This window comes from Nelumbo lutea, chromosome 1, assembly GCF_056320005.1.
Source record: "Nelumbo lutea isolate HS-2025 chromosome 1, American lotus-T2T, whole genome shotgun sequence".
In the NCBI taxonomy this organism is placed as follows: domain Eukaryota; kingdom Viridiplantae; phylum Streptophyta; class Magnoliopsida; order Proteales; family Nelumbonaceae; genus Nelumbo; species Nelumbo lutea.
Window position 1 is genome coordinate 42181807 of NC_142684.1, and position 72089 is coordinate 42253895.

The window sequence follows — 72089 nt, forward strand, 5'->3', positions numbered from 1 at the left end:
ATGTACCTTGATGAGTGTTTTCCAGCACATAAAAGGACTTCAAATGAAACTTGAGCAAGGCAGGAGTTGGGTTGAGCAGTTTTGGTATTAAGTTTAAAAGACAGGGGATGAGGCTTAAGCTTGGTTTTAGGGATTTCGGGGTTTCAAGTAGAATGAGTGTGTTACAAAAGTTGGAAACCTGTTCCCTTCCTCCCCTCAAGCTTAATCTAGGCCTCTATTTATAGAGAAAATGGAGAGAGATGGTTCTAAAACTCATCTAACTACAGTGTCGGTGATTTAGTAGAGCTTTTTTCACTAAAATAAGCAAGGATTTTGAGAAAGAGGGGCCTGCAATTGACCCTTCTTTCTTTGTGCAACAAATTTTCTCAATTTTCGGTAGCTTTTTATGGATTTCATGCATTCAATGAAATATTGGAGCATGCCAGATGTTGCAGCCTTGTATTTGGGGCTGATAGTGGCAAAAAAACGTAAATGTGAAGAACTTTTAAATTGTGTTTTGCCCTTTCTTAGTTTTAAATTGGGGTTTGTTTGGCATTTTAAGCTTTTTAAGCCTATTAGGCTCAAATTCATTGGTCTATGTGTTTTAATGTGGTCAAGTAAGGAGCTGATGTCAGTCCCTATCCTCTTAAGATTCTAGGTTGGACAGCTGATGTGGCAATTCAATCTAGTGCATTAGAATAGTATCTCTCTAGTTTAATAGTCAAATGGATGAATTTGGTCATGAAATTTGGTGTGCTGGGGTCTTTTGGGTCTCTGAACACAGTGGTGAGGTCTGATCAGACAAACAGAGTCAGGATGATTGAGATATATGGCTGACAAGTTTGGATTAATAAGATATGCTAAAATAGAATCTTTATTCGATGAGGAGTCAAATAGGGGAATTTTGTGATGAAATTTGGTAGGTTGGCACTTTTGAACGTCCTGAATCTAATGGAAGTGATGGATCTTTGATCAGAGGTGTAGGTTGATTGTTTTAGTTTAGATCATGGTCTTAGCTTATGGTTTTCCAATCAACGAGATGGCCTAAAATGGAATCTTTCTTTTCCAACTTATCAAATGGAGGTGTTTGGTCATGAAATTTAACATGCTAGGGTTTTTTGGGTCTCCAAATACAATGGTAAGGTCTGATTTATCATTTGAAGTTGTGATAACAGATGGTAAGCTTTAATTAATGAGATTTGTTGAAATAAGATTTAAGCTTGATGGGGGGTTAAATGGGGGAATTTTGATCTACAATTTGTAGGTAGACATGGATTAGGGTGAGGAGTCAAGTGGACGGTTCTGATTTGAGAAAAATATTATCGATCTTGGAAATCATTCGGGGCCATAAGAATGAGATCTATATGTTTTTGTTGTTGGTTGTCATAAATTTTTTTGTGGGATTCGCTAGTTGATTATTTTCTAGTGATCTTGGGGTGATGGATATGTTAGATTTGATTTTTGAGGAGTTGGGATTTGAATATTGCATAGATGGGGCTGTTTGAAAGGAAGTTGGCATGATTAATAATGAGTCTTTGCAGTTTAGTCATGGAAATTGATGTGTAACTATGTTGTAGTTTTCCAAGTCTTGGGATGTCTGATCAAGGTTCTTGTTTGCCCTGTGGATAGTCTCAAGTTGATCTGGTTGGGTCTATAAATTTTTTGAGTCTAAGAGGGGGTACAAAGAGGTAGGGTGAAGGAACCGAGCAAAAATTGGTTGCTAACAACTATGTTCGTGCCGAGGCCACACTCCCAAGAGGCGGGCATATATTACTTCCAAACCCGCCGAGGTCGAGCTGTCGATAACCCCACGTCTGTCCACCATTGGAAGAGCAAGTTTTTCTTTGTCTCTTGTCCCAGGGGTTGGTTGTTCAGGTCGAGCTGGGGGGAACTGAACCTTACTATTGAGAAGCCCACTCCTTATCTCTAGGACGATGAAGCTAAGGTGATCACCCGTATCCGTGTGTTGAGGACTATCCGGGCCAAGCCCCTAGTGGATGAAGAACTTCCGTTGGTGTTTGTTGGTCTTAATCCTGCCTGCCTCGGTAGGAGAATTCATGTTGTCGGCTTTTCTTTATTGGAGGTTGTAATGTCCACTTTGTTTTCTTGCAGAGATGTCGATCGACACGATGGCCTGTCGCAGAGGCAGATGCCATGAGAGGTGGCACTAGCTAAGAGAATGCTTGGCCCCCGGTACCTGCAGTTAGAACTGGCTGAGGGAAGAGGCCAGCCGAGGGGGACCGACAGTGAGAGTGCGGCTAGAAGAGGCTAGCCGATCCACCTCAACCCCACGCGTGGAAGAGGTTAGCCTACAAGGACCACCTAGCCGAGGGCGGTAGCTGAGGTGGGGACATTGACAGCACGCCGAGGATGCCTCCAACCAAGGGGGTTGCTAGAAGGCCTCGTCCTTCAGGCCCTCACCCTTCATTCGAGCCATAGGGCGAAGGGCTGTAAGTAGTGTAGCGGACATAGAGAGGGAGACTCCCTCGACACCCGGGGTGTCGGGAGGGAACTAGTCAAAGGAATGCTCCCTCAAGGGGATCATCTGGCAATGATGAACCTGAGCCCACTAGACCTTCAGGACAATGCTTTGGATCACCTGGTCGAGGTACGGTTCTTCTCATCTTACTTCTTTAGCTGAAATTATATTTTTGGCTCTAAATTACTAACAGAGGTGTTCTTGCTGTAGGCGTGTCGATTCTTCATCGGCCTTAGTGACAGGGTTAGGGTTCTTCATCAACACTCGAAGAACTCTGAGGAAAGGAGAGAGCGACTCGAGGTGTGGGTCACCGAGGCCAAGATTCAGCTGTCTCGACTGTGAACAATGAGAAGGAGCCATGGAAAACTTTGGAGGAGGACCTCAAGGTAGAGAAGGCCCTCATAACCGAAATGAAGGAGGCCTTGAAGAAGGCCAATGAGATATTGTAGAGTTCGAGCTTTAGCGGGTTCAGCCGTGACAGATGAGGGACTCAATCACGTTCTTCAGTTCATAGTAGTCTTTGGTGTCATGGTCAGTAACGCAGTGGTATTTGTAGTACTTCTTTGGGTTACCCCTCTGTTGGTACCTCTTCATTTTCTTAGGCCACTTTACATACTCCTCCTTCTCTACTTGCATTAGAATTTGTGTTCTGGTGGAGTTGAGTAGTGTATAGTTGCTATAAGCTAGGGCCGAGGTCGGTGACTTCTTGTTGTCTTTGCTATTGTTGTTGTTGTTGCCATTGCAGCTATCTCCATTTCTTCTCTTCTTCTCTAGGCCTCCGTGGTGGTGGTCGGCCTCTCCATCCTGATGATTTCCAACCGAGGACTCCTCGACAGAAATGTACTTCGGAGCTTTCTTAAAAAATTCTGCCTTGGACTTCGGCAATGTCTTGGAAACTAAGCACTTGAGAGTTGAGCCCAGTAGGAGGCCATTAATGGCTGCATGCATGGAGACCATGGGGTCGAGCTCCCAGACCTCGGGCTCCTCCTTCTTGAAGCGGTCAACGTATGCAATGCCTGTTCGAGCAGTTTTTACGGTCTTGTATTGGGAATATCTCCATACTTGTGTGTTTTATTTTATAAGAAAATATTCTCTATGTAAGGTTATAAGAGGCTATTTGAACGGATCGTATAAATACATACTTGCACTGACTAAAGCTGAACTTGCCTCACACCAACCTCACACCATGTTGTAGCGGTGCATTGGAAACATCTCCACATGAATGAACTTACAAGGATGGAGATATTCCCGATGTGTGGCTCCGCTCTATGATGAGCAAATCTGGATTTGCCTTTTTGAGGAAGCCCAATTAATTTGTAGATTCGTTAATTGGGCATGTACTTGAGAATGATCATGGCAGTGAGGTGTACCTAACCAATCTATACTCATGAAACAATGAAGAAACTGCCTAATTAGCTATTTTTTTTACAACCAAACAGATTTATGGGTGCAACAGAAATGGTGGGGTGCTGGTTGTTTAACAAATTTAGCCACACCAAACATCCACCTAATGGGTCCCTTGTTTGCAGTGAAAAAGAATGGGTCTTACGTTTGGTTTGATAGAAATTAAGTGAAATAAAAAAGATTAAGAGAAAGTTCCTAATAAGTTTCACAAAATTCAGGCGCAACATTGGCCCTCAGCCCTTGAAAGGTGTTGTGGAGGCCTGATCGTCTGCCTTCATCCCGGGTGCTTTTTCATCGGCGACAATGTCCTTGGTCTCGGCGATGGTCACAAGATTGAGCTGATTCATCCCCCCGTCGACTAGGGGTTGGGAGGTCCTCGGCAGCTGGTTTCCATATCAGTTGTTGTTGGACTTTGAGGGGTTGGCCCTGTTGGATCCAACTATGCCGATGCCTAGCGGGTTTGGAGACACTTGACCGCCATGGTGCCACTTTGAGGGCGGCCTCTTGTCGAGTGCCCCACCTCGTCCAGCCTCTGTACGAGGTTATCAAGCTGATTGAGGACCGCCTGAAATTGGTCCATTGTAACTAGGTTCTAAGCATTCCTAGTGTTTCTTGCCATCTCGGATGAATCTTAGGAGTTGATTTTAAAGCAAGTTTTTTAGAGTGCAAGTTTATTTGAGGGAAGAGAGAATGTTAGAGGCACGGGGTGCTAACCCGAGGCAGAGACTCTGACAATCAAGTTAGTATGGATGAGATTAAAAGTGGACAAGGTCTAAGGTTGGTAGATTCAGACGAGGCCATAAAGGAAGCAAGGTAGTTCTCAACTGTGAAGAGTCTAGATGCTCACCTTGGGGGTCACCCCCTATTTATACTCGGGACCGCCTGGAGGTAGGTGAACGCGGACGGAAAGGATGTGATCCAATTTGGAGGGCGCGGCCGTCGCGAGGCCACTGCGTGCGGCTATGCTATTGACCCGTGTCATGCGCCAGCCTGTGCTCTGCACGCGCCCCCCCATTGGGTCTGCTTTGTGCGCCGTGCTCCGCCACGTTGCCTGCGTCGCTGGCCCGAGCTGTAAGTGCCTACATCATCTATATACGGTATGGATTACTGTAGCTATATACATTTATTATTCAAAAAATGCCCCTATAAATACAACCAATATTTCTAACTTTCTAATGCTTTTCTCTCACTTTACTCTTTTGAACTTGAACTTCGAAGTTTGCAGTAGTTTTCATGGAACCGAACCTGGAGAACAAAGTTTTCTCTTCCACTCACATCTCTGTAAGAATCATTCTATTTCTCCTCTTTTTAGCTGGTTTTATATGTTTTTGTAAACTTATTTTCTCTTTCATAGGTTTTTATCTCCCTTCTCCTTAACCTTCATGTTAGTGCATCCATTTAAACCTCTTTATCTCTTTTGTGTTGGACAAAGGGATCGAGTGCTAACTTCTGCCACCAATAACAAGGAGTTAATAAGAAAACATAGAGAAGATAGGGAGGAGATTTCAAAAGAAGGAGGTCATCATCATTGCTTCCATACGTAATCAGTTTCAATATTGCTGAGAGACTTGACTTGGAAGACGCCTTCATGTTATTTCTTCCAGCACATATGTTCATGGATTTTTAATTTTGATTGTTTTTTTTTTCAAATAAATTTTTTAGTTTAATTACATATATGAAAGAAGTAGAAATTCTCCCTTTTTCCTTCTATCTGGATAAATCAAGGGTGAATTCTTCGAAACTTCATTTGGTTTGTGTAGAAGAATATATGTGTTAGGAGTTGCTTGCTATGTACCAAATGCCCAACGTCATAGAAGATTGTTCAAGTAAGAGAAGTTATTAATGAATTTCTTTTCAAATTTTCTTTTCCTTTTTTCTCTTTTCTAGTACTAAATTATTCATGATTTAATCTTGGTGATAACACATATATGTAGGAGGTTGTTTTTCATCTTTCATTTCAAGCTGGAGTAAAGGTTTCATTTTACTTTATTTATTTATTTATTTTAATTTGACTCTTATTTGGTAAGAGCACATGATTAGAATTATAGCAGCCACCTAATCCTAATAAGTAAATTTTTTATTTTATCTTTATCTATTGATCTATATAAGAAGACTCCAGATTCTGGTTATTATAGTGGAAATTTTGAATCTATTTGGTCATAAGTTGGTTTGATGGTTTCTTGAATAAATATGATCATGGATTTAATAACAATCTCAATAAAGGAAAAAGAGATTTCCTAGTATTTCACTTAGGAAATGAACTTGAATAATTGAGAAATGTATGAGTGCTACAAGATATGAACAAAGATGACCAACCTTTTTCCTAAGAATTAGGGATGGACCATGCTTTTTCTGTGTGTGTGTTTTGATTCCACGCTTGTTACGTTGATTGGTATTGCTGTTATTTTGCATGAAAAACTATAAAATTATGATTTCTTAGAAATAGTTCATTTTCCTTCGTTTTAACTGAAACCAAATAAAGGCTCAATTTCATTGCCTCTTCAAGGAAAGACATTGCTTGGGTTACTAATCTAGGCTTTATTAAAGCCCATGCAAAGCATGAATCTCATGTCAATTCTCATCTACCCCAACAACATGGGATTAGAAGTTCATAAAGCTATCATTGTCTTGTTGTAAACTTTTGTTTTGACTTTGTCTTGTGATTCATCTTCATTCTTGGAATGAAGCCCATGTCAAGCTACCTCTCTTTGCACTACTTACCTTCTACTATTTCAAAATAAAAAATAGCTACCATTTCCTTCCTTCACTTAACAATTTTTTTTGTCCCAGTTGATGTTTTTTCCCCTTTCCCCTTTTAACTTTTGGGAAAAAATATAAAACCTTCCTATAGGTCTCCACTAACAATCTAAAAATTAGTTCTCTACTAGAAGACACAAAGTTGTGAATTTGAGCATGTGATTTAATGATAGAAGAATTTGACCATTAGTGTAAAAATATACATCAATAAGGATTAGTAACCCAAATACAAAGAGTGGAATGGTCACTTCACCCCTATATCTTGTAATCTAGGGTTGACAAATTTTCTCAATTTTTGAAAAACAAGAAAATTTATTGAACCCATAGGTGTCCAAATATACATTATAATGGTTAGTAACCCAAGAACAAAGTCAGAAATGGTCACTAGACCCCTACATCCTATGATTTAGGTTTGACAACTTTTCTCAGTTTTTGATAACCAAGAAAAGTTACTAAGCTCATGGCCAAATTATTCTCAAATTTAATCAATTTGGCCATTAGTGACAAAATATACACAATTTGGGATAGTAACTCAAGTGAAAAGAGAGAAATGATCACTTGACTCCTACATTTTGTGATTTAGGGTTGGCAACATTTCTCAGTTTTTGAAAACCAAGAAAAGTTACTAAAGACATAGGTGGATAACATTAAACTAAACTTTAATCAACTTGGCCAACAGTGTCCAAATATGCATCATTTAAGTTAGTAACCCAAGTTGAAAGAAAAGAAAAAAGATCACTTGACCCTTACATCTTGTGATTTAGGGTTGAAAACTTTTCTCAATTTTTGAAAATCAAGACAAATTACTGAACCCATATGTCACCATATTAGTTTAAAATTTAGTCCATATTTGGCCATAAGCTGCCAAATATATACCATTTGGGTAAGTAACTCAAGTACAAAAAGAGAAATAGTTACTTGGCCCATACATCTTGTAATTTAATGCTGACAACTTTTCTCAGTTTTGAAAACCAAAAAAACTTACTCACCCATAGGTGAATAAATTAAACTAAATTTTAATCAATTTGGCCATCAATGTCTAAATATACATTATAATGGTTATTAACCAAAGTATGAAGTGTGAAATGGTCAGTTGATCCCTACATCTTGTGATTTTAGAGTTAGAGAACTTTTCTTGGTTATCGAAAACCAATAAATGTACTAAACCCATATGTGAACAAATTTGTATAAAATTTAATTACTTTGGCCATTAGAGTCCAAATATACATCATTTGGGTTAGCAATCCAAGTACAAATAGGCAAATGGTCACTTGACCCCTACATCTTGTGATTTAGGGTTGCTAATTTTTCTCAATTTTTGAAAACCAAGAAAAAAATGAATGGATTGTAAACCAAAAATATTTCAGCTCTATTTTTGTGACATTTCACAAATGTGCACAAAATATGGATTAAAATAAAGAAAGATAATGAACAATTTTCTTGAAAAACAACATTTGACAGGAAAAAAAATATGTTTCTAATTCTCACTTATTTTATTTTTCTCCTCTTTACCCCATATTAACGATTGCCCTAGCTAAATTTCATTTTCTGTAATATATAGATAGATGCTCAATTTACATTCTACCATCTTGTCTAATTGTTTTTCTTTGACTTTTTATAGGTATGAGTACGAAAATATTTACATTTATTGTAAATTCTGGGAACAGTTTGAATTGTCATGATATCAAGATAGGATGTGTTGTGTGGTTTTGTTCAGCACGTGTGCAAAGTAAATAGAATATTAGTAGACTATGTAAACATCATTGAAACATTTGGAAAGTTATGTGATGTACTATATGGTGATATAATGACTATAAATTATAAGATACCTAGATGGGAATATGCAACCATGTCATGACGATAGTGGACTATCTCTACTATCTAATTATGAACCAACAAGCGATTATGAAAACCCATAGAAGATGACAATTTATCTAAAAGAATATTTATAAACTCCAATGTGAAGATTAAATTTGCAAACCTCTCATTTGAAATTAGCATGAACTTTACAGATCACAAGGAGTTCAAGAAGGCCATTAGTCAATATTGTGTAGTGGAGGAGCATAATTTGGCCACTACCAAATAAAGTATTTTATTCAATTCTTGGGATGTTCACAATTTGGACACAATGGGTTTAGTAACCGTTCTTAGTTTTCCAAAATTGAGAAAAGTTTTTAACTTTAGATCTCTAGAACTAATAGTTTAGTGGACTCGATTGTTTTCATTTTTGGGATAATGGCCAAATTCATTGAGGATGAATTTAATTTGGCCACATATGAGTTCAGTACGCTTTCTTGGTTTCAAAAAATCAAGAAAAGTTTTACTCTATAATTCAAAAGATGCAGAGGTCAAGTGATCATTTCTCTCCTCGTACTTGGGTTACTAACCCTTATGATGTATATTTAGACATTGATGGTCAAATTGACTAAATTTTGTTCTAATTTGGCCACATATAGGTCCAGTAACTTTTCATGGTTTTTCAAAAGAAAAAAAGTTTTTACCCCTAAATCACAAGATGTAGGGGTCAAGTGACCACTTCACTCTTCGTACTAGGGTTACTAACCATAATAATATGCATTTGGAGACTGATGGTCAAATTGATTAAAGTTTAGTTTAATTTATTCACCTATGCGTTATGTAGCTTTTCTTGGTCTTCAAAAACCAAGAAAAATGGCAATCCTAAATCACAAGATATAGGGGTCAAATGACTGGTTTAGTCTTTGTATTTTGGTTACTAATCCTTATGGTGTATAGTTAGACACCAAAGGCCAAATTGATTAAATTTTAATTTAATTTGACCACATATTAGTTCTGCAAGTTTTCTTGGTTTTTAGAAATCGAGAAAAATTCTTAACCATAAATAGCAAGATGTGGGGGTACCATTTCATTCTTTGTATTCAGTTTACTAATCCTCATGATGTGTATCTAAACACTGATGACCAAATTGATTAAATTTTAGACTAATTTGGCCACATACGTGTTTTGTAATTTACTTGATTTTTAAAATTTGAAAATTGTTCTCAACTCTAAATCACAAGATGTAGGGGCCAAGTGAACATTTCACTCTTTGTATTTGGGTTATTAATCATTAAGATGTATATTTACACACCAATGGCCAAATTGATTAAATTTTGGTCTAACTTGACCATATGGTTCAGTAACATTTCTTGGTTTCAAAAACTATGAAAAGTTGTCAACCTTAGATCTAAGAAAAGTAATTGAACGATTATAAGGATCCCAATATCTATGATAACGGTTAGTAGTCCAAGTACAAAGAGAGACATGTCCAATCAACCCTAAGTTTTGTGATTTAGAGTTGAGAACATTTCTCAGTTTTTTAAAACGAAGAAAAATTATCAAATTCATATGTGGTCAAGATACGCCCATGGATGACTGATTCAACTATAAGTGTCACAAAATACATTATATAAAGGTTTGTATCCCAAGTACAAAGAAAAACATGTTCACTTGACCCTTGTCTTGTGATTTAAAGTTGAGAACTTTTCTAGGTTTTTAAGAGCCAAAAGTCCTAGCCCATATGTGCCCAAATAAGACCTAACTTTTATCAATTTGACCATCAATGTTTATAAGTAATAGTAGTCCAAGCACACAGATAAGTTTTCATTTGACCATGTGTAAAATTAACATCCATTTTTATACGAAACATCCATATGACCCATCTAGGATTGGCAATTAAATCCATTTAGCCCAACATGAAAAACCAAGAAAAATTTTCGACCACATGCATTCCCCAATTAGGCATATCCTTGGCATATCTAACCACAAGTGTTCATGTATATATGTATTAAAGAGTCAATGAGCCAATTATGAAGAGAGGCATGTTGACTTGAGATATATGACCATTGCTTTAGGGTTATAAATTTCTTGTTTCTTGTAAAGCAAGAAAGTTTATTGGGTGCATACATAACCAAATTAAACCTATCTTTGGTCCATGAGTGTACCAATATACATTATACAAGTTAAAATTTCACGTATGAAAGTAGACATGTCCAAATAACCTATATGACCATTACTTTAGAATTGATAACTTTTTTTGGTTTTTACAAACTGAAGAAATTTTTGAGTACATACCCCAATTAGGCATATGCCCAACATATCTGACCTTGAGTGTCCTAATATGCATTATAAGAGTTATCGGGCTAAGTACGAAAAAAAGGATGATTACTTTCCCCTATGCAAATTGTTCTATGGTAAAAAAAAATTGACCATGGATTTGACAACTTTCCTTTGTTTTAGAAATCCAAGAAAAACTCTCAACCTTAAACCAATAGTCATAGGGTATGTTACCATGTATTTCTTGTTCCTTGTATTAAAAGCTTCTCTAATGCATATAATGACCCTTGTTGGTTCCTTGTCCCCGTATAAGTGATGGTTTCCCATGTATTAAGCCAATAACTATCCTTAATATTTGAAAATGAAGAAAAGTTTTCCTCTTCAAAATTGATAGATCTACCATCAAGTACCCATTTTGTTTTAAAATTAGGTATGGAAGGTTGTGATTTCATGGACACTTTGGCCCAAAATGAATTATCATTAAGTATTTATTTAGATACAAAAAAGATTACTTTAACATCATGACAAAAGGTACAAACTAATTTCACATTTAACTCATTTATAAGATGTACTACTATGAGCCAAAGCAAATAACAGAAGTTGATATGCAACTTGTTCAATGTTGATCATGAAAGGAAGTGGTTAATCTTGTTTTGGTGTTGCTATCTTATTCTTCCAATTGGATCTGACGTCTCCTGCAGGAAGTACACCAAAATTTGAATAAGACACCAAAGCTTTCATTAGACTTTCCTTAAAATGCATCTCATACATCGGTGCTATAAAGGAGAAAACAACCCACAAGAGTTATAATAATAGAACAAATTAATTTAATATAAAAAAGATTCTTAACTTGTTTGAGAATGATACCCATTGCCATTTTGGGATGGAACACTATTGCATACTTCCATTTTCCATTTATTTTTCATTTTGCATTAAAAAGATGTTGTTCATAAAATTTTTCCTACAAAAAGAGAGTAAATTAGATCAATAAATACTTATAATTTCAGCATGGAAAAAAGCAACAAATTTCTCCTTTAGTACATACATCATAAGTATTAGTAACCCAAAAATGAAGAGTGAAAAACCTACAACTTGTGATCTAGGGCTGACAACCTTTATCAATTTTTGAAAACCAAGAAAAATTATTGAACTCATTGGTGGATAATTTAGATTAAACTTTAATCAATTTGGTCATTAGTGTCAATATTATAATGGTTAGTAACCTCAGTACGAATAATGAACGGTGACTTGACCCATACACCTTGTATTTTAGGGCTAGAGACTTTTCTCAGTTTTTAAAAACCCAAAAAGTTACCGAACCCATATGTGGATAAATTAAACTAAAATTTCATCATTTTTTCCATCAATGCCCAAATATACATCATAATGGTTAGTAACCCAAGTATAACCAAAGAATGATCACTTGACCCCTACATCTTGTGATTGAGGGTTGAGAATTCCTAATTTTTATAAAACCAAGAAAAGTTATTGAAATCATATTTGTCCAAATTATAACAAAATTTAACCACTTTGGCCATCAGTGTCAAAATTTATATCATAAGGATTAGTAACCCAAAAACCAAGTGAAATGGTCACTACACCTCTGTAACTTATAATATATGCAATTTAATGGTTAGTAACTCGAGTACAAATAGCAAAATGGTGACTTGACCCATGCATCTTGTGTTTTAGGGCAGACAATGTTTTTCAATTTTAGAAAACCAAGAAAATTTGCCAACCCATAGGTGGGTAAATTAAACTAAAATTTCCTCCATTTTGTCATGAATGCCCAAATATACATCGTAAAGGGGTTGTATCCCATGTATAACCAAAGAATGGTCACTTGACTTGTACATCTTGTGATAGAGGGTTGAAAACTTTTCTTAGTTTTTAAAAAACATGAAAAGTTTGCCACTGGACTAATATGTAGCCAAATTAGTCTAAAATGTAATTAGTTTGACTATTAGTGTCCTAATATACATCATAATGGTTATTTATCCAAGTATAGACAGAGAATGGTCACTTGACCCCTACATATTGTGATTTAGGGCTGAGAATTTTTCTAGGTTTCTAAAAACAAGAACAGTTACCAAACCCATATGTGGTCAAATTAGAAATAAACATTAATCACTTTGGCCACTAGTATCAAATTATGCATCATAAAGATTATTAACCTAAATTCTAAGAGTTTACTAGTGTCACTTGATGCCTACATCTTGTGATTGACGGTTGAGAACTTTTCTCAGTTTTCAAAAACCAAGAAAACTTATTGAACTCATATGTTGCTGAATTAGTTTAAAATTTAATAAACCTAGCCATTGGTGTTTAAATATTCATCATTTGGGTTAGTAACCCAAGTAAAAAGAGAGAAATTATCACTTGGCCCCTACATTTTTTGATTTAGGATTAGGAACTTTTATCAATTTCTGAAAACCAAGAAAAGCTACTAAACCCATATGTGGCCAAGTTAGAATAAAATTTAATCAATTTGGCTATCAATGCCAAATTATGCATCATAAGGATTATTGACCCAAACACAAAAAGTTTAATGGTGTCACTTGACATCTACATCTTGTGAATTATGGAGGAAACTTTTCACAGTTTTAGAAAACCAGGAAAAGTTATCAAAGCCATAGGTGGATAAATTAAACTAAAATTTCACTAATTTTTCCATCAATGCCCAAATAAACACCATAAAGGGTTAGTGTTCCTAGTATAACCAGAGAATGGTCACTTGACCCACATCTTGTGATTGAGGGTTGAAAATTTTTCTCAGTTTTTAAAATCCAAGAAAAGTTATTGAACTCATATGTGGCCAAATTAATCTAAAATTTAATTAGTCTGACAATCAATGTCTAAATATACATCATAATGGTTAATTACCTAAGTATAAACAAAGAATGGTCAATTGACCCCTTCATCTTGTGATTTAAGGTTGAGAAGTGACAACTTTTCCCAATTTTAGGACTGATAAATTTTAGTAACCCATAGGTGTCATCATAAGGGTTAGTAACCCAAATAAGAAGTTTAATCTAATCTGGCCATCTATGTCCAAATATATATTATAAGGCCAAGCACAAAGAGAGATATGGTAACTTGAGTCTTACGTCTTGTAATTTGGGAATGATAATTTTTGGAAACCAGAAAAGTTATAGAACCCATATGTAACCGAATTAGATTAAACCTGTAGTCAAAATTTAGTAATTTGAGATTCTACAAACGTAGCACATTCCTTAATAATTCAAAATCTAATAGCTAGAATCACTCTTTTTATTCACTTTTTTTACAACTCACTGAGGATGTTGATGTAGCTTGCTGGACCCTTTCAACATCTATGAGTCATTCTATCTTCTTTAACATTCATTACTTCTCTGCTTTTCTTAATTTAAAAGCCCATTTCAATAATTAAAATAATTGAAAAGAGAATATGTTTTATAACATTCTATTTACCTGTATGAAGTTATACCAAATTATTTCTCCATTACATTGATGGGAACATATACCAAAGTTAATGAAGAGAATGTGTTTTGTATGTTATCTTTGTAATAAAGAAAACCCTTGGTTTCGATTGGGGCTTGAAATCAGGACAACCACAATGAAGAAGAATTTTGGAGGGATTGGTGGTCTAGAGAGCATTCTTTAAAGGAGAAATTTCTAGTTCTATTTGATAGGGATGTTCACATTAAATGTCAAACTGACCAAACCGGCCCTACCCAATCCAAGTTGGTCGGTTTTTTATAACCATTGGTCGATTTCAGTTTGTATGAAAAAATAAACCGATAATTCGGTTCGGTTTTGGTTTTCATACATGAAAATCAAAACCAAACCAAACCGAACAAATCCTATATGTTTAACTGTTTAAGTAATTATTAATTAGTACCTACCATATATGTTAAAGGTTGATATATTTTATTTGTGTTTATTTAAACTTTGAAAAAAATGGTTATTTATGATAAAAACTAAAAACGTAAAACCAATACAAATATAATACAATGGTATAAAATTTAATTCAGTTTTGTATAAATTTAAATATATATTGACAAATAAATCAGTTTTGCATAAAAAACTAATTAATTTAAATATATATTTTGATTTTGCATAAAAACTAAAAAGAAATAAATTTAAATATAAATAGATCTTTAGAAATAGGTGTTTTAGTTTAAAATATATATATAAAAACTGACTAAACCGATAAACCGACCCAAACCGACCCTTCATGTTTGGGTTGGTTTTTCTTCAGGGTCGGACATGCCAGTTTAGTCAATAAGTAAATCGACTAAGTCGAGTTGGTTGAAGAAAATGACTCAACCTGACCCGTAAACACCCCTACTATTTGATATGACTCAAAATAAAGATTGCTTGGTGGCAGAGGTTTACTTTTTATGATAGGTCTGTAAGTCACCCACTTTCAGAAGAAACCTGAACAACTAGGAAATAGCTCAATGGATGGATTTGATGCAAGCACTCAGTCCCATCAGACCAGACCTCTCTAGGTCAGATAGAAGAAAGTAGTTGGGAGAAAGCTCGGGGGATTTTCTCTGTTAATTCCTTTTATAAAATCCTAAGCAGTAAGGGTGAAAAGAGATTCCCAAATTAGAGAGTTTGGAAAATAGTTGTGCTTCTTAAGGTAGGCTTCTTGTTAGGACAACCACTCTTGTAAAATGCCTGGCAACAAATTTGCTTGTAAAAAGGGGACTGGTAGTGGTGGAGCCAAGCGTCGTATGTAGCTAGCTTGTGTGGGAAAGTCTTGTGGGAAGTAATTCCGACAGATATGATCTAGTCTCTATGGATGGAGAGAAATAGGAGAAATTTTAAAAATAATTACAATACAATAGATACGATTTTAAAAGGCTTATGGTGTTGAACCTATTCATGGCTTGTAATTCACAAACAACTAAAGGGTACCTTTTAACTTTAATTTTTTTTTATTCCATGAATCTTTTTGTATCTAGATCTGTAGCGTAATTAACTTAATTCTCAGTTTATTCCCCTATTTCAAATTCCTTTTGAGCAGGGCCTTATATATTTTGTTTATGCCTTATTTTAATGCATTACCTTTATCTAAAAAAAGGCATGTTTATTAGCTAGAGAAATTAACTCAGGTAATTCAATAGCTCTAAAAGTCACAAGATTATTAGTTTCCTATGTTATTTGTTCAAGATTTGGATTTGTAATCACACTTTACAATCTCCAATGAACCCATTTTTGGTAACTGTTAGGTTTTTGAAATTATCTTTGCTTTACATATGGTTTGGCACTTAGCAAGCCTAGCTTCAATGCTTCTTATAGGGTTGCATTATATATTGTGCAGAATTAAATGAAAAAAGTAAGATATTTTTGTTGCAAAGTAATATCATATAAAAGAAACAATTCGCATGCCATTATTTTTAACTTGAAGGCATAATCAAAGACAAGCAAACAAATTAAAATTCTGAATTTTATTTTCAAATTTTCATGAAATGACTTCACTGTATGTAAAATCTTCTACCAAATTGTTTATTGATGATTGCCTGAAATCTTCTATAAAAAACCAGTTAATGGATAACGAAGAGAAGTTATGTACTTACCTTTTTAGTAAAAAAAATGTCTTCATTGAGGGTTGAGACAATGATAACAACAAAGGAGAAGCCGAACCAATTGCTGTAGTTAGCAAGAGTGAGAGAGGAGATATAAATGACTGGGAACCAGTAAACACCCCAATCAACACTCTATATTTCGCTTAGGGTTTTAATAGGGTTCTGTATGAAGAACGAAGGCTACAGTAGGGTTTGTTTTTGAGTTTGGAGGGAGATGACTAGGGTTTCTCTGGGTTTTGATAGATTTCTTAGGAAAGAATATGAATAAAGGTTTCAAGAGATTCTGTGGAAGAAGAGAAGACAGAAAGATGAACTTGGTTTCAAATGAAAGAACGAAGTCAAGAATAGGGTTTATTTTTGATTTTGGAGGGAGATGACCAAGGTTTCTTATGGTTTTAGTTGATTTTCTAAGAAGATGGGGTTTCAAAAGTTTCAGGCGATTATGAACAAGAGAAGGCAGAAAGATTTCTTTGGGTTTTCAATTCATTTGGGAGAAAAAAGAGAAAAAAGAGATTGTTATAAACAGGGTCAGTTTTGTCATAAAAAATACATTCAAGGCATATCCAATACGATGTATGCACCTCATATTTTACTGCCCTTTGTGATATTACCTTGTAAAAGATTCCTTGCCTTTGATATTTTACAAAGCAACTACTTTTTATTGCCAATAAAGGTCAAAAGTTGCCTCTTTATGCTAGAATCCCAAAATGAAATAGAATACACATTGAATGCTGAGATTACTCATTGAATTTTTGGTAGTAGATCCATAATCGAAAAAGTGTTGGTGATTGTTCCAAAAGAAGTGAAACAAAAAATACGGTTGAAATATAACAATTATTGTATGAGATCTACCCAATGCTAGATGCAGAGGCAATAATAGATCGATACTAGTAAGGACCTTTGCGATGCATGGGATTTGTGAAGTGAAAGTTAAACAATAGAAACACATAAGGGTATATAATTTTTTTTATATTTTAACTTTTTAAAATTAATAATTAAAAATTATTTATATTATATATACTAGTTTTAATAACTTTATACAATACAAAAATAATTAATTAATTTCAGCTTGGGTTATGAATCAAACTGATGAAAGCAACCAGCTTGACCTGAGCTAGTCAGTATTCTAGTATTTCTAGTCGGCTTTGTTTCAACAATTTCCTAACCCGACCTAGGTGGATCAGTTTCGCTTTGGCTATTTGTAAATCAACCAAAATCAAATTACTTTACCATAGATATATACTAATGTTTCTTAGTCTAAAATATTTTATATCATAAATTTAATTATTAAATTTATATTTTACTAATGTCACTATAAATTTTTAAATTTAATTTTAATTTTTTAAGTTTAAATATTTTGAACCAATCGACCAAACTGAAAATCAACCCAAACTGATACAACCCGAATCGGTCAGTTTTTACTACTGGTCAATCTGTTTTGGGTGACCAACTCCCTAACCTGACCAAGTCAATTTGGTCAGCCAAACAACCTATATCGAGCTGAACCAACCTGTGAACACTCCTAATTTCAGCTAAATTAAAAGTCTAATCTCTAATAAATAACAACATTTTAGTCTCCAATACTTATTGAAAATTTATAGCAAAAATACACAACTATTGAAAATATATTGATAATGAAAATACAGTAATTACAAAATGCAAAAAAAAACTAAAAAAATATTAAATTAGTCAATAAATAGTTTAATCTCTAATAATTATTAATCAATAAATTATAACAATAATAAAATAAACACAATAAGTACAATAAATTAAATTTAAAAAGTTAAATAATAGTAGTTTAATCTCCAATAATTATTGAAAATATATTTATCACAAAAAAATAATAAATAAGTAATCAAAATACAATAAACATTAATTTTAGTATAGATAAATATATAATAAATATAGATTAAGATTTTAAAATTATCATTTATAAATATTAACTGTCTTGAATGTTATTTTCTAGAGTTATCATAAATTGATATAATTGAAATTAGTTATTTACAATATTATTTAGTTATTTATATAATATCTTTATTTAAAATTTAAAATATAAATTATTTATTGAATTTACTAGTCCACAAAATTATAATTTATCATATTATTACATAATTTCGTTATTAATTTTGTAAAATATTAAATTATTATTAATTTGAATACTATTTCCTAATTATTTTTCTACCTTCAAGAATTTTTTTAATTTATTACATAAGTTCATTATTTTAACTATTTAAAATCTAGTCATGTTAAATATTTTGTTATTTAAAATATTTAGTTAATGAAATAATATATAAAAATATTTTAAAAAAATTTGTTATTTGAATTTTATTTATTTTAATGTTATTACATAATATTAAGATATTTAGTTATTGAAATATTTAAATAATATTTCATTTTATTTACTTTTAAGAATTTTATTTATTTTAATATTTTGTTATTTAAGATATTTAGTTATTGAAATATTTAAATAATATTTCTTATTTTTTAATGTTAATTTTTTATTGATTGAATAAAATTTAAATTGAATAATCTGGAAAATCATAATTTATATTGTTAGTACATAATTTCATGATGAATTTTGTAAAAATATAAAATTATTAACAATATGTGATGAGGGGCATTTTGGTCCTCCCACACAAAATAGCGACACGTAGACGTTATCGACAACACAACGCCAAGTCAGCAAATGAGATCAGCAGGTCAGCCTGGGGCACCTTAGCCAGAGGGGCAGCTGAGCTGGGGAGAATGATCAAGAGCCGACAAGACGAGCTCGCCTAAACCGTTACGCGCACCCACCCTCAAGAGCACTGAAACACTTAAAAGGTTTGCGCACTAAAACACTTAAGCTCTCTCACACATTCCTACGAGATTCCCATACTGACTTAAGCATCGGAGTGTTTTCCTGGGTAAAACCTACCCGGGCGCTCTCACCTTTCTCTCTTTAGAACTCTTTCCAATTCAGACACACAGATACCAGCTCGGCACTACCAGATCAGAACCTTGTTTGAGCCCAGTCACATGACACGAGGGAGCAATAGATTGCGCATCATCAATTGGCGTCGTCTATGGGAAATGCAACAAAAAGCTAGAGTTTCCTTCTTTCATTCTTTTTCAAAAACCCATCAATGGCAACCTCAAACAACCCTTCTGCTAACAACAACGTCAATGGCCAAATCCCCACTGTCACCATAAGCTAGATTGACATTCCCTTACCTCCAATTGAAGTATAAGACAATATGAATGTACCTCCTTCAGTTGTCGACCCTGCAACAGCCCCACGATAGTTGATGTACAGTAGTTCAATGACCTGGTACGATGTGTGCAGACCATGACTGAACAACTCAGGTCCTGGGAGAACAGATTTGCCTTCATGGTCGGACAGCAGTAGCAACAACAGAAGTAACAGCGACATCAGTAGCAGTGATTTCTGCTGGGTGTCGCAAAATAGTTAGTAGGTACCACGGAACAGTCCGCAGGTACCACGAAACAATCAACAACAACCACTCAACAGCCAGCAAGTGCTACCCAATGATCAACAACTACCTCACAATAGCCAAGAAGTACCTTGAAACAGCCAACAAATGCCTCCTAAAAACAATGGCCTAAACCAAACCAATCGTGAAGATCCACATCGCCCACGGGTTCATATCCAGGTTTAGGTCCCTGACAAAGGTGACGACCGAGACTATGCCAACGGTGCAGACCAAAATGATCAAGTTCCAACAGAAAGCTGAGTTGAGGTTCCTGTTGGAACCGATGCTGCCAGCTCGACTGAAGGTACCAGGAAGAAGCACAAAAAGCACACCCATCGTGTTGGAAAAAAGGTTCAGCTTGCTCGCGCAAACAGCGAAGCCCAACATGGAGAAAACAATGTTGCTACCTATAAGATGGTTACCCTCTCTGAATCACCCTGCTTGACCCGAGAAACCCCATTGGTCCCAAAGATCCTTAAAGCCCCAAGACCAAAGAACTTCTAGGCCCTAACCTTGGAGTCCTACAATGGCAAGATGGACCCTGCAAAGCATGACAATAGTTTCAAGGCTCTCATTCTGCTCCATTGAGCCAACGATGCAAGCATGTGTATAGCATTCTCGACAACATTGAAAAAATCCTGGCTTTGGTACTCTAGGCTTGCACCCGGTTCCATTAAGAACTGGGACCAATTTGCCAGACTTTTCATCAACCAATTTGCCACTAGCAGAAGACATTCCAAGTCAATGACCTGTCTATTGAACATCATCTAGAAACCAAATGAAACACTGAGGGAGTACATCAGGAGATTCAACAGGGAGCTCCTGTAGATTCCAGACCTGGATCCCGCTATACACCTTATCGTAGCAAAGAAGGGAGTGCAACATCATAAGCTGAAATGGGAACTTGAGTTACACTCCCTGGCTACCATGGACGCATTTCTTGATGTAGCTCACCAATTCATCAAGGTAGAGAAAGTAGTGGGATCAGAGTCTGACCAGATCAAGAAAAGGAAACAAATTGAGGAAGAAGCGAGTATGAGCAAAACTAAATGAAGGAGTAAGTCTCCGAAGAGGAGCAAGTCACCAAGAGGTAGGTGCAGCAGTTCACTACGCCGAAGAAGTAAGTCACCGGCCAAAGGGTTGAGCAAACGATCAGCACCACCACCTGCATATACCAGGACATTCACCTAACTAAACACCAAGAAAAAGGAAATCCTTATGCAGATCAAGTCTAACGACTATGTGAAATGGCCATCCAAGATGAGGGGGGACCCCAACACCAAGAAGTCGAACAAATATTGTCACTTCCACAAAGATGTAAGACATGACACGGAGAATTGTTGGAACTTGAAAAATGAGATTGAAGATCTCATTAAGAGAGGCTACTTGAGGCACTTCATTAAAGATGAATGGAAACCTGAGGAGGGAACCAGCAGGGAAGTACCCCAGGACAGCAGGGAGTAGGGGCCAGCTCCTTGTAGCCAGCAGCAGCAAGAAAGGTAGGTCCAAGAGACCATTAACGTGATCACAAGAGGATCAGTCGTTGTTGGCTGCACCACAACGGTAGGTAAGAATTCAGTAAGGGAGCTAGAATAGGAAGACAACAACCCGTCCAAGCACCCTCAGAGAGAAGAAGTGATCTACTTCAGTGATGATAATATGCATGGGATCTAGTACCCACACAACGACACCCTAATAGTCAAACTGCTGATTAATAACTTCAAGGTGAATAGAATTTTGGTAGACTTAGGAAACTCAACAGATATTCTGTTTTTGGAGGCCTTCAAGCAAATAGACCTCAGAAAAGCAGACTTAGAGCCAGCCACATCCCGTTGGTAGGCTTCAGTGGGAGATGGTTCGCCCCATAGGCAAGGTAAGAGGGCTGGTCGAGGCGGACTCCCCTCCCCATACAGTACGTTTTGAACACAACTTCCTAGTAGTTGCCACCTCGTCCCCCTATAATGCAATATTAGGGCAACCAATCTTGCACACCTCGCAAGTTGTTGTTTCAACATATGACCTAGCATTGAATTTCTCGATAGATACTGACGTAGGGGTGTTGCTAGGAGATCAACTAGAATCCAGAAAGTGCTACATAGCAGCTCTGAAGGTGAAGGGCAAGATTTCTGCCAACATAGACTTGGAGCCTCCACCGAAAAATGATGAATAGCAAGCTTGCCCGACAAAAGGGACCATTACAGTCCCCATCTCCAGCGCAGAACCTGGGAAAATGTTACAAATTGGAGCTCGCTTGACAGAACCTGTGCGCTCCGAACTGATTAGCAGCCTTGAACTGATTTATGTCCAAATCAACTGGGAAGTGCCTTCCCTTCTTCAAGGCTATAAAGAAAAACCAAGCCTTCGAGTGGACTGAGGAGTGTCAGCTCGCCTTTGAGGAGCTGAAGCGGTACCTCAGTTCACCTCCCCTATAGACTGGGGACAAACTCAAACTCTACCTGTCCATGAGTGACAAGATGGTTAGCTTGGTCCTGGTAAGAGAAGTTGACAAAATACAGCGACCAGTGTACTACGTAAGCAAAGTCTTACATGCGGCAGAAACAAGGTACCCTGACATAAAAGCACAGGACGTAGTAGACTTCATTGCCGAATGCACCTTCAGCTCGCCGCCACCTATGATGACGGATCCAGAAGCGGAAGCTTCATCCAGCGCGGCACCACATCCAGCTCACAAGATAGTAGGTTGGGACGAGGAGCCCTGGATACTTCATGTGGATGGCTCGTCTAACCAAAGCGAGAGCAGAGCTAGGTTAATACTCTATGGACCTAGCGATGTAAAGCTAGAGTATGCACTCCGGTTTCAACTCCGAGCTTCAAATAATGAGGTCGAGTATGAAGCATGGTTGGTTGGCTTGGCACTGGCAAAGGATGTTGGAGCTAAGCACCTAGTGGTTTGTAGAGACTCATAGCTCATCGTAAATCAAGTAAATGGGGAACACGAAGCACGGGAACCCTCCATGGCAGCCTACCTGGCCAAAGTAAGAGAACTCCTCCTCAATTTTGACTCCTGGTACCTCCAACAAATTCTGAGATCAGAAAATACAAAGGCTAGTGCCCTTTCCAGACTTGTGAGCATGATTGACTCGACAAAAAAAATGGTCTACATAGAAGAGCTACCTCACCTCTCGACAGAAAAAGGGGGAGAAGAGGTCACCCATATAACTAATACAAAGTCGAGCTGGATTGACCCGACCTACAACTATCTAAAAAACAGAAAACTATCAATAGAGAAGAATGCAACTCGGTGAATAGAACGACAGTCAGCATGCTACGTGATAGTGGGAGAACTGCTCTATAGGAGATCCACATTGCCCTACCTACGGTGCCTATAGCAAGCAGAAGTAGACCTCGTCCTGCATTAGATTCATGAAGGCCTTTGCGGAGGACACATGGGGGGTAGGGCCCTTGCTTAGAAGGCTTTGCAGCAAGGGTACTACTGGCCCATCATGAAGACAGATGCAACTGAGTTGGTTTAGCGATGCGACAACTGCCAACGATATGCCAACATCCTGTACCAACCCGCTGTTAACTTGAGATATTTAACCAGCCCGTGGCTATTTGCATAGTGGGGCATAGATTTTCTAGGCCCCTTCCCACCAACAAAAGGGCAGAAAAAGCTCCTGGTAGTGGCAGTAGATTATTTCACCACATGGGTAGAAGTCGAACCTCTAGTCACCATAATAGCTTGCAACATCCAAAATTTCTTCTAGCAAAGCATTGTCTACAGGTTCAGTCTACCTAGAGTGTGGATTTCAAACAACAGGAAGTAGTTCAAAGACATTAAGTTCCAAAATTGGTGTGCACAAACAGGGATAAGGAAAAACTTCACTTTAATAGTGCACCCCCAAGGGACAAGATGAAGTTACTAATAGGGCCATCCTATGTGGCCTCAAAGCTCGGCTCTCCCGAGCTAAGGGTTTGTTGGTGGACGAGCTACCTAGCGTACTATGGTCCTACAGAACCACCATCAAGACAACAACAGGGGAGACACCTTTCAACTTAACCTATGGGACCGAAGCAGTGATAGCAACTAAAATGGAAATCCCAACATTGCGATCTGAAGCATTCGATGAAGAACCAAATGAAGAAGATTTGTGAGCCAACCTCGACCTAGTGGAAGAAGTCAAAGAGCTGGCCTACATTCGAACCGCAATATACCAACAACGCGTAGCTCGGTATTACAACGCCCGAGTCAAGAAAGGCCACTTTAGGATCGACAACTTGGTGCTAAGGAAAGTCATGGTGCCTGACCCCAGTGTGGGAAAGCTCGACCCAAATTGGGAAGGCCCCTATAGGGTTTCTAAGATTATAGGTGGGAATGCATATGAGCTTGAAACACTTGATGGGAAGGCAGTGCCCCAAGCTTGGAATGTGGACAACCTGCATAAGTACTACATCTGAAAACAAAGTGCTTCGAGATGCATCTGTGAGCTCGCATGAATCAACTAATAGCTCATCCCGATATCATGGAAGGTAAAGCAACAATGCTAAAGGCAAAAGAATAACAAAAATACACTCTACGAAAAGGTTGAGCTGATCAACATGAAGATAGCCAAGCAAACAAAAGATCATACAAGAAACGACAACTTCTATTAATGAAAAGGCCAGGTGGTCGTACATAAGTTGGCCCATCGGCCGCAAAAAAAATAAATAAATAAAAGAGGGAAAAGAAAACTTCAACAGGTTCGGACATTATAGGGCACACAGGCTCTGGAAAGCTTATAGGAGCATAAATCCACCGAAACAATAAGAGAAACCATCATCACCACCACCAGATTGCTAGCCAAGCTACAGACCGAGCTACTTGTTACTGCCATCATCCTGGGCCTCCACGATCCAATCTTCGCCGTCATCCTCCTCTTCCATTTTTGAGGTCAAGGGCTCTTCACCCACCTATGTGACGAGCTCGCCTGGGACCTTGCGCACCATCACGGAGCTGACATCGAGATCGGGATACAGGTACTTTAAATAACGATGGCACAACTTGAATCCCCTCTTCCTGGAAGGGATACCATCCACTGCTCTCTGCTTCTCATACTCAGGAGACTAGATAAGTAGCAATAGCCTCCTCCCTAGCTCGAAGCAAGTCCTAGGCACACTTTGGTCGCCTCTCCTCAAACTCGCAACGCGCTTCACTTAGCTCGCACTACAACTGGGTCAACTCGCGTTGTAGACTCTGGTTTGCATTATATAGGCGTTGGCGCTCTTAGCGCTCTCCCTCTGAATCGAGCTGGAATTTTTGCACTTCAATGTTAAGTAGACTGATGTTCACCTGCATGCTGGCCTACGCCTTCTGCCTTGACTGAGCACGGTCCAGTAGAAGCTGGCTATAGGTGTTGGCCTACAAGAACCAAAGACAGAATGAGATGTCTCTTAGAAAAAGATCAAGGAATTTACAGAGAATAGCAAACCTGGATGATGCACTGGGTGTTAGCCGAGATCCCAACTCGACGAGATCCATCTTGCTAAACTGTCGCACATCCTCAAGAAAAGAATTCCCCTAGCCAACCAGATAGCCACACTTGCGTTGTTTGATTGATCGATTACAGACTTGTCAGGAATGCTGGGGATAAAGGAAGGGATGTCACGTAAGGGCTAGTCTCTTGCTCCTCTTAGGTGACCTAGGACTCAGGCGGGTGTTGTTTAGTACACATCAGGTCCTCCTCCCCCTCTAGATCAACGATGGGAGGGGTCCCAAACGAAGAAACCTTTCCCCTAGAAAACCGATGTTCAGCTCGGTGCTTTTTATGAGAAGACCTCAACTCCTCATCAGCTGACATCATTGAGGACAAGCTCACCGTACCTGCGGATAAGAACAAAGTCATCAACTGAGCTAATAAGAACAGGAAATAGGTAGATATATGACCTAGAAAAGATATACAATGTGCGACCTAACAACTAACCCACCTATACGACTCAGTCCTACCTGAACAAACATTGGCTCGACCATAAACTCTTTAATCCTAACTCATTCTTGGACGAGCTACTGAACCATAGCCTACAACTTGGCATCCCTGCACTCAACAACCTTCTGGTAACTACTATACTAGGCAGCCTCGACATCCCAACCTCCATCCTTTTTAAGAAAAGGAACCTCTTCTTCCAACCCCTAACCTTGTTGGGGAAGTTGAAGATCTTCCTCCCATTGCAAAAGGGAAGGTAAAAACAGAATGGGCTAGAGATTCTTTTCATTTGAACTAAAGCTGAGAAGGCCTCAAGACTCACGGGAAAGCCCCGGTGGTGGCATAAACTATTTAGTCCAACTAATGTTCTAACCCCGTTTGGGACGAGCTGACCCAGCGATACTTTGTAGTGCCTCAAAACAACGGTTATAAACGAATGGAGAGGGAAACAGAGACCAGTCGCCAGTGACTCCTCATAGATGCACAACCCCTCTTGGCCGTGGTGCCAAGGATAGTGATTGGAAGCGTGCTCGATCCAACGATATTTGTCGGGAATCTCATACCTTTGGCATATCTCAACTATTTTCGCCCCAGGCAGCTAGGTTGACTCAAACATGCCCATCACTGCCTCAACCTCCTCTCTCCTACTCACCAAGGCACCTTCGAAATAGACCCCATATAAGCCCTCCCTAGAGGAGCTCAATTCATTGTCTGACTTATCATCAAATGGCCTATTCTTAGTAAAGCAATGAGACATGGTGAAAAATCAGAACTACTCACTAGAGAAACAGAGAAGAAACCAGATATGACAGCAACAGAACTCGGGGCAAAGGGAAAATAGAGCTCGCCAATGAGAAAACGGAGCTCGCCTTGGTAGATCAGCTCTGGACACCAACTCGCAGACCTCTCTCCTCCAAAAAAATTCAAAAACAGTGAGTGGGGACCTCATAGGAGACCCCGTATTTATAGCTCGCGGGAGACAAAATCAACAGCCCGGATGGCAGACACAGCTAGGTAAAGATCCAACAACGCAAGTGGGGGTCAACCTGGCAATAGCAGAAAAGTAGCGCACGAGCTCAAATCTTGGGCACGCAAATTCAAAATTTCAAATGTGCGCACGCTGAAATTTGAATCTGAGCGCGCGCTCAAATTAAAAAACGCCCACTACAAGCGTCACGCACGCACGATGAGATCACACCTCTCTCTCCAAAGTCCAAAAGATTCTAGAAGGAGCAGTTTAGACCATGAGCTCAAACTGGGCGACCTGAACCACCGACGAAGCGAGCAAACCAAAATGCCCCAGAAGATCCTACTCTCTTTGCCAACTGAACGTCGGCTCGAGAGTGGGGGGCAATTGATGAGGGGCATTTTGGTCCTCCCACGCAAAATAGTGACACGTAGACGTTATTGACAACGCAACGCCAAGTCAGCATACCAGCTCGGCAGGTCAGTCGAGGGCACTTCAGCCAGGGGCAATTGAGCTGGGGCTAACGGTTAGGAGCCGGTAAGATGAGATTGACTAGACTATTAAGCGTGCCCACCCTCAAGGGTGCTAATATTGCGACCATGGAAACAACTCACCAAACCGTATGCCACAAGTTAAGCGGGTGGCCTGTAACCATCGCGCGGATCTAGCAACTGACATATTAGCACAACTTGTATTGTAGAAACAACTCTACCAAAGACTCAGAGACGTTGCCCAAAGCACCTAAACCCCAGATAACTATAAAAGGATGCCAAATCCAACCAAAAAGGTATGCGCACTGAAACACTTAAGCTCTCTCACACATTTCTATGAGATTTCCATACTGACTTAAGCATTGGATTGTTCTCCTAGGTAAAACCTACCCGGGCACTCTCACCCTTCTCTCTTTACAGCTCTTTCCAGCTCGGACACACAGATACCAGCTCGGTTGTGTAGCTCAGTACTGCTAGATCAGAACCTTGTTCGAGCAAAGTCATAGGATACGAGGGAGCAACATATCACGCATCATCAATACGAATATTACTAAATCTATTATAATTACTTTGTGTTTTTAATAAATATTTTAAAGTTATTATGTAATTTTGTTAGAATATTTAAATAAATTTTGATTTTTTTAATTCACACTTTCTTTAGATAGATATAGATAAAATGTGTGGGAGAGGATAAATAGGAGTTAGAGATTATTTAGGAGAGAAACTCTCTATTAAATTAGAGACATTAAAGGAGCAAAATAGGAATTAGAGATAATTTGGGAGATAAATAGGAATTATAGATAATTTAGGAGAAAGTAAGGCAAAGTGGAGGAAGTAGTTTAGGAGAAATTTTAGGAGATGATATTATTTATGATATTGAGAATGTATAGGGGAGAGAGAGAGAGAATGAACATATTGAGCTTTGTCGTAATAAAACCAGTTGTTGTTGATACCTCCTTCTTGAGTCCTTCAATAACCTGAGCTCGGAGAAGGAAGAGATAAGAGGGCCCATGGAGAATGTGGTCAGAATTCCATAATAGAGTCCGAAAATGGTACGGAGCCACAACGAAGAAGTTCTAGGAGTTACGAAGGAAGCTTTGGCCTCATATTGGTCATAGGTTAATAATAGGAATTGAACTATATGAGATCTAATCTCTTGTTGTTCCTCAGTAGCTCAGTGGTAGAGCAATCGGTTGTTAATTGACTGGTCATAGGTTCAAATCCTATTTGGGAAGATCTGATTCATTTTGAGTTAAAAGAATTCAGAATGAAAGGGCTTACTTTGACCGTTAGGAGTAGGTAACTCGTTCCATGTCTTTGTTTGTACTGCATTTTATCTCATCATGTCACATTCTGTTTTGTGATATTTTGGAATCACCGTCAATACCTCAGTGTAGATCCAAGATAATCCTTTGTTCCATAGCCGTAGGGCTATTTACAACTAGCCAATTAAGAATTCTCAAATGTACTAGTACTAGCAGTGCATCAAAGATGGAGTCATCAATTCTCCCGCTAAGTGGTAATGGAACCAACCATCAAAAAGCATTAACGTTGCAAAGACTAATGCACCAATTGTGGTACAATAGAGTTGTAATTCACTAGTTATTCCATCCACTAATGTCCACCCTATAACCACTCAGTCAAAGGCTGGAATTTGGAAGCCCAAATTGTACACTATTACCAAACATCCCCTTCCTTCCCCGAACCTACTTGAACCTACATCCTATTCTTAGGCTTCTAAACATGAAGAGTGGTGCCATGACTGAGGAATATAATGCCCTCATAAAAAATTGGACATGGGAGTTGGTCCCACAACATCCTTATCAAAATGTGATTGGTTGCAAGTGGATTTACAAAATCAATAGAAAGTCGGACGGGTCCATTAAACGATACAAGACTCATCTTGTAGCCAAAGAATTTCACCAAAGAGCTGGTATTGATTACAAGGACATTTTCAGTCCAATGGTAAAACCTACAACCATCCGTATTGTTTTATCTCTTGCCAAGTCAAATGGCTGGCCCGTTCGTCAACTTGACATCTCTAATGCCTTTCTTTATGGCCACCTTGAAGAAGCTGTGCACATGACACAACCTCTCGACTTTGTAAATCCCCAACTACCGACTCATGTTTGTCTAATTTGCAAATCCCTTTATGGGCTTAAAGAGGGCCTGGTTTTAGTGGCTCTAGAATAAGCTTCTCACTTATGGGTTTTTTGGGTTCTAAAATGGATACCTCTCTCTTCATTTACAACTCTAATGGCATTATCATGTATGTATTGGTCATAAATGACATTCTTGTCATGGGGAATGATACATCTGCTATCACAACTCTCATTGAGGAGCTTTCCCACCATTTTGCACTCAAGGAATTTGGCTCAATCCATTATTTCTTAGGTGTGGAGGCCCATGATAGTGATGCTAGTCTTCATTTGTGCCAAAGAAAATAAATTGTTGTCTAGGGTTGTTCATAAGAAGGCCCAACCCGATCAAACCGACCAACCTGGACTGACCCAACCCGAGTCGGCCGGGTTTTCATCAGCACGGGTCGGTTTCGGATTGTGCAAATTCCTAAACCGATGATTCGGGTCGGTTTCAGTTTTCACACAAGAAAACCGAAACCGAACCGACTTAGTTCATAGTTCAAACATGAAGTTCCAAAGCCCATTAGGCCACCTAGTTTTTGAATGGTTGCAAGAAACTTTGGATTAGTGAACAGTGATTAATGAACAACTTTTGTGATTAACTTTTCATTTAAATTTTATCATAGGAGATGGCTGAAATAATGTTCAATTTATGATTGTTGATAAAATTAACAAGATTTTATCACAGGGATGAACTTAGAACCGAAACCGATCCAATCCGACTCAAACCGACCAGATCAGTTTTGCTTAACACTGGGTCAATTTCGGTTTCTATGTCAGGTAACCCGACCAGGTTGGATCGGTTGGAAAAACCACAGTAAACCGACTCAGCCCGACCCATGAACAGCCCTATTGCTGACTTACTTCACCGCACTCATATGGATGGCTCGAAGCCCATCTCCACACCATTTTGCATGTCAACCTCGACATCTAAGCATTATCTTCCTGATGCTACAGAATACCGCAGCATAGTAACAGCATTGCAATATCTTCTCATCACGCGACCTAATATCACCTTTGTTGTTAATCGTCTCTGTTAACACATACATCTCCCAACGGAGGCGGATTGGTCTGCTGTTAAGAAAGTACTCCGTTACACGAAACACACCATAGATTATGGGCTCATCATCAACCCTTCGTCTACTTATCTTCTACAAGCATACTCTGACTCCGATTGGGCAAGGTTCCCCGAGGATCGGAAATCAACCACTGGGCTCGGAGATAACCTTATAACTTTATAACTTTATAACTTTATATATCCTTTGTTTCATTTCTTTTGGAACAATCATGTACAAACACTTTTTAGTTTTCCCATTATAGATTGACCAAGTTCAGAGTGCACGTGCATCTAATTGATTCAATTTAACTGTGAAACTGAAACCACTCACGTGGTGAGTGCCCACGTGGTTTTTGCTCTTCGGCATCCAAAACATGATGAGCACGTGGGCGGTCAGAAGGAATGTCAATAGATATAGTTTACATCGGAGACTTCCCATCAGACAGAACTGTAGACATTAAGATGGAAGGCTGTGTCTTGACTACTTGCATTTGCACTTGTCCCTGAGTGAGAGAAAGAGAGAGAGAGAGCTCTAATTAAGTTCAGTAATTTATCTCGCCCAGGTTACCGGCTTCTGAGTTCAAGAGGGGCCTAGAGAGGAGAATGGAAATTCCGAAGGAAGTTCAAGCTCACGAGGTTGAAATCTGGAAATTCGGATATGACTTTGGCGACACTTTAGTCCTCCGATGTGCCATTGAGTTCGGTATTGCAGACATAATCCATAAGCAGGGAGAACCCTTGACGCTCTTTGAAATGGGGGCTCAAATTCCTGTGCAACCGGTCAACACCGATCACTTGCACAGGTTAATGCGTTACATGGTGCAAATGAAGATCTTCACCAAGGAAACCCTAGGTGGCGAAGAACGATATGGGCTATCTCCACAGGGTAAGTTCCTTGTAAAAGGGTGGGACAGGAGCATGGCGTCAGCCATATTAGCGATCACCGACGAGGATTTCTTTGCACCCTGGCACTGTCTCAAGGATGGCTTGGTCGGCGAGGGGACAGCTTTTGAGAAGGCGTTAGGCAAGAGCATATGGGCATACGTGGCTGATCATCCGGAGAAGAATAAGCTCTTCAATGAAGTAATGGCTTGTGATACCAGTTTCATCACATCAGTCTTGAGTCAAGACTGTAAGGATGTATTCCAAGGAATAAAGTCGGTGGTGGATGTTGGTAGAGGCACTGGAACTGCCATGAGAGACATTGCCAAGGCCTTTCCCCACCTAAAATGTACAATTTATGATCTACCTCATGTCATTGCCGACTCACCTGATTACCCTTAGGTCGACCGGATTGCAGGCGACATGTTCAAACACATTCCTAGTGCCGATGCCATCTTATTGAAGGTAAATAAGTTGAGTTTGTTTCAATCTCTTCAGATCATTCTTGACGCAGAATTTGATATTTGAGCTTTTCTTCACCATGTAGCACAACTTCTTTATTCCTTAAGCAGACAAACTATAAGAGAAAGCAATTTCTTTTATGGTCAGGATAATTCAATCAAACACGATGCACACGAAAGTGTAATCACATCTGGTTTGGGTTGCTTTAATTGGTCAAGTTTTCAACCCTAACCCAACTCAACTTTTTGTTGAATTGGCATTTTTCAGCCCTAGTCCTAATACAATCTTCATCCCAACCAAACCCTCCTTCCCCTTTTCTGGTCAGATTGGGTTGGGTTTGGCCTTGCACCCTACTAGTATTAAAGTTCTATAATTTTCAGCATTCACTGTTTGTAACTTGTATATTTTGTACTGTGGTTCAGTGGATCCTCCATGACTGGGATGATGGTGAATGTATTGATATTCTAAAGCGATGCAAAGAATCAGTGCCTAGAGAGGGTGGAAAAGTTATCATCGTCGACATAGTACTAGATCCAGAATCTAAGGATCCCTTAACAAAGGCTAGATTAAGGTTGGATTTGGACATGATGGTCTACACTGGAGGAAAAGAGAGGAGTGAGGCAGAATGGAAGAAGCTTTCGAATGCTGCAGGGTTCTCTGGATATAAGATTTTACATGTAGCTGCCGTTCAATCTCTAATTGTGGCCTATCCTTATTAGCCTTCTCTCTCTCCCCCCCTCACCCCCCCGGTCCAGCTACTTGTCTTCTTCTTCAGTATTAATAATATTTACTTTTTGTTAGGTTGCACATGTATTAGTGTCATAGGATGGGTTCAAGTCTAAGAATGACAATTTTATTAAAGAAAAAAATACCATAGATAGGTTAGGTCCGTATTCAGTTCCTTCTTCCACATAGCTGCGACTAACATTGGATAATGGCTTTCTTGACTATCCATTATCATATCAATCCATACAATTCCCACTACCTATTACCAACTCCTACCCCTTATCATTTTATGAGATTTACCATTGTGAGTTTTGATTTACCAACGCTGAATGATTTTCTTGAAAATTTTACTCAATAAAAAAATGGATCATATTAATTACTATATTTATTTTTGGCATTTTGGTTAAGGTTGTCAAATGGGTCAGGCAGACCCTAAAGACCCAAACTGAATCAACACAATTATATATATAGGCTCTGTTTGGGAGGATTACAAATACAAATATGTTTACAAAATAATACAAAATACAAGGTTTTGCACTCTACATATTTTTATCTGTACTCCCACCAAATTGAGCCATAAGATCTATGTTTGCATTGTATCCCGATTATAATTGTGTTGCAATCAATTTTGGTTCTTTTGAACCGGTAAGAGACCACACTCCACTATATATTTAGTTGTATATATTGCTATGTTTGTGCCTTGAATTCTTTGTGGCGACCTGCTTCATGAATCCGCTCCGAATTAATTTGAAATAAACCCGAAGGCAAATTTTCACAGTGGTTTGTGGTGGATGCATAGGGCTTTGAGCAGCTAGGTATGGATCCGTTTCTGCAACAAACTAGTATTAAAGCCCTATTTTTCGTTTGGCACAAGTTTGATGGTAGCATCAGTTTCAGTATTTGGCAAGTCAAGATGCGTGCCATTTTGGGACAAGACAAACTACACAAAGCTTTGTATGGGAAGGAGAAGAAACATGCAACTATGAGTGATGAAGATTGGGAGGAGTTAGATTTTAAATCCCTAATCATGACTCAGTTGCTGCTATCAAACGAAGTTTTGCGGGAAGTCATTCATGAGAAGACCATTGCAGGTTTGTGGCAACAGTTGGAGTCTCTATACTTGTCAAAATCTCTTGCTAGTAAGCTATACTTGAAGCAATGACTGATCTTGCTTCAGATGGCTGAAGGTACACCTATAAAATCTCATATTGATGAATTTAACTCTACTATCATGGACCTACAAAATATTGATGTTAAGGTTGAAGATGAAGACAAAGCCCTTTTGTTACTCTGTTCCTTACCACTCTCATATAAGTCTTTTAGAGAGTCTCTCATCTATGGAAGAGACACCATTATTACAGAGAATGTTAAAAAGGCATTACTCTCTAAAGAGGTGACTGATAAAGACTTGACTATGAATAGGGGTGATAGATAAGACTCTGGATTGCTTACAAGAGGGAGGTCTAAGGATAAGGGCTCAAATAGTAACCGAAGTCTAGATCAAAATCTAGACATAAGAACTTTACCTATAACTATTGTCACAAGAAAGGGTACATTAAGTAAGAATATTATAAGTTGAAAAATAAAAACTAGAATGAAGAAAAGAAAAAGAATAACTCAATAGAGGCTAGTGTGGCTAAGGATGAGAATGTGGATGTTCTCTTTGTGACAGATGATAGAACAAGATCCAAAGTGAAGAAAGATGAGAGATCCATTATGGATGGCCAAAACCTACAGGAAGGTTGGGCGAAATTTCAAAAATTTCTCTCTCTCCCATCTGGGAATCGCATTCCCTATTTTAGAAAACTGCATTTCAATGATCAATCTTGAACCAAACCAGACCAGCTCTGAAACCAAAAGGGAGGAAAGGGATATACCTGATATGGAGTAGTAGTAACTCCAAATGAAGGTGTTCACGCCCAAGGAGAAAACCAAAAACTACTTCCACTGAAAATGACACAATGTGAGGTGAAGCAAGATCAGTAGGATGGTTCTTCAGCAAGAACCAAATTCTTCAGCAAAAATGGGGTAGAGGGCTGGTGAGCACGACATAAGATTGCTTCTTCTGCCTAGAAGCAAAATCAAGAATAATTCTCGATCACTCCCACAAGTAGAGATCAAACTGGGTGGGGCGGCAAGAGCAGGAAAGAGCTTTGCACTTTTCTGTCTTGTCTAGTGTCCTTTTGCATGTCCGCCCGACAACCTCCTAATCTGATTAGGAGTTTTCTTGATCCAAATCTTTATTTGGATTTGGACTCTTTAAGTGATAAGGTTAATCCCTTATCTTATAGGTAGTTTAAGATCAACTTAATTCTAATCAAATTAGGAGTTTTCTGATCCAAATCTTTATTTGGATATAGACTCTTTAAGTGGATAAGACTTATCCTCTTATCCTTATCTATTGATCCAAACCCAGATTTGCCCCTATTTAATGAATCTAATTAATCCAGTTCGAATTGGGCTTTAGGCCCATTGAGTTTATGTGCTCACTTAACCTCTTAACTTGCTACCCATTTGGCTCTCCTTGTATGGTGTGGGGCCCAAACATTGATCTACACATCAACCACATTGGTTCATCCCAACCTTTGTTACAAGGCCAGGCCAAATTCACTATAGGAGACAGTGAATCCCTGAGTCCATCACCAAGGGCTCTTAATGGGCCCGACATTTACACTAAATGGTCCTTGGGTCCAGCCACCTTATGAAAACCCAAGGACTGTGGGCAGATGTAAGATTAGCCCATCAGGTATTACTCTCAATGGTCTTACACTTGACCTCTCAGCCCATAATGATCAAACACTGCCCAACATGGCGTGGGACCCAAACATTGATCTACACATTAGCCACATGGGTTTAGCCCAACCTTTGTTACAAGGCCAGACCAAATTCACTATAGGAGACAGTGAATCCCTGAGTCCATCACCATGGGATCTTAATGGCCCCAACATTTACACTAAATGGTCCTTGGGTCCAACCACCTTATGAAAACCCAAGGACTATGGGCAGATGCAAGATTATCCCATTAGGTATTACCCTCAATGGTCTTACACTTAATCTCTCATCCCATAATGATCAAACACTGCCCGACAAGAGAGGACCTCTCCCTCGGCTGCAAGGAACAGTGTTGCACTCTTTACTCACATGGATCCCGAGAATTAAAACATTTTGCAAACATTTTGAAACCATAATATATATATATATATATGTATATCTTTATATAAATATATTTTGCAAAACAAATTTCAACGGTTGAAATCAACTGCCGGTAGTTTAGGTTTCCATCAGAGAGAATGCATCCCCGATCATTCATTTTGTCTGACAAAGGGGCTGATTCTGTCACTATGATCACCCACTCAGATGAATTCTCAGACTGTCCCAACATACCCAGATTTTGACCCCCTCTAAGGATCTTACTGATTGGCATATCAAAGACAGCCCAATCTGACACCTAGTGTAGTACCATAATCGAGTCTAAGGGTCAGGTGTAACATTCCAGTTTTGTCAATCTATCTCCAAGGTCCAGGGCAATATTAGAATTTCGGTTCAGTTCAGGGTTTCAAGCAAAACCCACACTGCATGTACCTCAGGTCTCACCCTAGCAGTTGAGACAACCCACCCCAACCAACTTGGTGGTAAATCAGTGTCAGCCTTGACCGGATAAATCTCCCTAGATCTATCCAACACGAGTTTCCTTAATGTCTAGTTTAAGGGTATTACATAGAAACACACCACAATGGCATGAATCAATTATGTACTTTATTCATTTACAATAAATGGCAAAAGATACATCGATCTGATTGGAGCTAAGGGCATAACTGTCCAACACAAGGATGAATGGATTCTAGATTCAGGATGTTCCTACCATATGTATCCCAACAGGGACTAGTTCTCCACCTATGAATCTATTAATGGTGGAGTTGTATTGATGAGTAATAATGCTTCCTATAAAACTGTGGAAAAAGGAACAATTCAAATTAGAATGCATGATGGTGTTGTGAGAACATTAACAAATGTATGGCATGTACCGGACTTAAAGAAAACTCTCATCTCTCTTAGCACTCTAAATGCTGAAGGGTGTAAATATTCAGCTGAAGGTGGAGTTCTAAAAATCAGTAAGGGTGCTCTTGTTGTGATGAAAGGCATGAGAATAGGAAGTCTATATGTGCTACATGGTACTACTATCACAGGTTCAGTTGCAATTTTTGTATCATCTCTATCTGAGTCTAACACCACCAAGTTATGGCACATGAGACTAGGATATATGAGTGAAAGGGGACTTATTATGTTGAGTAGGAGAGGTCTTCTTTGTGGACAAAGTACATGAAATCTTGACTTTTGTGAACATTGTGTTTTCGAGAAACTGAAAAGAACCAGTTTCAGTACAACTGTTCACAGGAAAAAGGGCACTTTGGATTATGTTCACTCAGACCTATGGGGACGTTCACAGTTCCATTAAAGGGTGGTGCTAGATATCTTCTTACCATTATCAATGACTACTCCAAGAAGGTATGGGTTTATTTTCTTAAGCATAAGAATGATATATTTGGAACTTTTAAATAGTGGAAAACTTTGCTTGAAAAGGAAACAAGAAAACAGGTCAAGCGGTTGAGAACAGATAATGCTTTAGAGTTTTGTAAAAACGAATTTAATGAGTTTTTCAAAAATGAAGGCATTGTAAGGCATCGTACTATTGTCAAAATACCACAGCAGAATGGAGTTGCAAAATGTATGAACAAAACTCTACTAGGGAGAGCAAGGTGCATGTCGTAAAATGCTGGGCTCTTAAAGGATTTTTGGGCGGAAGCAGTTAATATGGCTTGTCACCTAATAAACCGATATCCATCTATAGCCATTGAATGTAAGACTCTAGAAGAGGTATGGTCTAGCAACCCTCCTAATTATTCAAATTTGAAAATATGTGGTTGTTTAGCATATGCACATGTTAATGAAGGCAAGCTTGAGCCTAGGGCCAAGAAGTGCATATTTCTTGGTTATGCTTCAAGTGTGAAGGGATACAGATTGTGGTGTCCTGATCCTAAATCACCAAAATTCATAGTTAGAAGAGATGTTACTTTTGATGAGTTTGTTATGCTTCACCCAAGAAAAGAGCCTTCAAATTCTTGTGATGCAAATAAAACACAAGGTTCAAGGAAGAAGGTGGAGTTATAAGTTAAAAGTGCTTCCTCACCTTAGTTTACATCAGTCCAGGTGCCTATTTCTACTGAGATAGAAGAACATGTACAAGAGGAAGAAGAGGAGTAGTATTCTATTGCTAGAGGTAGAACAAGGAGAGAGATTAGACCACCCCAGAGATATGGTTATGCTGATCTGATTGCCTATGCATTGTCAGTTGCAGAGAATGTTGATGTTACAGAAACCAATACTTATGCAGAAGTTGTCTCATCTATTAATTCTGCTAAGTGGTTGATAGCAATGCATGAAAATATTGAATCCTTGCATAAGAACCAAACTTGGGAGTTGGTAAGACCACCTAAAAGAAAGAAGATTGTTGGATGCAAATGGATTTTCAAAAGAAAGGAAGGTACTCCGATTGTAGAGGATGCTAGATATAAGGCACAATTGGTTTTAAAAGGCTATAGTCAGGTACAAGCAAGAGAAATATCTGAGGTCAATAGATTAAAAACATAGTTGAGTGATGAGTTTGAAATGAAAGATTTGGGTGCAGCAAAGAAAATTCTTGGCATGAAGATTCAGAGGGACCAAAAAGTAGGAAAGTTGTATTTGACACAACAGAAGTATGTTGAAAAAGTCTTGGAGCGCTTTGGCATAAAAGATGCTAAACTAGTAAGTATTCCTATTGCAACCCACTTCAGACTTTCAGCAAATTTGTCACCCCAGACAAATGAAGAGAAAAAATATATATCACATGTCTCCTACTCCAGTACAGTTGGAAGTATTATGTATGCCATGGTTTGCATACGACCTGACATTTTACATGCAGTTAGTATGGTGAGAAGATATATGTCATGTCCTAACATGACACATTGGCAAGTAGTGAAGTTGATCCTCAAATACTTGTTCGGAGTTTAGGAGGAGTAGTGACAGTTTGATGGGTTATGTTGATTCAGATTATGTAGGTGATCTTGATAGGAGAAGATCACTCACAGGTTATGTATTTTCTAATGGTGGTTGTGCTGTTCGTTGGAAAGCTACTTTACAATCTATAGTTGCTTTATCTACTACTGAAGTTGAGCATATGGCAGTGACTGAAGTAGTTAAAGAAGCTATTTGGTTGAGAGGTTTGTTAGGTGAACTTAGTTTAGGTCCAAAGGTAACTATTGTTTACTATGATAGCCAAGTGCTATTTATCTGACTAACGATCAAATTACCATGAGAGGATGAAACACATTGACGTGAGGTACCATTTTGTTCGTGATGTTGTAGAACAAGACGATATCATTGTGAAGAAAATTGGTACTGCGAATAATCCAGCTGATATGTTAACAAAGCCTCTTCTTGTGGCTAAGTTCAAGCATTGCTTGGACTTGATTGGTGTTTGCATCATTTGAGTTTGACCATTGGGGCTTTTGTTGGAAATGGTGAAGGGAGATTACTATTTTGTGATGCTTGAGAGAATTCAAGCCAAGGTGGAGATTTGTTATGTTTGTGCCTTGAATTCTTTGTCGCGGCCCACTTCATGAATCTACTCTGAATCAATTTGAGATAAACCTGAAGGAAAATTTTCATAGTGGTTTGTGGTGGATGCGTAGGGCTTGGGCCGCTAGGTATGGACTCGACCCATATTTCATAGTTATGTATTTTGGGGGTTTTCTATCTTGTACAGTGGAGTCTGAGTCTTGTGAGAGACGAGTTAGACATTGGGTGTATTTGGGGCTTAGGGTTTTTTGTGAGAACACAACTCTGTATTTCTTCTCCATTACCTATTTCATAGTGGATTTTTGTTCCTCCTTCGCCCATGGATGTAGGCTATAAGCCAAACCACATAAATCTGTGTGTTCTCTATGCTTCTTTCTCTTTATCTTTGTTTTATTTTCATTTTGAATGCCATTTCGAATCTATTTTCTTGGGTTTTTCTGCAACATATATAATTTGTAATGTATAAAGATAACTCAAGTCTAATTCCTATTTTTCTCTTTCACCAAAGAAGTATCTTTTCATTTTATCTATTTACCAAAAAAAAGTGTCATTTTAACAAAAAAAATATGTTGTTCTTTGGTTTGCAAGAAAAGGTAGGGAAAACCAAAACACCCTTACAAAAAGAAATGTTACCGTAAACACTTGGAACCAATCAGCCAGTATAATAAAAGAGATAATCATTCAGGGTAGCATTCATCAAAATTCATGCAAGGATATTGATTGATCAAAGCTATTTCTTTCATTTTCTTTATTATTATTTTTTTTGAAGCCAAGTTTGGTGGAATTCATTAAGAAACCAGAGATACATCTGAATGAATACATTCAAAAAGAAAATCAGGGCACACAGACCAAGTGTGGACCCTTTTCGCTCTTAAACCAAATTTGGCAAGGATATGCCTGGATTTATTAGCATTCCTTGGGATGTAATTCACTGAGACCTGGGTGAAGGAGAGAGGCCAAGCTCTGCAGTCTGCAACCATATGCTGAATTTGCCATGGAGGAGAAATGGAATTCTCCAACAGAACCTGGATTATATTCTTAGGGTCGCCCTCTATAATAACTGATGAGATCCCCAGCTCTAAGCAGAATTTAATGCCTTCAAGGAGACTTCTGGCTTCTAATTCCACCACTGACATCGGAGGGAGACCCATAGTACGAGCATAGCAGAAATTGCTATAGCAGTCCCGAATTATTAAAAACAGCACCAGAATTCTGGAAATTTGTCAGCTCCATCGAAGTTAAGCTTTAGATAACTTTCAGGAGGCCTGCAGCAATGCAAGGGTGGGATGTTACTGTCATCAATAGGACCTTGGCCCCCCAAAAGCGAAGACACTCTACAATTGATCTCTGCAATCTGAGCTTCTGCATTAGAAACTACTATAGAAATTTCTAAATGACTGTTTCCTAGAGTAACCTAGCACCTGGATTTCCATAAATGCCAAAGAAATACTATTCCCTTAGCAAAAGTAGAAATAGAGGATGGAGAGAAGGCATTGTTCTGCTTAGCCCATTCTCGAAGCCAGTGTGCCAGAGAGAAATTGTTTGATCCAGTACGGGTCCCAAGAGAGGAGGCAAACCATACCGCTCTTGCCCATTTACAATGGAAGAACAGATGATTGAGAGACTCTTCTGCCTCATTACACATTGGGCAGATACAATCCATATGATTGGATTTCTTGGCAGAACCTCCCTCACAGGAATCATGTTATGAAGACAACCAAATGAATAAATGTATTCTAGGAGGAATATGCTTTATTCTCCAAAAATCACTCCCAACTGAAGCTAACAAATGCTATATGCAATGAAGAAGATTGTCCATTCAGCTGAAATAGAGAAGAGTAGGCATTCATAGTAGTAAGATGTCCACGGGGAGAGAATTTCCATACCAGACAATCATCGCGAGATACAGTGTTATTTGCGATCCGAATATTCAGGATTCTATAACCCAAGTTCTCCCCAAATAGATTAATCACCTCATTCGTCTTCTAGTAGTTTCCTTCATAGAGCAATGCCACCTTAAAATTTCCGTTCCTAGAACCCTCCTATGAATAGTCATCGGGGTTAAAACATCTTGGGATCCATGGGTCCTCAAAAGGGTACAACAGCTTGTACCCTGAGATGGGTACAAGCACTTGTACCCTGAGAATGTAGAAGAGAGAAGATAAAAAATAAAAGAATTCTTATATTGCTTGACTTGTCGACCAGGCTGAGATGGGTACATTATATATACACAAAGAACAAAAATAATAAAAGGAACTAAGAATAGAATAGGTAGTTGCCTATGTACAAAGATTTCTAATCAATTCTCTTTCTAATTTAGTGGTTGCGGAATCTGTATGAGAGCCTTCATTAGTAACTACTATTCTTGGAGGAGATCTTTCATTTACAGTTGCTAAAGATCCTTTATTAGTAGCTGCTAATCTAAACTGAGAGTGTCCATTGGTAACTGCCAAACTTGTGGAGTTACCTTCTGGATAGCTTTCCTTAATATGCCCCCTCAAGCGAAATTGGGCTGGAAGCACATGAAACTTGGACTAGAGAAAATCATATCGAACTAGAGCAAGAGGTTTGGTAAAGATATTGGCCAGCAGATCATCAATAGAAATATATCAGACGTCCATATTTTTACGGAGAATATGATCATGCAAAAAAATGAAAGTCCACTTCAATGCACTTAGTACGAGCATGAAACACTGGATGCACTGCCAAGTACGTTGTGCCAATATTATCACAATAAAGAATAGGCGGAATAGACTGACGAATGCCTAAATCCCATAGTAGAGACTAAAGCCACAGAAATTCGGTTGTGGAGTTAGCTAATGAGCGAAATTTGACTTCAATGCTAGAACGAGCAATGGTGAGTTGTATCTTCACACTCCAGGAGATTAAATGAGACCCAAGAAAAATACCATAGCCACCAATAGACTGGCAGTCATCAAGGCAACCAGCCTAATTAGCATCTGAAAAAGCAACTAAATACCTAGGAGAATTAGATGCAAAAAATAGCCCATACTCAATTGTGCCTTTGAGATAACGCAGAATGCATTTCACTACCATCCAATGATCATTGGTTGGGTTCTGAAGGAATTGATAAGCCTTGTTCACCGCAAATGCCACATCTGGACATGTAAGTGTAACATAGCAGGGCCCCAACAATGTTGCGATACTGCATAGGATCAGGAAGCAGATCTCCTTGAAATTTAGATAATTTAGACGTTCGAACCATAGGCATGGTCAAGGGTTCAGAGGCTTCCAAATTAGTTTTCTATAAGAGATCCAAAATGTAACACCTCTGAGAAAGAAATATTCCAATCTTGTATCGATGAGCTTCTACTCTAAGAAAATAGTGTAGAGATCCGAGATCCTTAAGAGAGAAACTCTGAGACAAATCCAAAATAGTTGAAAAACATGAGCCGTAGAAGAACCAGTAACAATAATATCATCAACATTAACCAAAATATATAGAGAAATATTATTTTTGGTGTAGATGAAGAGAGAGGAATCACACTGAGAGCTTTTGAAGCCAAGATCATGAAGTTTTCTACTGAGTCGAGGGAACCAAGCCCGAGGGGCTTGACGAAGACCATAGAGAGCCTTTTTAAGCTTGCAAACATAATCTGGATGTGTCTGATCCTCAAAACCCTGGGGTTGTTTCATATAAATATTTTCTTGAATAAATCCATTCAAGAAGGCATTGTAAACATCTAGCTGCTTAAAGCCCCATCCTTGTCAGGTGGCCAAAGATAAAATTGTAAGGACAATGGCTGGCTTAACAACAAGGATGAAAGTATTAGTGAAGTTGACATTAGGAACTTGAGAGACACCCTGAGCTACTAGTCTAGCTTTGTATTGTTTCACAGAACCATCAGCTTTTCTCTTAATTTTGTAAACCCACTTAGAGCTAACAACATTCATAGAAGGATCATAAGGAACAAGCTACTACATACCATTCTGGATGAGAGCATGAAATTCAGATGCCATAGTAGTGCACCAGTGGGCAGACTTGGACGCCTGAGAGTAGGAAGTTAGTTTTGCATCATTCGGACTACCATCTGTAAGTAGTCCTTTAGGTAAAGGATACCTTGTGGTAGTCTGTGCATGGTGGGAACTCATGGAACAAGTAGTCATAAAATGTGTTCATACAGCCGAAGCAAGAACAACAGGTGTGGTGTCCAAAATCTCTTGAATTAGTTGTGTTCTCTGGCGTAGATGAGTTGTCTGATTATCATCGTGAGATAAAGATTCATTAGTATTGGTTGAAGACAAACTTACAGTTATACCTTGTTTAAGCAATGGAGAGTCATGAGAGGAGATATCATTCTCTTGCACATCCGTGACTGAAGGAACAAATAGCAGGGTGACTGGTGCTGAATTTAGAGGTTCGGAAGGATTCCTTTGTTGAGAGATCCTCGGAAACTGTTTCTCATCAAAAACCACATGTCTTGCAATAATTTCTTGTGAAGTGACCATATTATAACACTTGTACCCTTTATGAGAAGAACTATATCCACTAAAAATGCATCTAATAGATCTATAGTCCATCTTGTGTTTGTTATATGGCCGAATAAAAGGATAGCAAAGATAACCAAAACTTCGTAATATAGAATAATTAGGTTTTCAACCAAACAACTTTTCATAAGGAGAGAGATTACCAAGTGTTGGAGCAGGCAACCGGTTAATGAAAAACACTACAGTTTCTACTGCTTCGACCTAGAAGGATTTGGGAAGAGGGGAGGACACTAGTAGAGAGAGAGTGGACTCAATAATATGTCGGTGTTTCTGTTTAGCATTTCCATTCTGCTCATGAGTATGAGGATAGTTGACCCTATGTGAAATTCCTTCACTATCCAAGAAGGGGGATAATTTTTGAAACTCTCCTCCCCAATCACTTTGGAACATTTTAATTTTAGTGGAGAAAAGATTTCCAGCATGTCTCTTAAATTTAACAAAAACATCTAATTTCCTTTCAAGAGAATAAATCCAAGAAAACTTTGAATATGCATCGATAAACAAAACATAATACTTATAGCCTTTTGTAGACAAAACTAGGGCAGGTCCCCATACATCTGAATAAATTAACACTAGAGGCTGAGAGACATTACTAGAAGAAATTGGCAAATTTAAGCGATGTTCTTTGCCTAATTGGCAAGCCTCACAAACAAAATGATCATTCACATGTCCTTAATAAGGAAAACCAAATTTAGAAATTACTAATTTAACTATTTTCAAAGATGCATGTCCTAAGTGACGATGCCAATCCTGGAAAGTGGCTTTCTCCAATAAGTGCTTTGACTGATTTTTCTCTGTCATCATTTGCTCCCGGGAACTGATAAAGTCCATCTCTACTAGGTCCTCTGAGTAAAATTCCCCCCATATGACCCTTCAATAAAAAGAAATCCAGATGAAATTCAAATACTAAATTATTATCTCGTGTAAATTTGCTAATAGAGACCAGATTCTTTGTTAGGGTAGGTAAATGATAAATACTTTTCAGATTAAAATGATAGTGATCATAATTCAATTAAGAAGAACGAATACTCTTAATTGTCAAACCTTCACCATTACCAACTTTCACTTAGTTTGTACCCAAAAATTCAGACTTGTTTTGTAAGTTATCAGCATTTGGAGTCATGTGATGAGTTGCTCCACTATCAGGGTACCAAGTAGGGTCAAAATTAGCAATTGAGCCATTGTAGAATTACATACCACTATGAAACACAGCTGTAGGATCTGGAAAATTATTGTTATGATCTCCTTGGTACGAGAGGTCGTACTGTTTGCAACACTTGAGTGCACCATGGCCAGGTTTGTTACATACTTGGCAAACAATTGTATTACCTCTACCTTGACCTTGTCCTTGTCCAGATTAATTGCCACGCCCCCTTCCTCTGTCAAGGCCATAGTTCCCTTTGTTATTCTGAAACTAAGAATTATTATTGCTATTCTTGCCATTATTATTGCTATTTGCAGCTATATTGGCATTGGGAGCTTCACTAGAAACATTATGCTGAACAAGCCAAGATTCATGGCTAAGCAGTAGACCAAGAACATCATTGATGCCTAACTAATCAACATCAGTTCTATTAGTAATAGCAGTGATAAGAGATTCATATTCGCTACCTAGTCTAGATAAAACATAAAGAACAAGGTCTTCCTTACCTACCGGTTTAAAAATAGTAGACAAATTGTCTGCAATAGTTTTTGCTTTCTGAACATACTCACTTATGGACAGGTTGCCTTTCTTAAGATTCTGAAGTTGCCGCCTTAGTTCTAGCACCCTAAATCATGAGTGAGAAGAAAACAATCTCTCTAGGGCACTCTAGCCTTCGACTGTAGTAGACAATCCAACAACTTGGGCTAATATGCCCTTTGTCAAAGATGCAACAAGCCAACTTAAAACGAGTTGGTCCAACTATACCCATGAAGAATACTTTGGGTCAAGAATTTTCTTACTACTACCATTGGGATCTGGAATTTCCTCTAGTGGTTCCTTGGTCAAACCATCAATTAGGCCCATCAGTTTGTAGGCTCTAAGAACCGACAGAAGTTGAGTCCTCCATAGAAAAAAAAATTCTCCATTCAACTTGATGGTGAGATATGGAGAAATGTTGGGAATGGAGTTCATGGCTACTGTAGTAGTCGTGTTCTGAAGATCAGAGGAGTTGGAGCTCATAGCTTCAAATGAATCAGCACCGTGAGATGCCATAAGCTCTGATACCAAGAAAAGAATGTAGAAGAAAGAAGATAAAAAATAAAAGAATTCTTGTATTGCTTGACCTGTCGACTAGGTTGAGATGGGTACAATATACATACATAAAGAACAAAAATAATAAAAGAAACTAAGAATAGAATAGGCAGTTGCCAATGTACAAAGATTGCTAATTAATTATCTTTCTAATTTATTGGTTGCCAAGTCTGTGTGTGAGACTTCATTTGTAACTGCTATTCTTGGAAGAGATCTTTCATTGGCAACTGCTAAAGATCCTTTATTAGTAGCTGCTAATCTGGATTGAGAGCCTCCATTGGTAGCAGCCAGACTTATGGAGTTACCTTCTGGAGAGCTTTCCTTAATAGGGATCCATGGTTCCTCAAAAGCTGAGATGCTCGACCCATTGCCAATCATCTACAAGGCGGCCATCGGAAGCTCCTTTCTACATAACAAAATGCTATTCCAAGTAGTAGAGCTAGTATATCCCGGCTTTAAAGGCTAAAAGGATGTCCTGTTTCACTTGTACTTTGCTTTCAAAACCTGTGTCCAAACTTCTCCACCAGCTTTAAAAAATATCCAACCAAGTCTTATGACTTGGGCTGCTTTATTTTTTTTATAAGGATCATGAGTAACCAATCCACCGTTAGCTTTGGGGCATTGCATTAGATCCCAACTCCTCAAATGGAACAACCTTTTGTCATCTTTGTCACCCCACTAGAAATCCCTCTCCAATTTTTTCCAACTTAGATAATAACCAAGACGTTGTATGGAAGGAGGGGATAGCCACAACTATGCTTGTTAGGAGAATCTCCTACCATATGATAAATATTGAACCTTCTAATTATGAAGTTTAGAACACATGTCCAAAATCAGAGCTTCTTCTTTTTTGTTACCTCTATTTGGTATTAAGAAACCACCCAAATACTTTACATTTTCACCCATCCCTTGGACCCGAAACACCACCGTGATCTTTTGTCTCTAACGACGATGAGTATTGGAACTAAAGAATATTGAAGATTTTCAAAATTAACCTATTGTCCCAACCATCTACCAAAAACATCAATAATTTCTTTATGTTTTTCAGCTTCTCGAGTGTTGATTTTACCCACTAAAAGGTTCTCATCAGCAAAAATCAAGTGGTTAAGCTTGCACACATGACCATTAAACTTGAAGCCCTGTAGAATGTTCTCTTGCAAATTGAATTGCAACATTCGAGATAAGACATCCATTGATAAAACAAATAGGTATGGTGATAAGGGGCATCCATGTTTGAGACCTCTATTTGGGAGAAATTGATGTAGTACAGGAGAAGGACAATAAGTTCTATGCAAGTTGGGACCATTCCAAGCCACATAAGAAGTAGAGATGACACCACTGACCCAACTTAATAAATATTTACCGATATAGCATCATTACAGAATTTCTATCTTAGTTCATTTTTATCAAGTTGGCAGCACCATAGAGTTTCTATCTTATTTCATTTTTACCAAGTTAGCATTATAGCGAGATTTCAAATTTATATTCAATTAGGACTTTCCTTTTGAAGGGTTTTAGTAGGATTCTATTATGGAGTGTTTTCTTATATTAGAATTGCTCAATTAAGACTTTCCTTTTGAGGAGTTTTAATAGGATTCTATTATAGAGTATTTTCATATTAGGAATAGGAGCCATAAGGGTGTCTGCCTATATAATGAGTAGCTAGGGGAAGGTTAAGACAATTTTTTGATATTGAATTTTCTCTTAATTATTTAGTAAAGAATTCTTCTTCTTGGTAGTCATTTGATTTCTTCTCTTTTCTTTTAAGCTTTTCTCAATGTGTTTTGTTTCCATACTGTGCCAGTTGGTATTAGAGCTCAAGTTGGTCCTTCTTCAGATTATGGCTCCTAAGAAGAAACCAGTAGCTCACATCATTGAGCAGGAACTTAACAACAAAACACAAGAGGAGATGGCAGAGCTGAGAAGACAAGTCAAGGCACTTAATCAGGAGGTGAAATCATGTTTTCAGTCAGAAACAGGGGACAACAACTCCACCGCCAGTATCTTCACACGTTCCCTTTCATCATCAAGGTAAGAAACTAGATCGGCTATAGTTGTAGGTGGTGATCAAAGACTATGGGAAATACGTCTCAAGGTTGAGATCCCAGAATTCCAGGGAGGTATGTCTCTAGAAGAATTCATGGATTAGCTCTTCATAGTAGAAGAAGTTCTTGATTGAATTCAAGGAAGTTCTAAAAAATAAGATTGTATCCTTAATAACGACTCGGTTTAGAGGATGAGCAACAGCATGGTAGCATCAATTGAAGGTTATGCAACAAACAAGAGGCAAGGAAAATATTAAGACATGGGAGAAACTCAAGGCAAAGATGAGGTCAAAATTTCTACCCCACAATTATATTCGTTTACTTTATCAAGAATTGCAAAATCTAAAGTAAGGAACTGATACAGTAGATGAATATACAAAGAAGTTTCATCTGTTAGTGGCCCGGAATGAATTAGCTAAAACTGAAGACCAATTGGTGGCTAGGTATATAGGTGGACTGAGACCAAATATTTGGGACATATTAAACCTATTTGACTACTATGATGTTTCTATGGCACATCAACAAGCTCTAACCATAGAGAAACAAAGCAACCGACCTAACCAATTGGGTTGAACCCAAACTAATGTGGCCAGACCACCCCCACGTAATAATCCTAACCTACCCCCAAGTCAGTCGCTCAGGGGATGAACCAAAACCAAGGACGTGGACCTAATCAAAACCAGGTGGGTCCACCTAGACTGAAGTGTTTTAAGTGTGGTGAACCAGGCCATAAACCTGTTGAATATGCAAGGGGTGATAAAAGAAAAGGGGCGATGTTTATAGAAGATGAGAATGAAACCCAATTAAAAGTATTTAACCGTTTAGCACCACCTGTGTTTGTCTCTTATAATGAAGAAACTTTAGAGGGAGAAATGGTATATGGGGATGTGGGAGAGGCCTTGGTGATGCAGTGATCATTCCTAACTCTTAGGAATGAATCATTGGATTGGCTAAGAAATAATATTTTCCACATCACGTGCACCATGGGTGAGAAAGTTACAAGACTTGTAATTGATAGCGGGAGTTAAGAGAATGTTATAGAGGAAGTAGTTGTCCATGATTTGAAAATAAAATCTCAACAACACCGTCATACTTACAAGCTTGCATGGATAAAAAAAAAAAGAATGAGGTTTCAGTCCTACAACGATGTCTAGTAAGCTTTTCTATTGCCAATAATTATAGTGATTGTGTGTAATGTGATGTTGTATGCATGGATTCTTGTCATTTGCTACTTGGGCGCTCGTGGCAATTTGGTCGCTACGTAGTCCATGACGGACAAACATACTCTTTTGAGTTTAAAGGTAAAGGATGACCTTATGTCCATCACAAGAGACTAAACCGAAACCCGAGGAGGGTTCTAGCCTTTTTGCCATGACTGAATTCACAAGTGTCTTAAAAGAGACTAGTGTTGTATATGCTTTAATTAACAAGGGGTTTAAGCTGAAAGGTGTGGGGCTCCAGAGGAGATAATACCTTTGCTTGATGAATTTAGTATGTGTTTCCCGAGGACATACCGATGGGATTACCACCATTAAGGGATATCCAACATTGCATAGATTTAACTCTGGGTGCTAGTCTCCCCAACATTACCCATTACAAAATGAGTCCCACTGAACATGAAGAGTTGCAAAAGCAAGTAGATGAATTAATTGCTAAAGGGTTCATACAAGACAGTATGAATCCATGTGCGGCCCCACCTTATTAGTACCCAAAAAGGATGGCACTTGAAGAATGTGTGTTGACAGCCAAACAATTAATAAGATAACCGTCAAATACTGATTCTGATCCAATGCTTGGATAACAAGTTGGATCAGCTTTCTGGGGCCAAGGTATTCACTAAGTTGGACTTGAAATCAGGTTATCATCAAATTAGAATTCATCCTGGTGATGAGTGGAAGACAGCATTCAAGACGTAGGATGGTTTGTATGAATGGCTAGTGATGTCATTCGGTTTGTCTAGTGCACCAAGCACATTCATGAGGGCCATGAACCAAGTTCTCAGGCCTTTTATTGGTCAATGTGTTGTTGTATACTTTGATGATATTCTTATATATAGCACTGGTATGAACTCTCATTTGTTGCATCTTCAAAATATACTTATAACTTTGCGTAGGGAGAAACTTTATGCAACCATGAAGAAGTGCATTACTGCCACAGATTAGGTCTTAATCCTTGGGTATGCCATCTCAAGGGAAGGAGTTTCTATAGACCCAGAGAAGGTCCATGCCATTGTTGAGTGGTCCATCTCAAAAACACTTATTGAAGCACAAAATTTTCATTGTCTTGCAAGCTTCTACCAACAATTCATTAGCAACTTCAACACTGTTATGGCACCATATACAAATTGTATGAAGGCTACAATGAATTCTGTGTTCACCACTAAAGCAGAAAGGGCTTTCATTGAGATTAAGTCACGATTGACAGCTGCACCCATGCTAGCCCTTCCCAACTTTGAGCAACACTTTGAGTTTGATTGTGATGCCCCTAAGGTTGGAGTTAGTGTTGTTCTCAGCCAAGGTGGCCAGCCCATAGCCTACTATAGTGAGAAATTAAATGGATCTCGCCTCAACTACTCAACTTATGATGTGAAATTCTATGTTATGGTACAAGCGCTCCGGTGTTGGTGACATTATCTCATCTATAAAGAGTTCATTGTATATTCAGATCATAAGGCACTTAAGAATATTGGGGGCCAACAAAAGTTGAATGCAAGGCATGCTAAATGGGCAACATACCTCCAAGAATATTCGTTTATGTTGAAGCATAAGTCTGGTATTCACAATCAAGTTGCAGATGTGCTCGGTCGAAGGAGAGCCATGTTATCCATGTTCTAAGGGAACGGTAACCAATGTTGTATTATACATGCCCCTCCCAGTTTCTAAAGGACCTTGGGTAGATATATCTATGGACTTCATTCTTGGGTTGCCACGTACCTAGCGACAAGTAGATTCTATAATGGTGGTCGTAGACCAATTTCCAAAAATCGCTCACTTCGTGGCATGTAGGAAGACAATGGATGCCTCGCTTATTACTGGTTGATTCCACAAAGAGGTTGTCAAACTCTATGGCTTACCATCTTTGATTACTTCAAATAGAGACTTAAAGTTCATATCACACTTTTGGAGAAGTCTCTGGAGGCTAATGGGTACCTCATTAGAGTTCAGTAGTTCATAACATCCTCAGACGGATGGCCAAACAAAACTAGTCAATAGGAGTTTTGGAAATCTTTTGAGAACCCTTGTAGCAAGTCATAAATGATGATGGTATCTTTTATTAGCACTAGCTGAGTTCACCTTCAATAAGTCCAAAAACAGGAGTACCAGATATAGCCCATTTGAGGTAGCAAATGGGGCCAACCCTCATAGCATCCTTGACATTGCTACTAGTACTTGGTGTTAGACAGTTGTATGCCCTTAGCTCCAATCATAATGATGTATATTATGAATTTATTGTAAATGAATAAAGTACATATTTGATTCATGTTCCTATGGTGTGTTTCTGTGTAATACCCTTAAACTGAATACTTATGAGACTCGTGTTAGTTTAGAATGTTCACAGCGGAGATTTATCCTGCCAAGGCAGACACTGGTGTGTTGCCAAATGTTGGGGTGGCCAATCTCAGCCACTAGGGTGAGACCTAAGGCACATGCAGTGTAGAATTAATTGAATCTTTGAACTAGATCAGATTTCCAGTATTGCCCTGGACCTTGGAGATTTATGGGCAAAACTAGAAAGTTACACCTGACCCCTAGACTTGATTATGATACTGCACTAGGTATCGGATTGGGCTGTCTTTGATATGCCAACCAGTGAGATCCTTAGCGGGGGTCAAAACTTGGGTATGTTGGGATAGTCCGAGAATTCATCTGAGTGGGTGATCATAGTGACAGGATCAGCCCCTTTGTCGGACAAAGGTAATGATCGGGGTGCACTCTCTTTGATGGAAACCAAGACTGCCGGCAGCCAATTTCAATTGTTGAGATTTGTTTTGCAAAATATATTTTATATGAGATATAAAAGTATATATATGTTACGGTTTCAAACATTTACAAAAGGTTTTAATTCCCAGGGATCCATGTGAGTAGAGAGTGCAGCACTGTTCCTTGTAGCCGAGGGAGAGGTCCTCTCTTGTCAGGCAGTGTTTCATCATTATGGGCTGAGAGGTTAAGTGTAAGACCATTGAGGGTAATACTTGGTGGGCTAATCTTGCATCTGCCCATAGTCTCTGGGTGTTACAAGGTGGCTTGGCCCAAGGACCACTTAGGGTAAGTGTTGGGCCCATAGAGCCCATGGTTTCAGGGAGTGCACTGTCCATGACAGTGTATTCGGCCAGGCCTTGTAATAGAGGCTGGGCTGAACCCATGTGGCTGATGTATAGATCAATGTTTGGGTCCCACGCCATACAAGTAAGCCCAACTGGGCAGCAATTTGGAAGGCTAAGTGAGCACATAACCTTATTGGGCCTAAAGCCCATTCCGAACTGGGCTGATTTGATCAGTTAAATAAGGGGCGAATTCTGAGATTAGATTAGCATATAGGATTGGGTCTTAACCCTATACACTCAGAGAGTCCAGATCTAAATGTGATTTAAATCTGGAAACCTCCTAATGAGATTAGGAGAAGGCTAATCTAATCTACAGATGAGATAAGGGTTTACCCTTATCACTTAAAGGGAATTCTGATCCAAATATGATTTAGATCAGCAACTCCTAATGGGATTAGGAGCTGATCCCTTGAAAGTTATAAAAGGAGGAGGGGGGTGGCAGCCTTTTGACACACTTCACATCCTGTCTTCAGAGCTGAAATCATAGAAGAGAGAATTCAGCATCACTACGCTAAATCTCTCTTGCTGCCTCCTTCCTGCCGTCGCCATATTTGCCAGTTCGATCTCCTCTTATCAGTAGGAGTGATCAAGATTGGACTTTGATATCAGTCATTTGTGAAAGAGCTCATTGGAAGTAGTGCTCATGTGCCATCCAACTAATTCTTGCAAAGGATCTGGTTCTTGTGAAGAACACTGTTGATTCTGCTCCATCCTGCACTGCGCCATTTTCAGTGGGAACATTTTTTGGTTCCTTCCTTGGGCATGAACACCTCCATTGAGAGATATTATTTCTCCATATCAGGTATATCCTTCTCCTACCACTTTTGTTCAGATCTGGTTCCGTTCTTGGTTCAAGATTGATCCTTGAAAAATATGATTTTTCTAAAATAGGGAATGCGATTCCCAGTAGGATGGAGATAAATTTTTTGAAATTCGCCCATTCTATTCCACAAGATTCGGGCATCCATACGATGGATATCTCATCCCTTCAGTGGTATCAGAGCTAGGTTCAAATCTTGAACCGAATTGGATCAAATCTGAACCTGCGCAAATGGGCAGAAGGCGTTCTACCCAATTTGCGTAGATATAGGGTTTTGCTGGAAAATTTGTTTCCAACTAATGGGCGATTAATGTAAAATTAAATTTTATAAATCTGATTATTATTTAGAACTGTTCTTTATAATTTTCTTGATTTATAGGTTGTTCATACACATGGAGATCGAAATCTTGATTGGCGCAGGAACCTGCGATTTTTTTGTTTCTTGATTATTTTATTACATTTGGTCTGTAAAATAATTTTTCTTTTTAGACTGAATGTATAGGCATTCGATCTGATGTAATATTAATAGAAATTAGGTTTTCTATTTATTTTATTTTGGATCGAAGATGGCTGCACAAGGAAGGAAATTTCGCAGATGGGAAAATCGTTGTCTGTGATTTGCAGTTTATGAAACTACAAACTGTGATCTAATCTCTGTTTTGATGATGAATAGTGCGAACAGCCCTATCTGACTGATTCTTGTTTTTCTTTTATCAGTATGAAATTTCAGATTAATTTCTTGAATTAAATCTTTAATTAAAGATCAAACCCTAGACCCATTCGAACCAGATTGGTCCAAACTGGTTCGACCGAATCTAGGGTTCGATCAAGGCTGAATGTCAGCCCTAGTTCTCCCACTAATGGGCCTAAGGATTGATAATTAATTGAATGTTTAATTTGGCCCAAACTGTAAAAGACCAGTTTTAAATTGTTAAAACTACTAATAGCCCACTTCGCATATAAAGCTATATGGACCGAATTGTTCAACCCTAATTTCATCCCATATACCTAGAAAATATTAATGGTTAATACTATGGGCTTTACAGATATTAATTGATTGGATCAATTCTTCCCTGCATGTGATGTATGGATGTGTGAAGTGCTACTTACATGGGCCATAAGTGCTTGGCTCATGCTGAATCGACAGTGGCTCTTACTCACACCATGGCTGAAGGCACATCATTGCCACGGTGTCCCCGCTGGTCATTGGATCACCTCTCTCAGTGGTGGGCCTCACACCTCTTGAAAAGGAAACATGCGGAACCCTAGCCAATTTGGGCCCACCAAAATCTGGCTTTATGAATGTTAGTGGGAGCCACTTTGGTATGACCTAAATCAAACTAGGGTGTAATTTTTCGTTCCCTCCAGCAAATATGAGTGCATGTGATAGGGAGATTCATGTGATGAACTCTCTAAAGACCTTCCATCATTAGCATAAGGATGGGTCCTTCAGTAATGAGGAAATGCACCAGAAAATGGGCTATCCATTTGCTGTTGGGCTTGTCTGAGTGTTTCATAAGATTATAGGGGCATCATAGACCGATGTGGGAGGGACTTCACCAGAAAATAGGAACTCTCTCACAGTACCTTGGCGTTCATGAATATGATGGGTGAGCACTCACTGGATAGAAAGGTTTACCTGAAAACGGCTCTGAACCTTGCCTGACAGAGGCCAAAGGGAAAACTCATATGATGAGTGGATATGATCCTTCACAGAAAGGTGGTGGGGTTTTGTAGATGAAATAGTTGACTCCATGCACCCTATATGGTTTCCCACATTTCCAGAGATAAGTCACTGTCTCCGTCACTGAGATGGGAGGGAAATCTCAGAGATGAACAATGGGAATGGAACATAGATTAAAAGCCATATATATGTAATGAACATGAATCAAATTAGGTTGTAGACTAATGTTTACTGTTTTACTAGAAAATGGTAAACGGACAATTTGCAAAGCTTCTGGATGACAACAAGCTTAAGGGCCCGAACTGTGCCAATTGGTACTATAACCTCTTGCTGGTCTTAACATCTGAAATATTGGATAAGGTAGTCAAAAATCCTGCCCCGGAGCGTCCAAGCGACAGGGCTTCTGAGGCCAGAAGGAGGGAATTCCAAGATTGGGAGGATAAAAACTCCCTAGCCCGCCGCTATGTCATTGCCTCCCTAGACAATCCAATATGAGGCAGTTCGATCAGATCGAACTAGCCAAGGACATATTGAATAGTTTAAAGACAATGTACAAAGAGCAGAATCATTCTACTCGGCATAAGATCTTGAAACAGTTCATGACCGCTCAAATGTCCAAGGGGCAACAGGTTCACAACCATTGTCTTCGGATGATGGATTATATCAACAAACTTGAAGCCCTTGGATCCGGGCTATATCTTGGAATGCAAGTGGATGCCATCCTTAACTCTTTGCCTCCTTCCTTCAACCTGTTCATAATGAATTACTATATGAACAAGCTGAATGTCAGCATCCAGGAACTCAGCAACATGTAGTAGAGGGCCGAGGATTTAATTAGGAAGGATGAGCCTGTTGTTAGACAGTCTTGTATGCCCTTTAGCTTCAATCGGATTTGATGTACTTTTGTTATTTAGTGGAAATAAATTAAAGTGCATGTTTGATTCATGTTGTTTGGTATAATTCTGTGTAAAACCCTAAAACTGGACACTTATAGAAACTTGTGTTAGTTTTAAATGTTCACAACCATTGGATAAGTCTGGGGAGATTTATCCTGCCAAGGCTGATACTGGTGTGCCACCAAGTGATGGGATGGCTTGTTTCGACCATCAGGGTAAGACCCAAGCCACATGTAGTATGGGATTGCTTGAACCCTTGAACCGGACCAGATTTTTAGTATTGCCCTAGACCTTGGAGACAAATGGGCAAAACTAGAAAATTACACCTGACCCCTAGACTTGATTATGACACATCACTAGGTGTCGGATCGGGCTGTCTTTGATGTGTCAATCAGTGAGATCCTTAGTGGGGGTCAAAACCTGGACATGTTGGGGCTGTTTGAGAATTCATCTGAGTGAGTGGTCATAGTGACAAGATCAACCCTTTTGTCAGACAATGGTAATGATCGGTAATGCACTCTCTCTAATGAAAACCAAACTGCCGGCAGTTGATTTCAATCGTTGGAATTTTGTTTTGCAAAATAAGATATATATATATATGTATATGTACAGTTTCAAAAGATTTGCAAAAGGTTTTAATTCCCATGATCCATGTGAGTAGAGAGTGCGGCACTGTTCCTTGCAGCAGAGAGAGAGGTCTTCTCTTCTGAGATTAGTGTTAGTAAAAGGATTGGGTCTTTGACCTTATCCACTCTAAGAGACCAAATTCAAATTAGATTTGAATCTGGTAACCTCCTGATAAGATCAGGAGTTAACTAACTTAATCTGCAGATAGGATTAAGATTAACCTCTATCCAAATACTGATTTGGATTGGGATAACTCCCAAAATATTGGGAGGTTTCTTAATCAAGAAGAAAGAGGAGAAAACCCTAGCAGAAATATCAGATTTCGAACTAGGGGGTTTGAGTAAGCAAGAAACACATCTTGCAATCTGAGATTTGATCTCTCACAAACTCCAGAGAGGAGACAATTCTGCCCTCTTCGTCCCTGGACTTCTCCTCCTTCAGCCGCCGCCACTATCTATTGGAAGATTGGATCTTTGCAGCAACAGGAAGCCAAGAAAACAATTCTTGACAATAGTCTTGCAAGAAAGACACTAGGATTCGGTGTTCAAGGTTTCCAGAGGGTTCTTGTGAAGAATCCAGTGTGTAGGATGCACCCTGCTGGTTTCGTTCCATCCACAGCTATGTCATCTTCAGCAGGAGCGGATCTTGGTTACTTCTTTGGGCATGAATACCAACTTTGGGAGATATTATTTCTCCGGATCAGGTATAATCCTTCATGTTTCCTTTTGGTTCAGATCTGGTTTGTTTATGGTTCAAGTAGGATCCTTGAATAATGTATTCTAAATTTAGGGAATATGATTCCCTGTTGGAAGAAGGTAGGAAATTTTTATGAAATTCACCCCCCCCATTCCGCACCTTTCTTGGCGTCCATTAGATGGATCCTACCATTCTTTCACCTATGGCTATGCTTGCTGAAGCTAGCAAATCGGGCAAGAAAAAGAGGAAGGCATAGAAACCTCAGAAGAAAGCTGCCAAACCCAAGAAGTAGAAGAAAGACAGGGTATCGGATGCGTGTCACTTCTGCAAACAAACTGGACACTGGAAGAGGAATTGTCCTCAGTACCTAGAATCCAAGAAAGGTAATTTCGAATCTTGTGTCATAGAAACCAATTTATTAGTGGCTTTTGTGTCCTAGTGTATTGACTCCGTGGCTTCAACTCATGCATGTAACTTACTACAAGGGTTCAAGGTAAGTAGAAGGCTGAATGAAGGTGAAGTGATGCTCTACTTGGGGACTTCTGCAAGTGTTGCAGCTGTGGCGATAGTAACTGTAGAGTTACTTTTTAGAGAATGATCCATTTATACTTAAAGACTGTCTTTTTGTGCAAAATTTAAGAAGAAATCTAATTTCTGTCTCAAAACTGGGTGTGGATGGATATTCTGTCTTTTTCAGTAATACGATTACTATTAAAAGAAACAACTGATTCATCGCATACGAGGAACTGGAGAACAGTCTCTATGTTCTACATCCTTCTATATAAACTAACATAGCTGAAAGTACATTGGATGATATGCCTAAGAAAAGAGTACATGATACAGTTAAACCCATGTGCTTATGGCATTACCAACTTGGCCATATCGGTATTGACCGAATCACAAGACTGATAAAGGATGGTCCTTTGGATTTTCTAACTGTAGAAGATCTTTCTGCTTGTGAGCCTTGCCTTCAGGGTAAGATGACAAAGAGTCCATTTAACGGTAAGCCTAAAAGATGTACAGGCACGCTTGACTTTATACATACTAATGTATGTGGTCCCCTGAGTGTTAGGACCCGTAACTAGCATGTGTACTTTATTACATTCACCGATGATTATTCTCTGTATGGTTATGTGTACCTAATGAGACATTAGTCTGAATCCTTTGAAAAGTTCAAAGAGTTCAGACAAGAGGTCGAGAAATAGTTAGGGAGAGAAATTAAGGCCCTTCGATCGGATCGAGGTGGCGAGTATCTCTCTGATGAATTCAGGGACTACTTGAAGGTCAACGGGATAGTATCACAGTTGGCTCATCCTGCTACACCACAACTTAACGGTGTTTCAGAGAGGAGGAATAGGACCTTATTGGATATGGTCCGGTCACTTCTCGTCCATTCAGAGTTACCCACATCCTTTTGGGGATATGCATTGGAGACTGCGATATACGTGCTGAACCGGGTTCCAACCAAATCAGTTCCAAAGACTCCCTATGAGCTTTGGACAGGAAAGAAACCAAGTGTATGATATTTGAAGATTTGGGGTTGTCCGACACACGTTAAAAGAATGAGTACGGACAAATTGGAATCCAAGACCAGTCATTGCCTATTTGTAGGCTACCCAAAAGGCTCTGTGGGTTACCTATTCTATGATCCAAGTGAGTAGAAGATGTTCTGTAGTCGAAATGCACAATTCTTGAAAAATAATTACATCCTGAGCAATCATTGTCAGGAAATTGTTCTTGATGAGGAGAGCTCGGATGTAGTGGGAGGTGTCCCACATGTTCCAGGTAGTGACCAACCTAGAAGATCTACCCGGGTGTCCAGGCCATCGTCCGTATTGGTTACGATCAGGATAGTTACCTGGTCGAAACCTTGATTAGTGAAGAGGATCCCATGACTTATACGAAAGCTATGTTGGACATAGACTCCCTTAAATGGGTAGATGCCATGAGAGCTGAGATGGACTCAATGGAGACCAATGGAGTCTAGACTCTATTAGATCTGCCCCCTGGGGAAAAAGCAATTGGTTGCAAATGGATCTATAAGAGGAAGAAGGGCCCCAATGGCAGGGTTGAGACCTACAAAGCTTGTCTTGTGGAGAAAGGGTACACTCAAAAAGAGGGCATCAATTATGAGGAAACCTTTTTGCCTGTGGCCATGCTTAAATCCATTAGGATCCTGCTAGCTGTAGTAGCATACCATGACTAAGAGATTTGGCAAATGACTGTCAAAACTGCATTCCTGAATGGAGATCTTACTGAACATATCTATATGTAGCAGCCACAGGTCTTCATAGCTGCGGGTCAGGAACACATGGTATGTAAACTAAATAGATCCATATATGGACTAAAGCAAGTTTCTAGGAGTTGAAACATTCAATTTGACTCTACTATCAAAACGTTTGACTTTGAGCAGAATCCGGATGAGCCCTGTGTTTACAGGAAGACCAATGGGGACAAGGTTACATTCTTGGTTCTATATGTAGACGACATTCTACTCATTGGGAATGATGTAGGAATGTTGACTATAGTGAAAGTGTGGCTTTCATAGCAATTCTCCATGAAAGATCTTGGAGAAGCCTCCTATATACTGGGTCTTCGACTCTATAGACATAGATCAAAGCGGATAATAGGATTATCCCAATCTACTTACATTGACAAAATTGTCAAGAGATACAACATGGAGAATAACAAGAAGGGAAATGTTCCTTTCAGGCATGGAGTCACTCTCTCCAAGAAGATGTCTCCCAAGACCTCTGAGGAGATTGAGGGCATGAAGGACGTTCTCTATGCCTTAGCCGTAGGGAGCATCATGTATGTCATGCTGTGCAATCAACTTGACATTGCTCAGGCAGGGAATGTGCTAAGCAGATTTCAGGCCAACCCAGGGCAGGAGCACTGAACTGCTGCGAAAAACATACTTAAGTATCTTCGAAGGACAAAAGAGTTTTGTCTGGTATTCGATGCTAGCTCATTACATATCCAGGGGTATACTGATGCCAATTTCCAATCGGATCCAGATGATAGAAAGTCTACATCTGGGTATGTTTTCATGATAAGATTGTGTGTTGTTTCTTGAATGTCAGCAAATAGGGGTCCTAAGTAGCAAATTAACAGTCTACAACCCAAGCCGAACACATTGTCGTAAGTGAGGCTGCCTTATGAATGAAAGTGTTCATTCCTGAATTTGGAATTCAGCACATCACCCATTCCACTGTTGTGTGACAACACTAGACTTATGGGAGGTTGATGTTAAAAGGTAGTGTCAGCGGAGAATGTAGCAGACCCATTGACTAAGCCACTAACACAAAAGTGTTTGAGAAACACGTGGAAAGTATGAGACTCCGACTTGTACTAGATTGGACCTAAGTGCAAGTGGGAGTTGTTAGACAGTTGTATGCCCTTAGCTCCAATCAGAATGATGTATATTATAAATTTATTGTAAATGAATAAAGTACATATTTGATTCATGTTCCTATGGTGTGTTTCTGTGTAACACCCTTAAATTGGACACTAATGAGACTCGTGTTAGTTTAGAATGTTCACAGCCGTTGGATAAGTATGGGGAGATTTATCATGCCAAAGCTGACACTGGTGTGCTGCCAAATGTTGGGATGACCTGTCTCAGCCACCAGGGTGAGACCCAAGGCACATGCAGTGTAGAATTAATTGAATCTTTGAACCAGACCAGATTTCCAGTATTGCCCTGGACCTTGGAGATTGATGAGTAAAACTGGAAAGTTACACCTGACCCCTGGACTCGATTATGATACTACACTAGGTGTCAGATTGGGCTGTCTTTGATATACCAATGAGTGAGATCCTTAGCGGGGGTCAAAACCTGGGTATGTTGGGACAGTCCAAAAATTCATCTGAGTGGTTGATCAAAGTGACAGGATCATCCCCTTTGTCGAACAAAGGTAATGATCGGGATGCACTCTCTCTGATGGAAACCAAGACTACCGAAAGCCGATTTTAATTGTTGAGATTTGATTTGCAAAATATATTTTATATGAGATATAAAATTATATATGTTATGGTTTCAAATGTTTGCAAAATGTTTGAACTCTCGGGATCCATGTGAGTAGAGAGTGCAACACTGTTCCTTGTAGCCGAGGGAGAGGTCCTCTCTTGTCAGGCTGTGTTTCATCATTATGGGCTGAGAGGTTAAGTGTAAGACCATTGAGGGTAATACCTAGTGGGTTAATCTTGCATCTGCCCACAGTCCCTAGGTGTTACAAGGTGGCTTAGCCCAGGGACCACTTAGGGTAAGTGTTGGGCCCATAGAGCCCATGTGATGGGTTTCAGGGGGTTTACTGTCCATGATAGTGTATTCGGCCAGGCCTTGTAACAGAGGCTGGGCTGAACCCATGTGGCTGATGTGTAGATCAATGTTTGGGTCCCACGCCATACAAGGAAGTCCAACTGGGTAGCAGTTTGGAAGGCTAAGTGAGCACATCCTTATTAGGCCTAATGCCCATTTCAAACTGGGCTGATTTGATCAGTTAAATAAGGGGTGAATTCTGATATTAGATTAACAGATAGGATTGGGTCTTAACCCTATCCACTCAGAGAGTCCAGATCTAAATGTGATTCAGATCTGGAAACCTCCTAATGAGATTAGGAGAAGGCTAATCTAATCTACAGGTGAGATAAGGGTTTACCCTTATCACTTAAAGGGAATTCTGATCCAAATATGATTTGGATCAGCAACTCCTAATGGGATTAGGAGCTGATCCCTTGAAGGTGATAAAAGGAGGAGGGGGGCGGCAGCCTTTTGACACACTTCACATCCTGTCTTCAGAGCTGAAATCACAGAAGAGAATTCAGCATCACTGCGCTAAATCTCTCTTGTCGCCTCCTTCCTACCACCGCCATATTTGCCAGTTCGATCTCATATTGTCAGTAGGAGTGATCAAGATTGGATCTTGATATCAGTCCTTTGTGAAAGGGCTGATTGGAAGTAGTGCTCACGTACCATCCAACTGAATCTTGCAAAGGATCTAGTTCTTGTGAAGAACACTGTTGATTTTGCTCCATCCTGCACTGCGCCATATTTAGTGGGAGCAGTTTTTTGTTCTATCCTTGGACGTGAATACCTCCATTGGGAGACATTATTTCTCCATATTAGATATATCCCTCTCCTACTGCTTTCGTTCAGATCTGGTTCGATTCTTGGTTCAAGATTGATCCTTAAAAAATGTGATTTTTCTAAAATAGGGAATGTGATTCCCAGTAAGATGGAGAGAAATTTTTTGAAATTCGCCCATTCTATTCCGCAAGATTCAGGCATCCATACGATGAATATCTCATCCCTTCACTTGGCTAGACCTAATTCATGACAATACTGATGTAATGGTACAAAAGCTTAAGAACCTCCAAGAACAAGTCCACAACAAGCTAGAGGTAGCCAACGCTAAGTACAAACAATATGTTGATAGAAAAGGAGGAAGGTGGTATTTGATACAGGAGGCTATGTTCGGGTCATTTTAACAAAGGACCGCCTACCGGTTGGGCAACGTAGAAAGCTAGTTCCAAAGAATGTTGGATCATGCAAGATAATCAAAGTCATCATTGAAAATGCTTATAGACAAAAGCTACTCAGCCATATACATACCCATGATGTTTTCAATGTCATATACTTGGTAACTTATGTTGGCGATCAGTTAGATGATGATTTGAATCCAATGATGGATTCTCCCCAGTCCGAGGAGGATGATGCAGTATAGGAGAAGTCCAATAAGTTCTATGAAAGTTGAGACCATTCCAAGACACATAAGAAGCAGAGATGAGGCCACCAGTACAGCTTAGTAAATATTTACCGATATATTATCATCACATAAGTTCTATCTTAGTGCATTTTTACCAAGTTGGTGCCATTACAGAGTTTCTATCTTAGTTCGTTTTTACCAAGTTAGAATTATAACGAGATTTTGAATTTATATTCAATTAAGACTTTCCTTTTGAAAGGTTTTAGTAGGATTCTATTATGGAATATTTTCTTAGATTAGGATTGCTCAATTAAGACTTTCTTTTTGAGGAGTTTTAGTAGGATTCTATTATGGAGTGTTTTCAGATTAGGAATATGAGCCATAAGGGTGCATACCTATATAAAGAGTAGCTAGGGAAAGGCTAAGACAGTTTTTTGATATTGAATTTTCTCTTAATTATTCAGTGAATAGTTCTTCTTCCTAGTAGTTTGATTTCCGCTCTTTTCTTTAAATCTTTTCTCAACATGTTTTGTTTCCATACTACGCTAGAAATGGAGCTAATTGGAAACCATTAATGAGGACACAAAGAGTGACTGGAGAGACACAATTCTTAACTAGCTTAAAAAATTATTTGAGAAACCTCTGAGTCCTAACACGGGGAAGATGAAATCCCATTCTAAACGACCAAAAGCTTTTGAAAAGTCTTTCTTTTCATGGAATGGATGACCTGACTGCAATAATTTTATTATCTTGAATTTGTCGACCCGGTACAAATGCATTTTAAAGAGGAGTAATGAGCCTTGGAAGTATGGATTTGAGTCTTCTTGAGATAATTTTTGCAATCACTTTATATGGATCATGGCTGCAACCTATAGGCCTAAAGTCCACCACATTTTCCACACCATTTTAGCTTTCTTGGAATGAGAAGTAAGTGTGTAGAGTTGACGAGCTTTATTTATTTAGGGTTCCTCCAAATGTTCTGGATAAAAACTATGAAGTCTTCCTTCAAAGTGTTCCATGCCTTTTGGTAGAAGAGAGCTTTGAGCCCATTGTTTGGGGCCTAGAGCCTTCAAAGCCTCAATATCAAAAAGAGCAGTCCTCACCTCCTCTTCAGTTGGAATCTAATCCAGCATTTCTCTGTCTTCCTTAGTGATATTACAGGGGGTGAAAGCCTTAGTCTCCTCATCTAAAACTTGGTTCGAAGATGTAAATAGGGTTCTAAAGTAGTCAAATGCAATTTTCAATTTCCTGTGGATCCGAAGTCCACACCCCATTCCGGTTTTTGAGGCAACTGATTGCATTCATTTTTTTCCTGTTTGATCCAAGTGAAGAAATAATTTTCATAATATTCCGGTCTCCACCCTCCAACTAGCTGAATCTAGCTCTTCGATGCCAATAAACTTCCTCTAATTCAAGACACTTCTCCAGCTCCTTCTTAAAGTTCCTTTCTTCCTGTAATGTGGAATGGTCTTGCTTCCCTTTTTTTGAATTGTTTTAATTTGATTAGTGATGCTTCTACATTTGGTCCTGAAGTCACCTTGTAAGCTTTTAGCCCATTCAACTAAATGGACAGTGCAATGTTAGATAGTGTATGCCATTAGCTCCAATCAGCATAATGTACATTATGACATTTACTAAAAATGAATAAAGTACATATTTGATTCATGTTATTATGGTGTGTTTCTGTGTAATACCCTTAAATTGGACACATATGAGATTCGCATTAATTTAGAATCTTTATAGCCATTGGATAGATCTGGGGAGATTTATCCTGCCAAGACTGACACTGATGTACCACCAATGTGAAAGTTTCATCATGGCTGAAACTTTGGCTCTATATCATGGCCTATTTTTAGTCCAAGAGCTTCAATTATCATATGTTATTATTGAAGGTGATGCTTATAGTATTTACAAACTCATGTTGGTGGATGATCTCCATCCACCGTGGAGGCTTGAGCTTAGAGTTCCTCTCCTAATCCAAAATACAGAAGACCTCAGAGAAGGAGGCACCCTAACTATTAGAAAGTCTTCATTTAGATTCTACCGAGAACGTTTTGAAAAGATTGAATGCAAGCTTGAAGAATTGATGCAGTGAAGATATCTCAACATCTGGCTAAGCTCTGTATGTCATGGGCTATATAACCACAATCCACGGTTTGGTTAGTCATTCATTTTCTTTGGAATCCCATTGTTAAACAACTTCTATATATTTTTAAGTTTCGGTAGCACACTTAGCTGTTCGTAATTTGGTTCAATTATATTACATTCTTATTTATTTATCTTTTAAATCTCCAGATCTTTTTTTTTTTGGGTTCTTTTCTTGACCATTGCATCTAGAATAGTTCCTTAATTAACTGAAAATTTTAATTATTTAATCTTCAATTCAATTGTTGGATTTGTTTTAATGGTCATTCCGTAAACCAGTCGTTAGTTCTTCTTTAGTTGAATTCCTAGTTAAATATGTTCTGTTTTTCTTCTTACTTTTTTTTCCATTTTCATCCTTCTACTTTGACTTTGTATTTGTAGCGGTTTTGTCTTTACTCTATTATGGGTAATAGGATTTTTAAGTTTAATGGGCCGATTTGGTCTTGTCTTTAGTAGTTTAGCATACCATGTACTTATATCTCGATTCATCATCCATCTTTCACAAATTTTTAAGTTTTAATGGATTTCTCGTTTAATTTCTAAATTTTTTTCTTTCTTCTCTTCACTTTAGATTTTTTTTTTAATTCACTTCTAGCATCTTCATCTATGTTCCAGCATGAATAATATAATTTTTAAATTTAGTAGAATCAATTCGGTTCTAGAATTACCATTGCGCTAAGATAGCTCAAGCCGATACATTCTTTGTCATTAGAGGTAGCTATAGAATCCACATTTAGTTTAATTAGCATTTAGCTTAGTATTAGTTTGAACTATATAATACTCGAAAATAACAACAAGAAGAATATAAAGAATGATCGACTTCAGTGTCTTGGATCACTGAAGTTCTAAGTATTTAAAGAGCTTCTTTAGAGTTTGGTTTTACAAAGGTCTCATTGGTAAAGTTGTTAGCTGTTGATTTAGTCTTTGGAGTTTGTTTCAGTTTATTGCTATTCTTTAGGAGTAAGTTGTTTGTTTCCTAGTCAGCTGCCACAGTCTCTTGCTATTCTTTAGGAATAAGTTGTTCATTTTCTAGTCAGTTGCCACGTTAATAGGCATGTAAAACGTGGTTGTTTTTCTATTTCTGTTTCTTTTGTAAGGCTATTTATAGCTATATCAATTGTTTTAATTTTAAGAATATGAAACATTCTCTCAACACTTGTTCATTTCAAACTGATTATACCGAGAGTTGTAACAAGTGGTATCAAAGCCATATCTCAGTGGTCTGATTGAGCTCAGAAGCAGCAGTCTTCTATTTTGTTGGTAACGAGAGAATGTCAACTAAGAGTGGTTTTGTGAAACCAGCAATCCCAAAATTTGATGGGCATTATGATCACTGGTGTATGCTCATGGAGAACTTTATGCTATCAAAAGAATACTGGAGTATAATCGAAGATGGGATTCCAGCAGCAGCAGAGGGCGCTCAACTTAGTGATGCACAAAAGAAGGTGATTGATGATGCCAGGTTAAAGGATATGAAGGCAAAAAATTATCTCTTCCAGGCCATAGATAGATCAATTCTTGAAACTATCTTAAATAAGGAGACAGCCAAAAGCATTTGGGACTCCTTAAAGCAAAAGTACCAAGAGACAACACGAGTACAACGAGCGCAACAACAAGCTCTTCAAAAGGAGTTTGAGATGTTGAATATGAAGGTGGGAGAATTTGTGAACAAGTATTTTGCCCGTACTCTTGCCATAGTCAACAAGCTGAGAGCCAACAAAGGAAAGATAGATGATGTAGCAGTCATCGAGAAGATATTAAGATCCATGACATCTAAGTTTGATTATGTGGTGTGTTCTATTGAAGAATCAAATGACTTGGATTCTCTTACCATTGATGAATTACAAAGTAGCCTTTTAGTACATGAGCAACGTATGAAAACTCATGTTGTGGAAGAGCAAGCCTTGAAGGTTACTTTGGGAGAGTCTTCAGGAGAAAGAGGACGTGGTCATGGTGGAACGCGAGGATGAGGAAGAGGTGGAGGCAGAAGAAATTTTGACAAATCCACTATTGAATGCTATAACTGTCATAAGCTTGGGCACTTTTAGTATGAACGCGAGGACGAGGACGTGGTCATGGTGGAACACGAGGACGAGGAAGAGGTGGAGGCAGAAGAAATTTTGACAAATCCACTATTGAATGCTATAACTGTCATAAGCTTGGGCACTTTTAGTATGAATGCCCAAAGAAGGAATTTGACACAAAAGCAAACTATGTTGAAAGTAGTGAAGAAATGTTGTTGATGGCGTATGTGAATGATAAAGAAGGCAGCAAAGAAGAGTTATGGTTCTAAGACTTCGGACGTAGCAATCACATGTGCAGCAAACAGGAACTTTTTTCAGATTTTGAAGAAAAGTTCAGGGAAAATGTGAAATTGGGAGATGATTCAAGCGTGAATGTGATGGGAAAAGGTAATATACGAATGCTGGTGAATGGTTTTATACAGATTATTCTGGCGTATTTTATGTTCCAGGATTAAAAAACAGTTTGCTAAGCATTGGTCAGCTAGCTGAGAAGGGACTTGCAACCCTCATACAATGAGGGGCATGCAAAATCTACCATCCTGAGAGAGGGCTGATTATGGAGATTGTAATGTCTTCAAATCGAATGTTCAAGATGTTTGTTGTCACTCAACTAAAGGAAGAAGCTTGCTTCAGTTCCTTCATGGAAGATCCAACTTGACTTTCGCACTGTAGATATGGTCACTTAAGCTTCAATGGTTTGAAAACTCTTCAAGAAAAGGGAATGGTTAGAGGGTTGCCGCGTCTTGAGATCTCTTCGAACATATGTGAAGATTGCTTGGTGGGAAAACAACAGAGAGAACCATTTCCTCAAAAAGCACATGGAGAGCTTCCCAGATTCTTGAACTCGTGCATGCTGATATTTGTGGACCAATCAGCCCCATGTCCAACAGCAATAAAAGGTACATGATCAGTTTTATTGATGATTATAGTCGTAAATTTTGGGTTTATTTTTTGGTTGAGAAATCAGAAGCATTTAATACTTTCAAAAATTATAAGACTCGAATGGAAAAAGAGACTGGTTTGGCTATAAAAGGTCTCTGAACTGATCGCGAGGGTGAGTTCACATCACTCGAATTCACTAATTTTTGCAGTGAGAATGGTATTCGAAGGCATCTAACAGCCGCATATACTCCTCAACAAAATGGTTTTGCAGAGCGAAAGAACCAAACAATTATGAATATGGTTCGAAGTATGCTTTTAGGAAAGAAGATTCCCAAAACCTTCTGGCCTGAAGCTGTGAATTGGACAGTTCACATTCTCAATAGGAGTCCAACACTTGCAGTGAAGAATAAAACTCTAGAAGAAGCCTGGAGCGGATTCAAACCATCAGTCGATTACTTCAGGATGTTTGGGTGCATATCACATGTTCATATCCCTGATTGCAAAAGGACAAAACTGGATGATAAAAGTGTAAGATGTGTTTTTCTTGGAGTTAGTGAGGAGTCTAAAGCATATAGGCTATATGATCCTATTTCTAAAAAAATTATAGTGAGTAGAGATGTGGTTTTCGAAGAAGACAATAGTTGGGATTGGGAAAAAAGTCATAAAGAAGTTATTTTGACTTACTTGACTTGGTGTAATAATGATAGTATAGGTGCTGGAGTTTAAGAAGAAACTGAAACTGCTGAATATAGCAATTTTGAGGAAAGTAGAGTTGGTGGCTCAAATGGCTCAATAGAAGGAAACTCATCCAACTCAAGTGAAGACTTCTCACTTGAATCTCTTGAGCAAAAGACAAGAAGGCAACCAACTTGGATGAGAGATTATGTAAGTGGAGAAGGCTTATCGGAGGAAGAAGACATGACAAATTTAGCAATGTTTGCTGCCAATGAACCAATTTCATTCAAAGAAGCTCTAAAAGATGCAAAATGGAGAACAACAATGAATGTGGAGATTGAAGCTATAGAGAAAAATGACACATGGGAAATGACAAACTTGCCTACTGGAGAAAAGAAGGTTGAGGTGAAATGGGTGTACAAGATGAAACTCAATGAAAGCGGTGAGGTGGAGAAATACAAAGCTCATTTGGTCATGAAGGGATACACCCAAAAACATGGTGTGGACTACACTGAAGTCTTCGCACCTGTAGCACGTTTGGAAACAATTTGATTGGTGATTTCTCTTGCAGCTCAAAAAGCATGGACCATTTTTCAACTAGATGTGAAGTCAGCCTTTCTTCATGGAGAACTTAATGAAGAAGTTTTCGTCGAACAACCTCCTGGTTATGAGAAAAAAGGTGCTGAACAAAAAGTTTACAGATTGTAAAAGGCTCTATATGGACTAAAACAAGCGCCACGAGCTTGGTATAGTCGAATAGAGTCATATTTTTCAAAGGAATGTTTCCAGCGATGCCCTTATGAACTTACTTTGTTCATCAAAGTGAGAGAATGAGGTAAAATTCTGATTGTTTGTCTCTATGTTGATGACTTGATTTTTACTAGAAATGATGAGCATATGTTTGTTGAATTTAAAGATTCAATGATGCATGAGTTCGACATGACAGACTTTGGAAAAATGAGATATTATCTTGGTATATAGGTATTGCAAAGTCAGAGAGGAATTTTTATTTGTCAAAGGAGGTATGCACATGAGGTATTAGAGAGGTTTGATATGGCTAAATGCAATTCAGTTCATAATCCCATTATTCCAGGTTGTAAGCTCATGAGAGATCAGATTGGAGTAAAGGTGGACAATAGTCGATACAAGCAAATAATTGGCAGCCTAATGTATTTGACCACAACCCGACCTGATATCACATTTGTGGTAAGTCTCTTGAATAGGTATATGGAGCATCCTATAGAGCTTCATCTTCAAGCTACCAAACGGGTGTTGCGATATTTGAAAGGGACATCTGACTTTGGAATATTTTATAGCATGGGAGGAGATGATATGCTAGTTTCTTATACAGATAATGACTATGCTAGAGATTTAGATGACAGAAAGAGTACTTCAGGTTATGTGTTCCTATTAAATTTAGGAGTTGTTTCATGGTCATCTAAGAAGCAACCTATAGTTACTTTATCTACCACTGAAGTCGAGTTTGTTGCAGCAGCTTCATGTGCTTGTCAAGCGGTATGGTTAAGGAGAATTTTGAAGAGTTTTAATCATGTTCAAAATGATGGCACAAGAGCTTTTTGTGGTAGCAGTTTAGCTATTGAGCTCTCGAAGAATCCTGTATTACATGGTCGAAGCAAGCATATAGATGTCAGATTTCATTTTCTTCGTGTACTAAAGATGGAGTTGTGAAGTTGGTCCACTGTCATACCCAAGAACAGATTGCAAATATTATGACCAAATCATTAAATCATGATCAGTTTGTGAAACTTAGAGATTTGCTTAGGGTTTGTACTGATCCAAATATAAACTGAATAGAATAAGTATTCAGTTTAAGGGAGGATGTTAAAGTTGTTAGCTATTGATTTAGTCTTTGGAGTTTGTTTCAGTTTGTTGCTATTTTTTAGGAGTAAGTTGTTTGTTTCCTAGTCAGCTGCCACAGTCTGTTGCTATTCTTTAGGAATAAATTGTTCATTTCTTAGTCAGCTGCCACGTTAATAGGCATGTAAAACGTGGTTGTTTTTCTGTTTTTGTTTCTTTTGTAAGGCAATTTATAGCCATATCAGTTGTTTCAATTTTAAGAACATGAAACATTCTCTCAACACTTGTTCATTTCAAACTGATTATACAGAGAGTTGTAACATTAAGCAAACTGGTGTTACATTTAGGAGGGATCATGTTGATCCTAGTTTACAATTGATAAGATAACTCTTATCCTTATCTATCCTAGAGTCCAGACTAGATCTGGATCGACTAGATCTAGATCAAAATATGGTTATCTTGAATATGCCCCCTCAAGTTGAATGGCAGTATGTGAAGCTTGAACTGTAGAAGACCAAAACACGGCTTAGCTAGAGGCTTCATGAAGATATCAGCAACTTGATCTTCAGAACAAATGTACCATATAGATAATTTGTTGGTCAAGCAGAGATCTCAGGGGAAATGGAAGTCAACTTCAACATGCTTGGTGCAAGCATGGAACACTGGATGTGCATCAAGATATGTAGCACCTAGGTTGAAACACCACATTGCTGGCTTTGAGATAGGGAAGCCTAAATCGGCCAAAATAGACTGAAACCATAAAACTTCTGTTATGGTGTTAGCAAGAGACCTGAATTCTGATTCCATACTAGAGCGAGCAACAGTTTGTTGCTTTTTGGAGCTCCAATTGATGAGATGTCTGCCTAAGTAAACTACAAAACCTCTCGTAAACCGACGGTCATCCGGACAAATGGCCCAATCGGCATCTGTGAAGGCATTCAGATGTAGAGAAGTAGAGGAGGAAGAGAAATATAGACTGTGATCAAGTGTCCCTTTCAGATAACGCATGATGTGTTTGATAGCACCCTAGTGTTCATCGGTTGGTGACTGAAGGAACTAACAAACCATGTTAACTGAGAAGGAAATATCTGGTCTAGCGAGAGTGACATATTGTAGGGCACCAACAACACTCCAATATTTAGATGGATCGGAGAGAGGTGTACTAGATGCTCGACTTAATTGTGTTAATGCCGCCATTGGAGAGCTACAAGGCTTGGCTCCTTCTAGTTTAGTGTGATGCAATAAAACAAGGATGTACCATTTCTGAGATAGATGAAGACCATCATAATTAAATTAAGCTTTGATCCCAAGGAGATAGTGTAAGAGGCCAAGATCTTTGATAGGAAAAACCATAGAGAGCTTCTAAAGCAGAGAAGTAATAGCAGAAGGAGAGTTCCCGGTAATGATGAAGTCATCAACATACACCAATATGTACAAGTGAGTGGAGTTACTCTTGTAAAAAAATAATGAGGGATCAGCTACAGAGTTTTGAAAACCCAAATTAAGAAAAGATGAAGTCAATCAAGAATACTAAGCACGAGGGGCTTGTCGAAGCCCATATAGTGCTTTCCATAATTTGCAGACATAATCCAGGTAGTCAGGGTGTTCAAACCCCTTGGGTTGACGAACATAGATATCTTCAATGATAAGACCATGGAGAAATGCATTATTGATATCCAATTGTCGAATAGGCCACCGATGAGCTGTTGCAAGAGCTAAAATGGTATGGACTGTGACTGGGTTCACCATCGGACTAAATGTATCAAAAAAATCTACACCGGAAACTTGATGAAAACCTTGAGAGACAAGTTGGCTTTGTCTCATCCCAGAGAACCATCTGACTTTCTTTTAATCTTGAACACCCTACTGTTGATATGTAAATTTTGGTCCCAATATGAAATTGAATGAAAATGAACTATTGGCCCACTATGAAAATGATAACAGAATTTGAGCCCAAAAAAAGATATTGGGTAGGGCCCACTACAAATCAAAG

The 72089-nt window shown here is 38.7% G+C and overlaps 1 protein-coding gene, 2 long non-coding RNA genes and 1 other non-coding gene across 5 annotated transcripts; 3 read left to right on the plus strand and 1 right to left on the minus strand.

The window, feature by feature from the left end:
* Positions 1-4090: 4090 nt before the first annotated feature.
* LOC148874396 (uncharacterized) lies at positions 4091-5564 on the plus strand. Its single transcript, XR_016110199.1, has 3 exons — positions 4091-4959; positions 5081-5143; positions 5295-5564. It is a non-coding gene; the product is annotated as an uncharacterized LOC148874396 (long non-coding RNA).
* Positions 5565-11136: 5572 nt separating this feature from the next.
* LOC148874397 (uncharacterized) lies at positions 11137-16746 on the minus strand. Its single transcript, XR_016105561.1, has 3 exons — positions 16261-16746; positions 11544-11654; positions 11137-11388 (listed from the first exon to the last, which is right to left on the minus strand). It is a non-coding gene; the product is annotated as an uncharacterized LOC148874397 (long non-coding RNA).
* An 11538-nt stretch (positions 16747-28284) lies between these two features.
* TRNAN-GUU (transfer RNA asparagine (anticodon GUU)) lies at positions 28285-28356 on the plus strand. Its single transcript has one exon. It is a non-coding gene; the product is annotated as a tRNA-Asn (tRNA).
* A 2403-nt stretch (positions 28357-30759) lies between these two features.
* On the plus strand, positions 30760-32470 carry LOC148874399 ((RS)-norcoclaurine 6-O-methyltransferase-like). Of its 2 annotated transcripts, none has more exons than XM_088960288.1 (2): positions 30760-31666; positions 32086-32470. In XM_088960288.1, the coding sequence occupies exons 1-2, from the start codon at positions 31625-31627 to the stop codon at positions 32380-32382; spliced, it is 339 nt and encodes a 112-aa protein (XP_088816414.1). In that variant the 5' UTR covers positions 30760-31624; the 3' UTR covers positions 32383-32470. The 2 variants fall into 2 exon arrangements, 1 of the variants encoding a protein (XP_088816414.1); XR_016104052.1 differs by having other exon boundaries at positions 30770-31666; positions 32086-32223.
* The last annotated feature ends 39619 nt before the right edge of the window (positions 32471-72089 follow it).

What these genes read in the sequence shown, in the direction of transcription:
- LOC148874399 (XM_088960288.1), top strand. Translation starts at nt 31,625, where the DNA reads ATGTTCAAACACATTCCTAGTGCCGATGCCATCTTATTGAAG. An exon ending in CCGATGCCATCTTATTGAAG is followed by an intron (nt 31,667 to 32,085) that starts GTAAATAAGTTG and finishes ACTGTGGTTCAG; the next exon opens with TGGATCCTCCATGACTGGGA.